Source organism: Gossypium hirsutum, chromosome D13, assembly GCF_007990345.1.
Source record: "Gossypium hirsutum isolate 1008001.06 chromosome D13, Gossypium_hirsutum_v2.1, whole genome shotgun sequence".
In the NCBI taxonomy this organism is placed as follows: domain Eukaryota; kingdom Viridiplantae; phylum Streptophyta; class Magnoliopsida; order Malvales; family Malvaceae; genus Gossypium; species Gossypium hirsutum.
In genome coordinates, this window is record NC_053449.1 from 57,665,726 (window position 1) to 57,726,801 (window position 61,076).

The window sequence follows — 61,076 nt, forward strand, 5'->3', positions numbered from 1 at the left end:
TAGTGATTTTCCAAATCTACATCACTGCTGCTGTCAGCATCTGCCTTTAAGGTAGACTTTACCCATTTTCATAGTTTCCATGATTCAACTAGCCCTTTTAGCATAAATAGCACAAATTATGATAGTGATTAACCATTCCCATGGCCAATCCTTGTTAAGCATATCCACACCTCTCAATAACCATATCCATACCAAATGATTATAACATTATGCTCAAACATATATAAGCCATTTTCGCATGGCTATCCAAAATTATACAAATCCAAAGGGTCCATGACCCACTACAAAAGGGTAGTCCTATACATGCCATTTTCAGAGTTCAACCAAAAGTGTACCAAAAGGGCTTTGATAGTGTGGGCGACTTCGACTTCAATAATCCCGAGTCCGATAGCTGACGAACCAAAATTTATAAAACAGAGATTCAAAGAACGGAGTAAGCATTTAATGCTTAGTAAGTTTTAAGCAAGACAAAGTGTTCTCAATCACTATTATTGGTCATTCATTTCAACTGTTCGATGAAGTTAATCTAGAACTTCATCTCGATCTATAATATCATTAAACGCAACACTTGGCTGCCACATATATACTTTCGAATAATAATGACCTAGATGGTCAAATATTTCCAAAGCACATTCTCACATTTGGAGTTATAATATTAATCACATTTACCTACCTTTTTGATACTGATAATTCACCTCGAAATCACTCCACCGATGAGTAAGTAATACGTACCTGAACATCTTGAATACATAATACTTATTTGATGGTAACTTAATGCAGATACTCAATATCAAAGTCTTACTTGAATCCTAGCATTTAGCCGTTGGGTCTTTAAAGCTCGGATATAGTACGAGCACGAAGCCTACGGACATTAATCAGGATAATACTTTCGCATAAAGCCTGCGGGGTTTTAACCCGGATATAGTACTGACACAATTGCCCTTCGGGACTTATCACATTTATACACTTTCACATCCATCACGTTGGCCACTCGGCCCTGTCACATATATACACTTTCACATTCATCACATCGGCCATTAGGCCTCATCACATATATACACTTTCACATTCATCACATCGGCCATTAGGCCTCATCACATTCATCACATATATACACTTTCACATTCATCACATCGGCCATTAGGCCTTATCACATATATATACACTTTCACATTCATCACATTGGCCATTCGGCCTTATCACATATATACACTTTCACATTCATCACATCGGCCATTAGGCCTTATCACATATATATACACTTTCACATTCATCACATTGGTCATTCGGCCTTATCACATATATACACTTTCACATTCATCACATCGGCCATTAGGCCTTATCACATATATATACATTCACATCACAATTATCCAAATATACTTCACATATCACATATACTATCATGTATACACTTTGTCTTGGCCGAATCTACATTAATCATTTCCCAATGAATAATTCAATTTCACGCCATACTATCATTTCATATTCGAATACTCATAAACTTACAATTTCACAAATTTTAATATCAAAGATCCATCTAACACTCATGTATCGTTTTACAATATCACAATTTAGAATTCACGTATGGGTTTAATCAATAGCTTATGAGTAACTAAAACAAGTTTTATCCATGTTTACAACAAAATCACATATTCACTACGAGCTGTTTTCCTGAGCAGTAGTCACTAAATTATTTATAACTGAAGCTGCAAAACTCCAAATCACTTGCCGTTAATTTTCCCTGAATATAGACTCGTATATCTTCCATTCATAAAATTTTCAGAATTTTAGGTTTGGCCAATCAATACCAGATTTTCTTAAAGTTTCCCCTGTTTCACTGTTTAACTAATCTGACCACTCTTCACTACGAATCAAATTTCTCATTTTACAGAATTCAAAATGTGTTGTATTTGATTTCATTTGAAACTAGACTCATTAAGGAGTCTAAGCATATAAATTTTATCTTATAACCATTTTTGTACAATTTATAATGATTTTCTAAAAACAGAATAGGGGATTTCGGAGTCATTCTGACACCGTCTCACACAACTTTAAATATCTCTTTATAGGAAATTTGTTTGCTCACAAGGTCTCTTTTATAAGAAACTAGACTAATTAAGACTTGATTACATATTTTATTCGGCCTATACTTCCACACCAACAATTTATAGTGATTTTCTAAAATCACGTTACTGCTGCTGTCCAAAGTAAATTATTACAATTTGCTCTTAACTTTCCAAGTCCAAACACATATGAACTTACCATTTGAGTTTAAGACATATCATGGCCACATCATATCTTATTAAATCAACTCATTATGTCCTATTATGATTGAATTTACTCAACGTTTAATCACTTAAAACTTACCTCGGATGTGGTCGAACGATTTCGGCGGCTATTCGATCACTTTTTCCTTCCCTTTATCGGATTTAGATCCCCTTTGCTCTTGAGCTCCCCTTAAGCTCAAGGTGACCGAAACCTCTCTTCTTCCTCCTTTCAAACCGGCCAAGAAGAACCAAAGGATGAAGCCTTTCTCTTTTTTTTTTTTTCTAGTTTTGGCAAAATGGGGGAACAACCACACACTTTTTTTTGTTTTCATCATATTCCCTTTCATTATTTTATTCCCATGCTCCTTATTTTATCATACTTCCCATGAAACACTAACTTAACATGTTTATGACATGTTCTTGCCCATCACACTTGGTCTACCATACTTGTCATGGCCGGCCACTACTAATTAGGGGGGAAATTGACATGCAAGTCCCCCCTTTTTATTTCATGCACTAATAGATCCTTATGCTTTGACCTATCACATTTCAAAATTTTCTCACATAAGTCCTATTTGATAAAATTCACTTACTATTAACAAAATTCAAACATGAAATTTTCACACATGCATATGTACATATAATGAGCATCAACTATGACGGTTAATTATCTTTATGACTCGGTTTAGTGGTCCCGAAACCGCTTTCCGACTAGGGTCACTTTAGGGGTGTCACAACTCTTCCCCCTTTAGGGATTTTCGTCCTCGAAAATTTCTACCGATGCATAGTTTAGGATAACGTCCTCTTATTGAATTATATCCATATAAACATTAGCTCATCGATAGCAATTGTAATTCATTACTGATTTCGCATCGATCCATAAAATCATTTTCTTATCTTAAAACAAATACATAAACATTTCTACAAGTATGCACATATATCTCATTTTCTTGATTTCATAAGCATTAATCACTTAATTTAATTCACAAATGCATTTCAAACACATATTAAGCACATATTAACATGTATAATTCACATCATCAACCCACATATTTGTAACCCACATTTTCATTCATGTATAAGCTGTAATCTGACCAAAAGTACACATATACTCAAACATCCCAATAAATATCCTTAATAACTCAATCATATCTCACTATTCAACTTATTTAGTATACATAACATAATATAATATGAACTCACAAATTTTTTTACTTTCATTTGATTTTCACATACCTTCCGTACATACCTGTATCACTTATTCTGATCTTACTTTATTTATCATCTTAAATATACCCGTTGAATCATTTGAAATCATTACGGATACTCATTAAGCACATATAGCTCTTACAATGCCATGTCCTAGATATGGTCTTACATATGCTCACATATCGAGCCGATGCCATGTCCCAGACATGGTCTTACGCACTATCTCAAATCAATGCCTTCGTCCCAGACGAGATCTTACATGAATTCCACTTTACACACTTAGTGCCCACTGACCGATCTCGCACTCATAGTGCTCGATTAAAGGAATTCGCACACACAGTGCCTCTAATCATTCGTTATTACACATTGAAATGACTTAGCCAAGTCTATAAACATCATGTATGTACACTTTTAAACATATCATCTCATTTAAATTTGAATTCGTATAGTAATGAATACTTAAACTTTGCTCAAATTACCGGCACGAAGCCTACTAGGCACGAAGGCCCGAATACACGTCACTAGCATGATTGCTCTTCGGGACCTAGCCCGGATATAACACCAGCACGAATGCTCTTCGGTGTTTAGCACGGATATATCACTAGCACGAATGCTCTTCGGAACTTAGTCCGGATACATCACTAGCACGAATGCTCTTCGAGACTTAGCCCGGATACATCACTAGCATGAATGCTCTTCGGGACTTAGCCTGGATACATCACTAGCATGAATGCTCTTCGGGACTTAGCCCGGATCATCGTCGAGACCTTTAGCTCGGATGAAATCTCCACACAAGGCCAGCGAATTTTAATCCGGACATAATCTCTGTACATAGCCATCGGGTCTTTACCCGGACATAATCTCTTCATATAGTCAGCGGGTCTTTAAACTCGGATTCACATCACTGAGTCTTATACATATTTATTCACATGTTATCATGTTTCACATGGCACAAATCACATTTATAATTTAATCAATTCATTCACATGCAAACATATAACATGGTTCTTGACTTTAAGTCGTAAATATCATTCAAATCTAATACATGTATGCTTCTTTTACTAAACTTTCAGCTCAATAAGCAATCACACAAAAGCATATATCCCCAATCTCTTCCTTTGTTCATTTCTCTAATAACCTTATTATGATAAGGACAATGGGACATCATTCATCTATCATACATGTATATCATGGCATTTTAAGTTAAATACCAAATTCAATTACTCAAAACTTACTTATGTTATACCCTTCTCAATATTGACACATCATAAGCATGTCTCAGTCCTCTCAATACCATCTGCTACAGCTCGATCGGGATCGGAATTCATTACAATAAATAAACACATTTTCAATTGTCAGAAATCACCACACTATCAAATAATCACATAATGGCATGTATAGCTAGACCCAAACGTATTACGGTAGTCCTAGAATCGACTAAACCGTAGCTTTGATACCAATAAAATTGTAACACCCCGTACCCGAGACCGTTGCCGGAATCGGACACGAGGGGTTCACAGACTAAATTCGCTTACTATCGCAGTCCATTTTAAATTTTTCCAGACAGCTGGCTAACTGTGTCGCTGTCACCTTAAAAATCATATATTGAGTTTCACAACTCGAAAATCAGTTTCGTGATTTTTCCCTGAAACTAGACTCCTATGTCCATCTACATATTTTTTTCTATAATTTTTGGTCGGGCCAATTAGTACAGTTTATTAGTTAAAGTCTCCCCTGTTACAGGGTGCGACTACACTGACCTTCATGCATTACAATTCGGATATCTCCCTGTACAGGGCTTCAATACTGATTCCGTTTGTTTCTATAGAAACTAGACTCAGAGAGAAATCTATAAATATATGGCATGACTCCTAATTATCTCTGGTTAATTTATAATGAATTTCCAAAGTCTGAACAGGGAATCCAGAAACCGTTCTGGCCCTGTCTCACGAAAACCTAATTATCTCTTAACATACCACTCATATGACCGTTTAGTTTCTTCCATATGAAAGTGGATTCATCAAGGTTCATTTAAATAATTTATTCACTATTTAATTCTATTCCTACTATTTTTAGTGATTTTCCAAATCTACATCACTGCTGCTGTCAGCATCTGCCTTTAAGGTAGACTTTACCCATTTTCATAGTTTCCATGATTCAACTAGCCCTTTTAGCATAAATAGCACAAATTATGATAGTGATTAACCATTCCCATGGCCAATCCTTGTTAAGCATATCCACACCTCTCAATAACCATATCCATACCAAATGATTATAACATTATGCTTAAACATATATAAGCCATTTTCGCATGGCTATCCAAAATTATACAAATCCAAAGGGTCCATGACCCACTACAAAAGGGTAGTCCTATACATGCCATTTTCAGAGTTCAACCAAAAGTGTACCAAAAGGGCTTTGATAGTGTGGGCGACTTCGACTTCAATAATCTCGAGTCCGATAGCTGACGAACCAAAATTTATAAAACAGAGATTCAAAGAACGGAGTAAGCATTTAATGCTTAGTAAGTTTTAAGCAAGACAAAGTGTTCTCAATCACTATTATTGGTCATTCATTTCAACTGTTCGATGAAGTTAATCTAGAGCTTCATCTCGATCTATAATATCATTAAACGCAACACTTGGCTGCCACATATATACTTTCGAATAATAATGACCTAGATGGTCAAATATTTCCAAAGCACATTCTCACATTTGGAGTTATAATATTAATCACATTTACCTACCTCTTTGATACTGATAATTCACCTCGAAATCACTCCACCGATGAGTAAGTAATACGTACCTGAACATCTTGAATACATAATACTTATTTGATGGTAACTTAATGCAGATACTCAATATCAAAGTCTTACTTGAATCCTAGCATTTAGCCGTCGGGTCTTTAAAGCTCGGATATAGTACGAGCACGAAGCCTACGGACATTAATCAGGATAATACTCTCGCATAAAGCCTGCGGGGTTTTAACCCGGATATAGTACTGACACAATTGCCCTTCGGGACTTATCACATTTATACACTTTCACATCCATCATGTTGGCCACTCGGCCCTGTCACATATATACACTTTCACATTCATCACATCGGCCATTAGGCCTCATCACATATATACACTTTCACATTCATCACATCGGCTATTAGGCCTTATCACATATATACACTTTCACATTCATCACATCGGCCATTAGGCCTTATCACATATATATACACTTTCACATTCATCACATTGGCCATTCGGCCTTATCACATATATACACTTTCACATTCATCACATCGGCCATTAGGCCTTATCACATATATACACTTTCACATTCATCACATCGGCCATTAGGCCTTATCACATATATATACACTTTCACATTCATCACATTGGCCATTCGGCCTTATCACATATATACACTTTCACATTCATCACATCGGCCATTAGGCCTTATCACATATATATACATTCACATCACAATTATCCAAATATACTTCACATATCACATATACTATCATGTATACACTTTGTCTTGGCCGAATCTACATTAATCATTTCCCAATGAATAATTCAATTTCACGCCATACTATCATTTCATATTCGAATACTCATAAACTTACAATTTCACAAATTTTAATATCAAAGATCCATCTAACACTCATGTATCGTTTTACAATATCACGATTTAGAATTCACGTATGGGTTTAATCAATAGCTTATGAGTAACTAAAACAAGTTTTATCCATGTTTACAACAAAATCACATATTCACTACGAGCTGTTTTCCTGAGCAGTAGTCACTAAATTATTTATAACTGGAGCTACAAAACTCCAAATCACTTGCCGTTAATTTTCCCTGAATATAGACTCGTATATCTTTCATCCATAAAATTTTCAGAATTTTAGGTTTGGCCAATCAATACCAGATTTTTCTTAAAGTTTCCCCTGTTTCACTGTTTGACTAATCTGACCACTCTTCACTACGAATCAAATTTCTCATTTTACAGAATTCAAAATATGTTGTATTTGATTTCATTTGAAACTAGACTCATTAAGGAGTCTAAGCATATAAATTTTATCTTATAACCATTTTTGTACAATTTATAATGATTTTCTAAAAACAGAACAGGGGATTTCGGAGTCATTCTGACACCGTCTCACACAACTTTAAATATCTCTTTATAGGAAATTTGTTTGCTCACAAGGTCTCTTTTATAAGAAACTAGACTAATTAAGACTTGATTACATATTTTATTCGGCCTATACTTCCACACCAACAATTTATAGTGATTTTCTAAAATCACGTTACTGCTGCTGTCCAAAGCAAATTATTACAATTTGCTCTTAACTTTCCAAGTCCAAACACATATGAACTTACCATTTGAGTTTAAGACATATCATGGCCACATCATATCTTATTAAATCAACTCATTATGTCCTATTATGATTGAATTTACTCAACGTTTAATCACTTAAAACTTACCTCGGATGTGGTCGAACGATTTCGGCGGCTATTCGATCACTTTTTCCTTCCCTTTATCGGATTTAGATCCCCTTTGCTCTTGAGCTCCCCTTAAGCTCAAGGTGACCGAAACCTCTCTTCTTCCTCCTTTCAAACTTGCCAAGAAGAACCAAAGGATGAAGCCTTTCTCTTTTTTTTTTCTAGTTTCGGCAAAATGGGGGAACAACCACACACTTTTTTTTTTGTTTTCATCATATTCCCTTTCATTATTTTATTCCCATGCTCCTTATTTTATCATACTTCCCATGAAACACTAACTTAACATGTTTATGACATGTTCTTGCCCATCACACTTGGTCTACCATACTTGTCATGGCCGGCCACTACTAATTAGGGGGGAAATTGACATGCAAGTGCCCCCTTTTTATTTCATGCACTAATAGATCCTTATGCTTTGACCTATCACATTTCAAAATTTTCTCACATAAGTCCTATTTGATAAAATTCACTTACTATTAACAAAATTCAAACATGAAATTTTCACACATGCATATGTACATATAATGAGCATCAACTATGACGGTTAATTATCTTTATGACTCGGTTTAGTGGTCCCGAAACTACTTTCCGACTAGGGTCACTTTAGGGGTGTCACAAGCGTAATGTAAAGAATTTAAATTATGAATTGAATAATTGTGGAATAATGTAATTTTGTATGTATTGTCGATTATCTGACTAGCGTTGAGTGTAACTCATTGTTGGTACATCCAACTAGTGCTGGGCACACATTTAATATCGTCGGTTTATCCGACTAGCGCTGGGTGCAATTCTTTGTCGATTTATTCGACTAGTGCAGTGCACAACTATTGTCGGTTATCTGACTAGCGCCAGATGCAATTATTTGTCGATTTATTCAACTAGTGTTGGGCGTAAAACATTGTCAGTTTATCCGACTAATACAGGGTACACCTATTGTCAGTTTATCCAACTAGCTTGCAAAGAGCAAAACTCTATTATGGTTAATACGTCAGGCACCGAGTGCCAATAACAGGTTGATTAATATTGAAAATGTTTTTCCGATCCATTGATGATGGTTGGTAAAGGAAATATGGATTAAATTGCTTATGCAATGTCCATGCGGACTAATGGTGCACATATGGTAACAACCATTATATATATACTAGATATTTGAATTGATGGAGTATTAAACTCATATGTAGTTTAATGAAATTATTCAACAGTTGATCATTCCTTTGTGTACAGGTTAAGTACTTATTTTGATTCCCGACTCAGCATCCAACATCAATCACAAACTTAAAGTTGGTGATGTATTCCTTTTTGTATGTCTTGGCATGTACTTAGGATAATGATATTTTGAGTAATAGTTTTTTGGTCTATGGTTAAACCCAATATTGGTTATTTGTTTTGAATGTCCTAAAAGTTTTTCAGTTTTGTTTTGTCTTGAAACAAATGCTTGTAAATGGTTATGAATGAAATAAGGATGTTTGATAAACTTGACTCTTTTAGGTGGGTATAATTGTTGATGTGGAATGATAAATGTTTTGGTAAAATGGCAACTTGGTGAGATTGGTTATATTTTGCTATTTGGTTGATGTTTGATTGAGTATGAAAGAGTGGTTAATTTCATATGCTCTTTAACTTGGTTATGAAATGATTAATCTTTGTTTGTGATACCTTTGAATGACATATTGGTTAGGTAATAGATGGATGAAATGTTGGCTTGTGTTTGATGATTTAAATGTGGTGTCAATGAGGGCACATTGGTTGGTTTGGAAGTGTCTTTGGTGGTGTTTACATGGATGTTTTATGATTGGTTTGTTACCTAAGATAGGTGTGAATTATGCCTTGTTTTGGAAGTAAATTTTGGTATACACAGCCCGGGACACGGGCTATCACACGGCCGTATGACACACACGATCTACCCATACGGCCATGTGTCTCAATGTTTTTAGGTGTAGGGTACACATGGTATGACACGCAGCCTGTGACATGGTCGTGTGTTCCAAAACAGTTTCAAACACGGTCTGGCACACTGCCCGTGACACGGTCGTGTGACCCAACATCGAATGCACACACGGGCAAGCACACGTCTTGCGACATGACCGTGTGACCTTATTTTGAATATACACAGAGCAGACACACGGGCTGGGACACGGTTGTGTGATTGGACTTCGAATGTCCACACGACCTGGACTGTGACACACGGCACGACCGTGTATCCTTTTTTTTTCAAAATTTTCAACTTTTTCCCAACTTTTCCATTTTGTTTCAAATTGACCCTTAGAATGTTTCCAATCTAATTTGAGGGCATCGTAGACTCGTTTTAAGGCCCGTAAGTGTATGTTAGATTATGAGTGGATTGTGATTGATTAATTGTAATTATGATTGAATATTTATTTCTATGAAATGTTAAATGTTTAAAATGTTATACCCTATGACCCTAATCTGGCGATAGAAACGGGTTAAGGGTGTTACAATCCTCCTATTTATAAGTTGGGGAGAGACTATTGATAGTTATAGATATTATGTTAAAAAATCAGATCTTCTGATGATTAAATGCTTTTAATATTTATTTTTTTAATAAATCACAGATGTTCATTTACAAACCTTGTCATAAGTTTCCGCTCATCACTAAGCGTTAATCATAAAATCAATCATGCAAATTGGTATATTGTAATAGTCATTGAAGATATTATTCATCTAATTTTTTAAAAAAATAAATTATATAAATAATTAATAACATTTAGATTGTTTAACCTAAAATTAGAATAATCTTAATGCATGTGAAATCACAAATTTAAAATATAAATATTTATTTTTAAATATAATAAATAATAAAATGTATTGCTTAAAACTAATTAATAATAACACATGAAATATATATATATTACTAAAATAATAAAAAAATAGATTAAATTCTTTATTATGGTGTTGTCATTAATCTTAAATCGATGTCAAGTTATCTTATGATACTAACTCAATCAAATAAATTATTAATATATATAATTGATGAAGGTGAAAAAGTGTGCACAATAAAATTAAAATGAATAAAAGCTTTAGTTGAGTTGTAACAAAGGCAATTAGTGGGGGTTTAAATCCCGCTATATGCATATTTTTATTGATTTTTTAAGTGAAAAGGTTAAAATATCCTTGAATATATTTCTTATTTTAATTATGAAATGACATTCCTGTAACTTCCTAATCGAGTTGGTAATTCGGTTGAGGGTGACACTAATTCAATCAACGTTTTTATTAATAATGTAAATATAGAATTAGTGAAGATAATAAATTATGCATATTAAAAAATATATATAAAAAATTAAAATAATGCTTTAGTTGAGAGATAAATTTAAGATTTTATTAATCTAATAAACACGGCTTAAATCTCACCATATGCATATTTTTCTTAATTTTTATTTAAAATAATATGACTCATTTTAATTACGAAAAAATATTTCCATAATTTCTCAATCGAATTTTTTTAATTTTTGCTAAAATAAAAAAAATTAAAAAAACCTCAAATAATATGGCTCGTTATAATTACGAAATAATATTTCATAATTTTTAACTGAATTAATACCCGATTAACTTTGATACCAACCCTAATATCTTTTTAACTACTTAAAAATATTTACCAGCTACAGTATCTACATCTAAAAGAAGTAAACCAGAAAATACAAAATGATATTACATTTCTATTTTTTATATAATATAAAATTGGGAAACTATTTTCCCCCTAAAATCCCACGCAAGCAACACACGTGTTTCTTTTAAAAAATTATGATTTCAATTATCAAGTAGGAAATAATATAAATACAAAAATAACCTACCACGATATCCAACCGAATTTAACTGTTGATCCACGTCAATTCGAAACCCAACCAAATTTGCTCCTTTCCTTTCATTGTAAAATTTGCATTTTAAATATATATTTTTTTATCATAACGCTCTGAAATTCTTTGATTAGTGTGCGAAGAGAATGCTACTTACTGTACTAGAAGCGTTACTTTCTCAATAAACCCTGATTTTGTTTTTTCTATCATTTTCCCGAGAATTTTTCAAGCATCAACAAGAAAGAAATACCCAGAAAATCTACTTATTCAGAAGGTTAGTTGCCCTTTTATTTCGTTTTATTTTATTTTTTATTTTTCATATTTTAGGTTTTGGACTATACTCAGATCAATTTATATTTAAAATTGCTTTTCATTTACTTTGAATTGTTATAATGTTTTATTTACGAATTTGGGTATTTGGATCATTGGGTCAAGGTGCCTCTTTTATTGCTTTCTGTGATAGATTGCTAGGGGTTTTGATGAATGAGAAAAGAGACATCCTTGACCGTCAAATTCATGTTTTCTGGCGGAATTTATTGAGAACTTGGTGTCTGCTTGTTGGTTAGGAAGTGTAGGAAAAGGAAAGAGAATGTCAGGTGTTTTCCAGCTTGGTGTTTCTGGAGCACTACTTCTTTGAACTGTTTTTAGCTGCCCTATGTAGATTTTAGGGTTCTTATGAATCTTATGATCTTTCTATTTGAATTCTACTGTGAGATTGATCAATTTAGAATTTTGCCTGTTGGGTTTTATTAATTTATGCTGGATTTTTCATTATTTTTTAAGGTTAGAGAAACATTTGACAACTTGATGAAATCTTGCATTACTTTGATAACAAGAGTCTTAGTTTCCTTATCTTACTACTGTATTTTTTTTTTTTGTTTCTAAATGTTTAATAGAAAAGTAATTGATTTTTCATTCAATTTAGGGTTACAAATTTCCGAATGATTTTATGGAGTTCATTTCTGTAAATAAATACTTTTATGTGTAGGTATGTTCAAGAACCAATTGCAAGAGTTGGCTCAAAGAAGTTGCTTTAATCTACCATCTTATTCGTGCATCCGGGAAGGCCCTGATCATGCTCCTCGGTTTAAAGCTACTGTAAACTTTAATGGAGAGACCTTTGAAAGCCCTATGTTTTGCTCTACTTTGAGACAAGCGGAACACGCTGCCGCAGAAATAGCTCTAAATACACTTGCCAACAGAGGCCCTTCCAGAGCATTGGCTGCAAGAGTTTTGGTAAGCATTCAACCAAACTTTTATCTACATTCCGGTTCTAGTTACTTGAACACGGTTTTCCGACAGAAATTTTCAATATCTAATCATTTTATTGTCACACTCTTTCCTAGTCATTGAACTCCACTATGATCATTGTCAAAGACAAAAAGACAACTGTTAGTTCCTCGCACTGGATGATGTTTTCTATCCATACCAGTGTTCTTCTTGAATCGAACTCTTCAAATTGATTCATCTTTGACTGAGATTGATTGACCTTATCTACCAAACATACTCTCCTAAAGCTTTCTCAGGTTGATTGTGAATTATGACTCAAGAACACTTTGTGTGCGTTGGCATTTTTATCTCTATTAGTAACTTATCATGTTTTTAACATCGGAAAATGACATCATATAGGGTTTTAATTAGAAGTCGAGGTAATCATCTGTTGTATCCTTGAACATAATGTCTTGGTAGTATCTGTTGTTTTTAACCTCTTTTAGATCAAATATCGGCATGCTTGCACAGTATAATCATCACATTTAAATTTTCCTTTTAATACGATGTTTTACGGGTTTGATATTTCTTTTCTGGCGACTCACTTAAAACTGTTGAGTGACCTGTGTGAAGATTATAGTTCTATATAAGCAATGGAGATGCTAGAAAAACTCTGGATGTCAAGTGTTTTCCTTTTCTCTTTGAGCTCAACTCTGCAGCCAACTTAATTTGTGTCTTTGTATTGCTGTTTGCTACTTCAGCTTGCTCTAGTGAGTAAAATTAAATTAAATAAAAAGTATTTTGATTTTGTGTCTATTGTGCAGGATGAAACCGGTGTTTATAAGAACTTGCTTCAAGAGACTGCTCATAGAGCAGGCTTAAATCTTCCTGTCTACACCACTGTTCGATCTGGACCAGGCCATATTCCTAGTTTTTCATGCATGGTTGACCTTGCTGGGATGAGCTTTACAGGGGATCCCGCTCGGACTAAGAAACAAGCTCAGAAGAATGCAGCAATGGCTGCATGGTCAGCCCTGAGAAAGTGTATGATTCCTGTCAGGTTCCACTTCATTTAGAATTAAACAAGTGCATTGTTTATTCCTCTCTAAGGTTGGGTCTTTTTTGGGTTTAGTATTGTTGTTCCAACTCTTCATTTTTCTCGAAATCACCATGTCTGAGGCATACTGGGATATATGTATGTCATATTACACTCCATGAATATTCCAAGTACATGGTTTATTCCTATCTAAGGTTGGGTCTTTTTCAGGTTTAGTATTTTGATTCTCCGAGGCTTCATTTTTCTCGAAGTCACTGTGTTTGATGCATACCGGGATATATGTATGTCATATGACACTCCACAAATATTCCAAATACATGGAAAAACTTAGAAAAAGTTAAACATATCTGTCTTATATACATACCCATACCAGATACTACACTATACCCTCGCATTTATTTAGATGTGTTTCTTTATATTCATTTGCTACAAAAATATTTCAATAGAAGCTTAAAATCATTTTACTATTAGTAATTCTTTGAAAACTTTGGTACTCACTTTCTACCACTTGAAGTTTTTGCTAATCACTGAAATATTCCTTCAGATGTTCCTATATGCATGTTTTTCACTTAAATATTCTAATATAGTCTGGTGCCTGCAGTGTCTCAGTATGGTTCATCGTCGTCTTCATCACCTTCATTGGAGTTTAAAGGAAAACAAGAACAAGAGCAAGTTGTCATTGCTCGTTTCCTTTCATCGTTACGACCATCTGAAGTGAGACCGTCTATGCAAAACGATTATCGATATGAAAAGCACAGATCAGTCCCTGTATGTCAAGACCTAACCCCACCAAATCAAAGCTTATATTCTGCGCACGGTGAAAGTTGGCCTTACCCTAGCTTTCCCCTTGAAATGACCATGCCCATATACCAAATATGGCAGCAAGAACAACTATTGCAGTTGCAAAGCCATCTGTTTTCATTTCCGGTTTCTTCTGTTCCTCCACCTGCTCCTCAGTTTCTTCCTATTTTAGACCTGGATCGTCATCTTCAAGTTAGAGGCCAGGAACCAAGATTTATGTCTCCAAGGATTGCCATTTCTACAACACACCCTTCTCTTTACATCTCTAATCATTCAGCTTCTCAACCAACCATGGGTAAATCTACAGTGACCATTCAAGAGATACATGAAGAGATAAAAGAAGAATCACCCAAAAGCCCTCCTCCACACTTAGTTAACGATCGGTTTGTTCCAGGTCAAACTAATGCTGAAACAGGTATTGGTGAATCAAAACAGGAAGACCACAAACAGAACACCGAGTTGGAAAGCAAAAGTGATATTGGTCATAGGAAATCTGATGCTGGTTCTCGGCCTGTCAACAACCAATTACAAAATCCACATGCCTTTGAGTCTTCTCATCTTCGATCACAGTATCCTCCATGGACAAGTTATTACGGAAATTCTAGACCAGCACCATCCTATGCAGCGGCTCCTCCGACGATCCGAACTGTAAGCCCGATTTCTTCCATGAGACCGAACATGCAAGAGCCAACAACTCAGGTTCCTGTCCTGCCAAGAATGAGAATTGGAGCTCCGCCATTTTCAACCAGGCCGAGCTTCGAGAGAACGAACCTTGGCAGTATGCATCACAGCTCCATTGCACCACCTGTTAGAATACGGTCTGTTGTACCGGTCTGTTCGGCTCCACCATCAAGAAAAACACCAAATTTCAACAAGGAGAGGCTATTGCCCAACAAAGAGAAGAAAGATACAGTAGCTGAGGATCTATCAACAGCAGTTTCAGAATTTAGTAAGCTTAGCATGTAGAAGGGGAATACACTGCTTTTGACTTTTAAATTAATTATAATAATATTAATTGTATTCGCAATCGTGATAAATGTAATAAGACGTTAATTTAAATCCGGAATATAGCGATGCATAGATAAATACCTGTATAAAACTGAAATTCATATTTTAAAAATTTCTGCTTTCACTTGCTTAGGTTCCTTGTTTTGCTATTAAAAATACTATAAAAATATTAAAATCTTTTAAATAGATAACATCTCAGCCTTTCTTTACCTATGTATATGAGATTTGCAGAGTAGTTGGGTTGCTCAGTTATTTAGTAAACTAATCGAGTTGGAATTTTGGGGACTGATTTTAAAGTCAGCCGACTTCCATTTAACTTGTATGGAAGATGGCTTTTCAATGCGCACAGTGCACAACAATTAGGCTTTGAAGGTTAAGAGGTTGAGAAATAGAGCAATAAAGCTCGTGCATGCGTGAGAGGCTTTCGAGGCAAAGTTGAGATAATGGAAGTTCGAGATGATGGAATAAGATTTCGATTAAAATGAGGGAAGCATGAGCTAACTTCTATTTAACTTGTATGGAAGATGGCTTTTGGAGGTGCTGACTCCAATATGCACAATACATTCTATGTGCAATAATTAGGCTTTACACGTGAATATTAAGAGGTTGAGAGATAGAGCACTCGTGCATGCATGCGAGGCTTTTGAGGTAAAGTTGAGATAGTGAAAGCCCGAGATATGGAATAAGGCTCCTATTGCAATCAGAGAAACTTTTGGTTGAGAATTGAGATAATGAAACAAGGTAAAAATGAGAAAAACTAAAAATTTTATATATACACCTTCATAGCAATTCTAGTTGAGTGAGTCTTTCCTTGAACATTGTTATATTGTTCTAACTACTATCCCTTAAATATTCAATAATATCTCCAACTAATCTATTTTGCAAATTCTTTACTCAAATTCGTCTATTGGATAAAAAAGCCAAACATCTCAACTGATACACATCGCAAACTGAAAAAGAAAAAAAAGGGTTAATTTTTTTTAAATGACTCTGCTGCAAAGGACTGACATAATTACCAAAGTGCCCTTATGAACAATACGTCAATATAAGCGCTGACTTAAAAACCCTAAACCAACCCCATCGCTGTCTCTCTTCGTTTCTCCATTCTCAGCAACTCAGCAGACCGAAACAGAACTTAGGTAAAAGGAAATTAGGGTTTCTTTTTCCTTTAACGACTTTGCATATTTCCTCTCTCTTCATTAGCATGTTTCTTTGATTTTTGCTTTTGCTAGGTTTTCGTGGTTGCTAAGTTGGATTCTTGGTTTTGTTTACTGTAACTTTAACGCTAATGGCCTCCTGTGAAAAACGCAGAAATGGTTGTCTTTTAGCCTTCTTATTTATGCTATGAACTGAAGATGTAATTTATGAACTGGGGATTTAAAAATAAGTGGCTATATATATGTATATATAATGGATTCATTTTAAAAACTCCTAAATGTTGAATTTTAACTGTTTTTTTTATGGTTATGAATTGAAGAGGTAATTTTATGAATGGGGTATTAGGAAAGGAGTGGCTTTTCTTCATGTTCGGGCCTTTATTATTATGATTATTTGGTTTGAAGTTTGATTATGTCGTTGATAGTAATTTTATGGTGATAGTTTTTTAGGTCTGTTTTTCTTGAGGGTTGAGACATGCTTGTGTTGTTCGAGACTCCGGCAGGCTTTGCCCTTTTCAAAGTCTTAGATGAAGGGAAGCTGAATAAAGTTGAGGTAATTTTCTCATTCATATATTGTAAGAATTAATAGGAAGTTGCATTTTTAATCTAGTTATTAACTTTAGAAAAAAGTGCATTGATTGACTGAAATCAATCGCTTTATGTTTTAGTTTGTAGGATTTAAATGTTCGAAGTCTTGATTTTGAAGTTTGTGTTTTTGTTGTTGTAGGACTTGTCAAAGGAATTCTTGGCTCCTGACTCTGCCAGAAAGGTTATCACCCTCTCGGATTTTGATTTCATTTGTTCTCCTTCATTTAGTATCATGCCTTTTGGGTCTACGTTTGACTCTGGAGCTGATCCATTTTCATTTATAATATAATTAGGTTGTGTCGTTGAAAGCCTTTTCCAAGTTTGAAAACACTGCAGAAGCTTTGGAAGCTGCAACCAAACTACTTGAAAGTGCACCCAGTAAAGGTCTGCGCAAGTTTTTGCGTGCGCATTGTGATGGTGAAACACTTGGAGTGGCTGATTCAAAGCTTGGAAATGCAATTAAGGAAAAACTGGTCTGTTAATACTCTTCATATTGCAGATTCTATGGTGATGTTATTCTGTTCCATAAATCTTATTTAAGTAGAAGTAATTACTTTTTTGCAGAAAATTGATTGTGTTCACAATAATGCTGTTATGGAGTTGCTGAGAGGTGTGAGAACTCAGTTGACAGAACTCATATCTGGTCTAGGTGCTCAAGATTTAGCTCCGATGAGTTTGGGTCTTTCACATAGCCTTTCTAGATACAAGCTAAAGTTCAGTGCTGATAAGGTACTTATAAATTATAACAATTTCTTTTGAACTTGATTGAGCATTATCTCGTTTGAATGAGGAGAGTTTTGCAGGGAAAATGTCTGATTGCAGGAATATATAAATAAGTGGGTTTAAGATTTTAGTAACTTTAGTAAGGTGAATTGTTAGTTTTCAGTGTAAGCATTAGATTTTTGTAGTTGTTCGATTTGACAACAATGATCCTGTTGACCTCAGGTAAAAGCAATTAATATTGTAAAATTAGTTGCACATAATAAAGCTAATCCTTTGGTTTGTAATAAATATGGTGTTAAGAGTAAAATGCTGATTGTGAATGCTCTTTAAAAAATGAATTGCTCTTCATATTTGTAGTTTCATTTGCACAAAGCTAGGTCACTGAAACTTGGGTGTATGTGTCTTTGGGTATGTTCAAAATTCTCCACAATTTTCATGTATGTGGAGGGTCTTTGGAGGGTCATATGCCCATTGTCACATCCAAGTATGTGTCAGACACTTGTACTTCATGAAAATGAAGAGTCAATAAGATAGGAAAAAAGTGCTTACTTGGGGTTGAAGTTATCTAGGAGAATCATTGATGTGCGTAGATGCTGTGCTGATATAAGGTGGATCTTGTATGCTATTGAATAATTGTCCTGTTTTAAAGAAATTCCTGGATGTTAAATCACATGATTTCTAGAGCTTTGGTGATGGTATAATATAACTGTATTTGTTGTAGGTTGATACAATGATTGTTCAAGCCATTGGTTTGCTTGATGACCTTGATAAAGAGCTCAACACATATGCAATGAGGGTTCGTGAATGGTATGGTTGGCATTTTCCAGAGCTTACTAAGATCATACAAGACAATATCATGTATGCCAAGGCAGTAAAACTAATGGGTGACCGTGCTAATGCTGCTAAGCTCGACTTCTCAGAGGTATGAATTCCGATTCACTAATCAGAAAACTAATACCCCAACTTGTGTATCAAGTGTTCTATTATGGTAGTACTATCAGTTTGCCAACTATCAATTTCTTAACTCATGGGTTTTGACATAAAGTGCTTGAAGGAATGTTTTCCTTATTTTTAAAGAGTGTTTGCTTAAATTTTCACAGGTATTACCAGAAGAGGTTGAGACTGAATTAAAGGAGGCAGCAGTCATATCCATGGGGACTGAAATTAGTGACCTTGATCTGATGAATATCAAAGATTTATGTGATCAGGTTCTCAATCTTTCTGAATACCGAGCTCAGCTATATGATTATTTAAAGAGCAGGATGAACACTGTTGCACCAAACTTGACTGCTCTTGTCGGTGAACTTGTTGGTGCTCGTCTCATTGCTCATGGTGGCAGCTTAATAAATCTTGCCAAACAGCCTGGTAGTACTGTTCAGATTCTAGGTGCGGAGAAGGCTCTCTTCAGAGCTCTGAAGACAAAGCATTCGACTCCCAAATACGGACTCATCTACCATGCATCCTTGGTTGGTCAGGCAGCACCAAAACACAAGGGGAAGATTTCCAGGTCACTTGCCGCAAAGGCTGCATTGGCAATTCGTTGTGATGCTCTTGGAGATGACCAAGATAACTCTATGGGACTTGAGAACCGAGCCAAGGTAAATTACATACTTGCTTTGGTGACTTATTTTTCTTTCTCCCTGCACCCGCACACTCTTCCTGAAAAAAAAAATAGTGGAATGTAAGGTATTCTTTGCATATTATATTTTTGTAGCTTGAAGCAAGATTAAGGGCTCTTGAAGGCAAAGAACTGGGACGTTCTGCCGGGTCGGCTAAAGGCAAGCCTAAGATAGAAGTCTATGACAAGGATCGGAAGAAGGGAGCTGGGTTAATAACTCCTGCTAAGGTCCGTGTAACTGATTTATCATTTCTTTTTTAGGTTGTGTTTTTTTCTCCTCCTTTAGGTGGTTAATGACACTTTTCTCGTGTACAGACATACAATCCTGCAGCAGATTCTGTTCTCAGTCAAATAACAAACACCGCTGCACTTGATGAACAAGACACAGTCCCAAAGAAGAAGAAGAAGGTTGAGGCCGAACTTCCACAGATAGAGAAAGCAGCTGAGGTACCTGCAATTGAAGCTAAGAAAGAGAAGAAGAAAAAGAAGAAGAAAGCTGACAAGGAAGCAGGTTTGCCAACTAATGAAAATGAACCTGAAAACGAAGAACCTACGGAGAAGGAAAAGAAGAAACATCAGACCGAGGATGTAGAGAATGCTGAAGTAGGAGAGAAGAAAAAGAAAAAGAGAAAGCACGAAGAACAAGAAGATACAGAATCTGAAGTGCAGACCAAGAAAGAGAAAAAGAAGAAGAAGAAGAAGAAGAGTGAAGATTGAGAAAAATCAAAGGCCTTACGTGGTGATCGACTGCCAGACAAATTTTGGGTAAGAAAATAGAATTTAACTTATGCTTGTAAAATGTGGTATTTTGTTGAGTTAATCATCTGGTAGTGTGTTCTTTAAACCCAATTATGATGTATTTTCAACTTCCTTAAGGATGCAATTGCAGGGGAATATCAAAACAATTTTTTGTTATCCTTTTAATTTGAGTTTAATATCTTCTTGCAATGATATGGAAATGGTAACCAAGAGCCTCCATTGGTTACTCTTGAAGGAATGAGATGTCTAGCTTACCACTTTTTTTTTCTTGTGTACTGTAAAAGACACTTATGATGTTTGGAGTACAAATTTCAGTATGTTCAATTCCTTTCAAGATCCTTGGGCAGAATGTGTTGTTTAGACAAACACTGCATGCTGCATATTTCATTGCTGATAAACAAGGTGTCAGTTTTTTGACAGACGCTGGAAATAGTAAGCACATCATCTGCCGCAAAAAAAATCAGCTAAAATATGGGGAATATGTCGACTCATTGAGTTTAAAAAAATGAAGTTAAGGGTAAATAATTGAATAATTGGTGGTGAAGAAAATCTGTACATACCCAATCCACTGACTCTTATTTAGTGAGTTGAGTTGAATGTGAAAGGTACTCGAACTTGAAATAATTTAGATATGAAAATCTTAATTAAAAAATTGACTAATAAATGACAAATGATTTGTATAAAAATTAATCTAAATCTAAAATAATTCGATCCAAATTAATCAAATATAAAATCAACTCAATCCACTTAAATTACAGGTCTAGTCCTTAATCACTTTTTCTAATAGAAATAAAAATTTAATATGGATATAAAGTTTAGGACTTGCCTTAAAAGAATAAGTCTAGTTCATAGTTATTGCTTAAAATAAATTTTCTTTTTTGAAGAAAGTTATTGCTTAAAATATAAATATTGCCACTTTCACAGTATTTGAAATAATATCTTAGGTTATATAATATGTCACATTCATTGCACGGACAAAGACAAATACCTAAGAAAAAAATATTTAAAATAAAATAACAGTTTTCTCAAAAAGGAGTGTAGTTTTTAATTGAGGGTGTTTATGATAAATTGAAAATTATTTATTATTTATATTATTTTAGATAGTTTTAAATAAAAATAAATATATTAAATATATCATTTTAAAAAAATAATTTATTTTAATTTTTTATTTCAATGGTTTCTGAAATGATATTTGTTTTTAAAAAAAAATAGTTTGCCTACTTTTTTTAAAATATATTATATAAAAATAAAAAATTTATTGATTAAGAAAAAATTGTTTTTTTTCCAAATATTTTATATAAATCGTCTCACTTGACTCATAATATTAAAGGAGACATTTTTATTTATAATTTGATAGCAATGGTAAGGGTATTGACAAAAGTCCACAACAACAACGAACAAAGAGAAAGTCCAAAGGGTTTTTACCATATAGAAAACACTTGTAAGCAGAAATGGGAAATCTCTGTCTTTTCTCTTTCAGATTCAACCAAAAGTAAGTGAAGTATCAATTTTATTATGCTTTCTCTCTTACAAAACATTAAAGTTGAACTGGACTAAAACACTTCCAAGCTCGTTTTTAATGTCTTTTTTTTTTTAATCTAAGCTCTTTCTCTCTCTAAAAACTTTCTTTCTTTCTTTTTTCTACTTTTGGATCATTTCTGATGTTGACTTCTGCAAATTCCTTCTTAAATACATCCCAAATTTCTTTTTTTTTTTCCAAAAGCTAAATTCTTGCTGACTAGTTAAAGTTGGGTTTTTGTTGATTTCATGTAATAGTCAACTTTTTTATTTTATTTTATTTTTGCAGATTTAACAGCTTGATCATGCTTGTTAAAGTTGCTTGATTTGTTGAAAACTGATTTTTTGTTGATTTAGAGCAAAACCCAGATTCGAACATGTTGGGAAATGAGGTTTAGATTTAAGAAATGGGGTGTGTGTTGGGAAGAGAGGTATCTTCAGGGATTGTCTCAGAGTCTAGGGAAAGTAAAAATGCTAGCTTTGAATCAGACAAGAAAGTAGAAAATGTCACAGTTCCAAAGGTTGATGCTAGTGTTGTAGAGGTTGAAAATGAGGGTACCCAAAAGGAGGAAAAAGCTAATGGGGAAAGGAAACAAAGGGGGGAAAGGAGAAGGGCAAAGCCAAACCCCAGGTCGAGTAACCTACTGAAACATTCGCTTGGAGAGCAGGTGGCAGCCGGATGGCCTGCGTGGCTGTCCGATGCCTGTGGCGAGGCGCTTAATGGTTGGATTCCACGAAGGGCCGACACATTTGAGAAGATTGATAAGGTTGGTTGCTTTGTTCTTGTTCAATATTTCTGCTTTTCATGTTGATCATTATTGAATGATAATGCCAGAATTGTAGTTTGTTTCGAAATTATAGCGGATATAATTGGTTGTTTCTTTCATTGTAGTTCCATTCTTTGTTTAATTTTGGCTTAGGATGCAGCTTGGTTTTCAGTGTTGCTCTTCATTTATTGATGTTTTTCGAAGTTAGTGCATTTGAATCAGATACTTACATTTCCCTACTGATGGTAGATTGGTTCAGGAACATATAGCAATGTATACAAAGCTAAAGATATGGTAACAGGTAAAATCGTTGCTCTAAAGAAGGTTCGGTTTGATAATCTTGAACCTGAGAGTGTGAAATTCATGGCTAGAGAGATCCTCATATTGCGGAGATTGGATCATCCCAATGTTGTCAAATTAGAAGGTTTAGTTACTTCAAGGATGTCGTGTAGTTTGTATTTGGTGTTTCAGTACATGGAGCATGATTTGGCGGGGCTTGCAGCAAGCCCTATAGTGAAGTTTACAGAGCCACAGGTTAGCTTCAACTTGTTTCGTGATTTAAAATTATTGTAAAATCTGTGGTTTAAAAGGTATGTCACATTGTAGGTTAAATGTTACATGCATCAACTACTCTCTGGCCTTGAGCATTGTCAGAACCGTGGGGTGCTTCACCGTGATATTAAGGGGTCAAATCTTCTTATTGATGATGGAGGAGTACTTAAGATTGCTGATTTTGGACTGGCTACATTCTTTGATCCAAATCGCAAGCATCCCATGACTAGTCGAGTGGTTACTTTGTGGTATCGAGCCCCCGAGCTTCTTCTTGGGGCTACGGATTATGGTGTTGGTGTGGACCTTTGGAGTGCAGGATGCATTTTAGCTGAGCTCTTGGCTGGGAAGCCCATTATGCCTGGTCGAACGGAGGTAGGTTTTTGTTTTGTTTGCTGTTTATTCGGTTTATCAGATTGCAATGTTCCATGGTTACTGCATAGAGACTGGAGCTGACATCTTGCAACCAATAAATTACAACATCATATATTGAAATGCATTTATATTCGATCTTTGCCGGTCACTGCATGGTGAAGATTTGAATAATGTGATGTTCTATGTAGATTTACTAGCACTTCATTGCTACTAACTATAGTTCTTTTCTTGAAAAATTAGGTAGAGCAACTACATAAAATATACAAGTTATGTGGTTCACCGTCAGATGAATACTGGAAAAAGTCGAAGTTGCCAAATGCAACCTTATTTAAGCCTCGGGAGCCATATAAAAGACGCATAAAAGAGACATTTAAAGATTTTCCACCATCATCACTGCCCCTTATCGACACTCTACTTGCAATTGATCCAGCGGAACTTCTAACTGCGACTGCTGCATTAAGAAGTGAAGTAAGTTCTTTGATTTCGATGAACAGTCTCGATTCTTGGCATCTTTTCATTTTTATATATAAAGATCAATTTGAAGATACCGTTCTGAAAAGTGTCTTTTCCACCATTTTATTCTTCTTCTGCAGTTCTTCATGACCGAGCCTTATGCTTGTGAACCTTCTAGCCTCCCAAAATATCCCCCCAGTAAAGAGATGGATGCAAAACGGCAAGATGATGAAGCACGGAGGTTAATTCTTTTACCTTTTTTCTCTATCGACTATAGTCACCGGCTCTTTTACAAAACTGTGCTAACTGATTGAGGTTGGAAATTGTTTCAATTTGATGGATTTCCATGACCAAAAATGATAGTTTGTTCAGTTTTACTGTATGCATATATATAAGAACTATACAGACCCTCAAACATGTATGCCATTTATGGAAATACATACTTGTTCTGAATATATATATGTGTGTGTGCGCGTGTATATATAGAGAGAGGAGCAGTTAATAAACTAATGTTGTTTGCATGCATAGGTATACAGATTCAGGGTTTTCTGGATCTTAGTTACTTTGTTCTGAAATGTGAATGATTCTTCCCTATAGTTAGATGATAAAGGTTGTTATGATCCAAAGAACTTTGATTTTTACTGGTCAGATAGATGCTCTACTATAAAAAATAATGTTCTATGATTTAGAATCATTCTATTCTTCAGTCTATGTTTGACATTGGTTCCATTTTGAGTTTAACTATGCCGTGACATTGTGGTAATTAGTGTTCTAGCTATAGTTATTTACTTCGAAAGTTTCAATCTAAGCTATTTTGCTATAATTATTGTATATTTGAAAGCATCTGACATCCATGTATCTCTTTATATTTCAACTATGATTAAAGAGAATATGTATGAACCCTTTCTTTTTCTGGTCTAATGTGCAGACTCAAAGCAGCTAGTAAAGCCCCAGGTGACGGTGCAAGGAAAACACGAACACGTGATCGTGCAAGGGCAGTGCCTGCCCCAGAAGCCAATGCCGAGCTTCAGTCTAATCTTGATGTAAGTGCGACCATTTGCTTTTGTCATCAACCATTATCTTCTATTGTTAGAATTTGTTCCCTGCTTCCCCTATGTAATTGAGAATAGAATTTCGAAACCGGAGCTTGTTTGTTTGAGCTTTCAAGTTGTTATATTGGTAACAAAAAGTTAGGCACGTGCATAAGTACTTGTTCAAAGATAAGGTGTTCTAAATCTCGTCTTAACTTTCCTTGTTAGATATATTGTCCTATTTCGATTGTGATCAAGTTTCTGGCCACCTACTGAATATATTTGATAACGCAGCTTTTGCTAGTCTGTATTTAACACCTAATTTAAGAGTCTATACAAATATTAAGGCATATTAGTATTGCTGCGACCTTTCATTTTTCTTGAAATATCCGTGTCTGTTATATATTCCAGACACGAGTATGGAGAGATGATTCTCCAAGAACTCTTCAAATACATAGAAGTTTTTAAAAAAAAGATTGCACATGTTTGAACATTTCCGTTACTTTTAACTAATTTCGGTTATATATTGAACATTTCCATTATATATTCAACATTCACTCCAAAGTGCAGTCAAATGCACTGACATCAAGTACATGTTTGAACATTTCCGTTACTTTTAACTAATTTCGGGTTTTCAATGTGAAGCAGAGAAGGCGGTTAATAACCCATGCGAACGCAAAGAGCAAAAGCGAAAAGTTCCCCCCACCACACCAAGATGGAGCACTTGGCTTTCCTTTAGGAGCATCACAACACATTGATCCGTCATTTGTTCCTCCTGATGTCCCCTTCAGCACTACATTCACATATTCGAAAGAACCAATTCAAACTTGGTCTGGTCCGCTGGTCGAGTCTGCCAGTAATGGTGCTCTGAGGCGAAAGAAGCATGTTGCAGTCGATTCGCACGAACCATCTAAACCTCCAAAAGGATCCCAAAAATGAATGAAGTGGCGATACCTGGTTAAAGGCAAGAAGAGCACACTTTAAACTCTCAGATTTACGAAAACCGGTTGATATTGCATTCGGTGACAGTGTCCAGAACTCTTACTGCTATAGAAGCATGTATTCAAGGGTTTGAAATCAATTTATTTATTTTTCTATATTTTCCTTTGTTCTTTTACCTTTTTTATTCTTTTTACAATCCTAAGTGGCTGCCTTTGAGGTTAAGTTCTCCATTGTTATGCATATTTTTATTTCTTCAGTTCTTACAGTGTTGTGTTCTAAACTGTACACTATCTAGATTAATGGAGACTAGAGAACATCATGGGGAAAAAAACTAATAAATGCTTCAAAATTCACTTTTTGTTGAGATTTATGTTTAAAGACAGCACCTTTCATGTTACAAAAATTGTTTCAACCTGATCGAATATAAATCTTTGTGATTTTCTTTAAACTTATCAGAACAAATAATAATAGAAAATACTACCCACAAGTGATTGGCTTGTTCTAATAAAGTGGACAATGATGTTACATCCATTTTTATTAGTACTGGGCATGCATGGTACATGTTTTTATAATTTATATAAATATCATAGGTTATGCCAATCATATTAATTATGGATCACCTAAGAGGCTAATCACCATTACCTCAATTCTCTATTAATAATAATAATAATAATAATAACCTTTAGCTGACGGCAGTGTTGGGACTCGAGATTATAGATTAGTTGGTTGGAATAAAAAAATTTATGGTTGGAATAAAATTGAAAAATTAAAAAAAATTATTTTTTGGATTAATATGTAAATTTGTCACTAAATTTTAGGTATTTTTATTGATATTTGTTATTGAACTTATCAACAAAAAGTAAATTCACCATTATACTTAGAACGTTATATTGAACTTTGTCCCTTTATTTAGGTTAGATTGAATTTTGCCATTAAAATTAGTTTTGGTTGAATTTTACTATTTATTTTAATTTCACATTATTCGAAGATAAAATTTGATAAAAAAATTTTATTTTATTTTAATATTTAACAATAATAAGCTAATTAATATAATATTAGAAGTAATAAAAATGGTTATTTAAAAAATCTAATGTTGTTTTTTATATGTATTTTTTATTTTTAAATATTTATTCCATTAAATAGAATTTCTATGTTAATGATGTTCACGGAATTAATCAAAAATTTGACTAAGGCAAGTGCACCTATCAATTAATAGTATAGCTACGGTGAGAGAAGATATCGTTCCCATGAAAACTACAAGTACTAGTAATTACTGTCTTTCTATTATTTAACTAAATAATTCAAGTGATTGATTAAAAACTAAAATTAACTAAATTAATTAACTAACGAACACAACAAATAATAAATCAGGAAAATAATCGATTAACAACCAAGAAACGGAATAATAGCCAGGAAAGAATTCACATAGATTTCATCTGTCACTATCAATCCAAATTACGCAATTTCTTTACTTACTATCTTGATCCATAGAAATCCCTAAATTATGCAAATATCTCTTTCGAGCATAAGAACAGTTGACTCTAGGTTGATTAATTGAAATTTCTTTCTAATTAAAACCCCTATTATCGCATTAACTCGTGATATGGATTCCCTTATTAGATTTGACTCTAATCCGGTAGATTTATCTCGTTCTACTTCTAGGATTGCATGTAGCTCCACTCAATTACGCAAGATCTATTCTTAAACAGGGTTTATTCAACTTCCGATTTAAGCACATCAAACATGAATCAATAATTTAGAAACATCAAATCAAGAATTAAGCACACATAATTAAGAACAAGAAACTAAGTATTTATTACGTAAAATAAAAATCAAACGACAAAATCTATCATAGGGTTCATCTCCCTTGGTATTTAGAAAATTAGTTTATGCTTGAAAATAAAAAAAACAAGATACAGTATAATCGAAAGAAATAAAGAAACTCATAATAATCTTCTAAGAAATCAACTGGAAATCTTCAATCTTGACAAAAATTAATCTGCCACAAATCAATGTGGCAAATTAAAATTTTCCAACAAACTTAAGGAGCTTTTTCTCGAGCAAAATAGAGTTTTTAGCTTAGTTTTTTTGTTATTTTCGTATTTTTATATTTTTCGGGTAATAAGTGAAAATCTCTTGTTTTTGTGTTTTTTTTAACTCAAATTGGCCGATAGTGTGCCATTGGGAGGTCTAACATGTGTTTGAGCGATGTAGGGATGTGTCAGTAGTCGAAAACGAGCGAGAACGACATCTAAGGCAAGGGTATAACGATATCTAACCCCTAGAATCGCGATACCTCCGCAGTATAAAAAACCAATGAGACCCTTCAGTGGTATCGCAACATCCTCATTGGATATCACAATATCCACCTCTCAAGGAAGACCCCCAAGTTTAATATTGCCTGAGATATGGCAATATCCTCTTCTGGGTATCACGATATCACACAAGGCTCGTGTAGGGCCAATTTTGGCATAAAAAAGTCATCAGAACACCCTTCAAAACAACAAAAATTTTGGCACTTTTCTAGGGTTTTTACTTTTCTCTTCTTCTACCTTAGATTAGAATTTATTTTTCTATATTTACTTATTGTTCTTAATTTTTTTTATGTTAATTAAGTTAGTTAACATTGTAGCTAAGGTTTATTTACATTTCCAATCCTTGTACCTTTCTTTCAAGACTCTTTAAGCTTTAATTTAATGTATTTCAGTTTAATTTACTCTCAATCTGTTAAAGCTTATTCCTTTTATGTTTTTTGCTTTAGATTTCTTTGTTAAATGTAGAGGTGCTCAAGGGTCGGGCCGGGCCTAAAAAAAATTTCAGCCCGCTTCCTAACCCGAGCCCAACCCGGCCCGACCTATTTTTTTTGCTTAAAACTAATTATTATTAAAATTATATAAATTTATATTTTTTTTGTATATAATGAACAATAAAATAAAATAAGATTACTTATTTTTTACATTAGATTAGAATTCACTAACTATTTAATTAATTATGAGTTTATTCTTACAGGATTAAAACACTAGTTTTCTCGATAATAAACTTTAGAAAACCCCCTCTCTTCCAAGTTGGAAGTTCCAACTCTTCCTACTTCTTTGGTCTTTCATATTCCCTCAACTCTCATGGAAAGAAGAAAGGAAAGAAAGTCTTCATGTCCTTTTTTTTTAGCATCTTCAATTCCTGCCTGCTCCAACTCAACTGTCCTGAATTTCTCAATCTTCAAGCTCTCTTCAGCCCGCTTTTGTGCAACCAAAGCCTCTCCAAGCTTTTTGTTCGCTTCTTCAGCTGCTTTCTGTGCTTCTTTCAGTTCATCAATTGCTTCCGCCTTTTCTTTCTGGATCAATGACATTTGCTCCTTTGCTATCATTAAATCCTCCTCGACCAAGTTCAATTTAGCCTGCCGTTCCCATCCCTTACCAACCCCGTGTTTACGATTTCTAGATATCGAAACCATCTAAGATCCAACAATGCAAATAAAATTCCATTAGTTTCATAATCAAAATATTTGACACGACATTTTTTTCTATGTTAGTCAGAACAGTTAACCAAAATCCAACACCAACAAATTCCTTTTGAATATTCAATTTCCTTGCAAATTCTGAGGTACACCGTGAATACCAAATGCATAAGATGAAATGCAGTAATATTTGACACTATTGACAATTACACCGTACACTTACTTCAGACGCCAAAGCAGCCTTTAGTGATCTCCAATCAATGGTCAACTTTGAGTTAAGAGACAATCGCGGGGATCGATCAACCTAATGGCGAGTACCTTGCATGGGAGAGGGTCAACCCGGCTCTGTTTTGACCAGTGCCCTGCCTAGTTTAGTAGCCACTCTTGGTGTTGCTGGTGAAACCTTGGTTGGAGTTTCAGATAAACCGGATCTGTTTAAACGTTCAAAGTGTCATATTTTGATCATAATATCAATTTCCCATGATTTAAAACACACAATACACAAAATAAAAAAATCAAAAGAAAAGAAACACAAAGACAAGTAGTCCAACAAAGAAAAATAAAACCAAAGTTAGATCTAGAAAAACAAAATGTTAGAACAAAGCTTGAAATTATAGATAAGAAATGGAAAGAAACGAGTGTAGCTTACTTGGATTTAGTAGCAGCCATGTTTATAATGAGAAGCTTATTTGGTTTTTTTAACAAGGAAAGACAAACAAAGAGAAGAACTTGGATTAAAGCTGCTGCTAGCTAAAATGCTGACATTTTCCCAGAACAGAATTAAAAAATGTAATCTAATGAACCTTTTCTTTAGCTATTATAAGATTAGAAAAAGGAGAGAAATAAAAGAAATATTGGTTCTTTTTCTTGTTTTCCGGCAGTTCAATTGTAAGATTTAAAAATAAAGAAAGAACAATAAATGGAAACAAAGTAATAAATAAATAAAAGAAATTATAGCTTTGCTAAGTAGCAAACCATAACTACAACTTAACACAAAGCTTGAAACTTATGTCTTCCTTTTTTCTTTTTAATGTTTTCTCCTCCTTTCACTTCGTTTCTCTAAGTGTGAGAGAAGGCGAGGAACTTCCAAATAGACGGCTTATTATAAATACTATAAAATAAGGACTATCAATCAAGTCTCAATCCAATAGAGAAATTCATAATATCAGTACCAGCAATGTCGCTATGTAAGGCATTGTTTTCAAGCTAACAACAGTACCAGCAAAAAAGGCATTAGTTGTTCATTAGTTGATAATACTGCGTACTTTCATGCCTACAGGCTACTTTCAGTGCAAAAATACAAATGGATTTTGTAGTCTTTCAAAAAATCAAAGGACCATAACCTATAAACCTTAAAACAAATCTGTAAACCCATTTGTATTCACATCATTGGCTAAGGCTTATATTTACAGTAAAGATCAGAGAAAGAAAAAATAAAGAAAACTAACTAAATGTCTAATGAGAATTTAACCGAATAAACTAGGGTTAACACTGTTAATATACCTTTGAATTTTGAAATAAAGAAAACTAACCTCTAATTCTGGAAATGGGTGGAGCCGTGGAGGACCGGAGGTGGATCGGTTCCGGACCGGAGGTGGATTGGTGCCGGAGGTGAAGGTTGAGAAAAAAAGGAAGGAGGGCAGTCGGGCAAGGGATTAGGGATTTGTGGAAGAAGGGAAACGGGAAATGGGGGAAATGGGTGGAGCCGTGGAGGACCGGAGGTTGATCGGTGGTGTCGGACTAGAGGTGGATCGGTGCCGGAGGTGAAGGTTGAGAAAAAAAATGAAGGAGGGTAGTCGGGCACTAGGAATTTCTGGAAGAGGGGAAACGGGGAAATGGGGAAGAAATGTTTTAAAAAATAAAAAAATATATATTATTTTTGGGCCGGGCCGGGCCGAGCTCAGGCCAAAAAATCTTGCCCGAGGCCTGGCCCATTTTCTAAACGGGCTCGTTTTTTACCCAAGCCCATATTTTGGGCCTATATTTTTACCCGAACCCTCCCATATTTTGGGCGAGCCGTCGGGCCGGGCCAGACCTCCAGGCCCATGAGTACCTCTAGTTAAATAGTTTTTGTTTCATGTTATTTAAGTTTTCTTGCATAAAAATCTCAACTTTCACATTTTTCTTAAGCTTTACTTTCATGGCTAATTTGTTTTCTATTGTTATGTTTATTTTCTTGACTTTGAGCATGTATAGCTAAATCCTTAAGGAGGTTGGTTGATGGAGACGTGGATAAACTAAAATATTTGGACAAATGACTAAACCGTAACAAATTTGACTAATTTGAATAGAACTAAGAACTTAGGTAGTGACGCCCCTGAGGGAATATTAAGATAAAGTGAGACTGGAAGGTAATCTTATCGTGCACTCGTTCGTTAGCCCCGGATTAACTAGCGAGATCGGAAGATAAACCAGACCTGATTCATCTAAGTCATTAAAATTGAGATCGAAAGATAAAATGGAGCCACTTAGTAATTTACGCAATTTATGTCCCTAGTCTGAGATTTGGTGAACCACATTGAAGTCAACCTACTCTATTAGTCATTTTCTAGATAGTCCCTCTAGTTTACATTTCTTACAATTTAGTCCCTAAAGTGGAATATTTAATTTTCTTGTAAACTTATCTTTTATGAATCGCCATAATATAAAATCGTATTAGTAGCCACTTAGCCTCTATCGTGTATGTTAGTCATTGCTCAATCGCTTCTTTCTTTGGGTTCGATCTTTAGAATACTTCAGTGTTTCATTATAACACTATAAATATTACTGTAATACCCAATTTTAGCCCGAGCTCACATATGGAAACATAATTTTCGAGGATATACAATCTTAGATATGATATATGCAATCTTAGATATGATATATACAATCTTAGAAGATATGATTTTGTAATCTTGAAGATTTAATTTGTAGATACCATTTAATCTTAGCCGTTGATGTAATTGATCTGTACCGTTGGATTTGGGGAGGCTCAGCTATAAATAGAGGCCTCTCCCTTCATTGAGAAGGGAAGGAGATTAATAAAAAGAAAACTATTATTTTTGCAACACAGAGAGTTCAAATAGTGGGAGATACAAAATTTTTTAACACAGAAGATTTTTTTTTCCATTTGGTATTCTTCATTCGTAGTTTCGTTATTTTATTTTATTTTTATTTATTTATTCCGCTTAAAAATACGAAGAAAAGAAAGGAGAAAAGGGATTTTACCTTTTTTCGTCGAAATCGTCGGATGATTGCCATCTCTGTCGCGATCGGAGTGTTGGCATAGGTGAACGGCGGCACAAAATGGGTTAAGAAGAAACCCTAACAGAGAGCATTTGTTTTTATTTTATTTTATTTTATTTTATTTTCTTTCTACTGCAAATATTTTTTAAAACCTAAGGGCAAAACGACACCGTTCAGTTTGGGGGTGGGTCCGCGCGTCGACCCGACCCGCAGGTTGGGTTCGCGCGTTTTCACCCTAAATGGGTAATTTGTGCGATTGCCCCTCGGTGTTTTCACATTGTTCCAGATCTATTTTTTAAATTTACCCGGTTCATTTTCAATTTATTCACTTTAGCCTATGTCAATACACAGCGTTTTGGGAAGTTGGGTTATTGGCCATCTGGACCCCCATGTCATTTGCGTGTGGCATTTTCGTCCCTCATTTTACTTCTGATCCCATTTGTTGCCTGCTAATTCGATTTCAATTACAATGTGACTTTTTTTTACTCAATTTATTACCTTTTAGCATTATTATTTTATTATTACTATTTTTGTTTTATTCCCATAATTGATACGTACATTAATTTTCATTTATATTCTTACACGCATATTTTTTTTTTAATATAGAGTAATCATTATTTTTTATGTATATATGTAATTATTTTATATATATATATGTACAGATTTATTATATATATGTATATGTAAATATATTGTTATATTTTTTAAAATGAATATTTGTATATTTATCTATATACGTGTATATGTTTATGTTTTTTAAAATGCTCACATACATATATATTTTTAATACATATTTTAAATCTATATATTTTTATATTTTTCTTTATTTCATAAATGCATTATATATTTATATAAATTTTATAATTCAAAGTTTTATATGTAAATCTTGTGCTTGTTTTTTTCTTCCTCATAATTTCAATAAATATATTATGTACCTTTTTTATTCTTTATGCGTTTTGTTTATTTCCTTCTTTTGTTTATCGATATTATGTTTTTATTTATGTTTTAAAAGCATGCTTTTATATTAATTTTGTTTATTTATTGTTTATATTATTTCTATACAATTGTTGTACTTGTTATTGTGACTTTATCACACGCATTCAATATAACATTAAATCATCTTTTTACTTGAATTTAAAAATAGAACTTTTCAAAATAGAGATAATACTCGTATTTAGGATTTTCAAGGAAATTGAGCCCTAACGTATTGGGTTCTGATTTTCTTCATTAAATCTAACAATCAAGTATTTCTCTTTAATCAAAAAATAAGAATTCATTATTGGGAATTCAACAGTTGTGTCCTAACGTATTGGATGTGACGCATTGATTTCTCGAAATGAAGATTTTTTCTAAAAAATAATAAAGGAAATATTCCAAGTTTGGGATTTTGGAGGAATTGTGCCCTAACGTATTGGGCCGCGATTTCTTAAATTTTGAATAAATGGATATTCTTTTAAATTTTTATTACACGAGTATTCTTACCTAATTCATTTTTGAGGAAATTAGAATGTCGTGCCCTAATGCATTGGGTGTGGCATTTTCTTTCTCTGAAATGATAAGGGTCTTAATACGTAACGTTTTTAAGTTTTTGCTAAGGATTATATTTTTCAAATTTTTGACATTAAGACATTAATTAATTAACTAGGTACCAATTTTTGGGCGTAATGAGGGTGCTAATCTTCCTCATACGTAACCGACTCCTGGACCCGTTTTTCTAAAAATCGTAGACCAAAATCGTTTTTAGGTGACCCAATCACACCTCAATAAAAGATTGGTGGCGACTCCCAATTTTCATTTTTTAAAGTCGACAATCTAAATTTTTTTTTCAAAAAAATGGTTTCGACAATTACAACTGACATGTACACTTGCAGTAAAATCAGACTTTAAAAATTGTTTCATAAATTAGTTGTTTTAACGTGCATGCGCGCAGCCGATCAGAAATCTACTTTAAAATCGGCTTCAATGGTATTTTTCGAGTTGTTTTCTTGAATATTCTATGACGACTCACTCTTATCTTCTTAATTTTGTCATATATATGTCTTAGAATGCTTATAAATGACAATATTTCAAAATTCAGTGTGAAATCCCATGAATTTGACACAGTCTACCACACGTCCGTATGGCTCCTATAGCTTGTTACGATTTTTCGATTTTCGCTCCTTTTGCTCCCAAGTGCTCTATTAAACATTAAAATATGAATTTAAAGGATTAGGAGCACAAAATTCACAATTAACAACGAATAATCACCCAAAAACACATTAAGAATGAGATTAAAACATGTTAATTTTAACACTTATTAGTTAATTTATTATTTTTAATATTCATATACTAAATTATGATTAATTATTAAAATAATATATTTGAAAGAATTTTTCTTATTAAATTATTTTCAAATCAAAATTAATATTGAGTATTAAAATTTAATTAAAAAAATTCAATTCGATGTTTGGCAAATATAAAGTATAATGGTAAATTTACACATATTTTCAAAATATAGTGGTAAATATCAAAGAAAATAAAGTATAATGACAAATTTCAATATTCACTTATACTATGTTAGTAAATTTGCACTTTATCCCTTATTTTTCTTTTAAAATAACATTGTTTCAAATTCATATAAATAAATAAGGGTAAACTAGACAAATAGTCACTCAATTATAAAAATTTTCATTTTTGGTTCGCAAAATAAAATGTTTACAATTTAAGCACCCATGTTACATAGTTCGGCCATTTCGGTCACTTTCGTTAAATTCACAAACGACAAGCTGACGTGGCAGCTAAAAATATGTATAATAACAAATTTAGCCTAATTTTCTTAAATATTTTTTTATATATTTTCTTGAAAATCTTTTTTATTTTTGATTAAAATATTCTGAGCCGATGATCATAGGATAGAGTACGATTAGCATGCCAATAGGTTACTTTGCTTTGTGGTACGTGATTGATATGAACTGTGACGATGATTTTTATATATCCTCTTTCACTGAATATACTGAGGTCTTGCATTTGTTGCGGACTATCATGTTATATTACAATATTTCCTGGTGTGTTACAAGGGTAGATGTTAACCTACGGGTTAGGCACTTAGTGCCGAGGTGCGTTATTGGTTGGATTGGCCCATATAAGCACCTGGTGTATTCTGGATGGTTAATCGTGTACTCGTATTTGTATATCATTCATCGGACAATGTTTTATTGATCGTTGAATGTTATTGAAATGCGAGAAATTGATTTGTTCTATTATCATGCATTGCTCACCTGTTGCGAGTTGTGATTGACAGGAACTTTGTTAGTAACCTTGTTATTTAAATTATTATTTTAATTTAGTAAGCTTTATCGTTTAATCGACGAACTTACTAAGCTTTATGTAAGCTTATTCGTGTCTTTGTCTTTCCTTTGTAGATTGCGTTTTGTGGAGATCGAGAGATCAGATCAACTCGAAGAATAACACTATCCGAGGATCTTTTTTGGTAGATTTTGTATACATCTTGGCTCATATGACATGTAATAGTTGTTAAAGTTGAATGTAGTTATGTATAATGGTTTGTATGGTATTACTTGAATTGTCTATGCTTTGGTTGTGTTTTATAGTTTTTGAAGCATGCATGTAAGGTATTAACCTAGGCACAAGTGTTATGGATATGTGAATCAAATGGTAAGTTTGTTAACTTATATGTGTGCTAAATGTAGTCAAGTGTGGAAGCATCGAAGCCAAGCCAAGGTAATAAGTTGTTAGTTAATTAAGATGTGAAGACTTTAATGACTTTGGATAGTAATTTTGTTTGATTGTTTTGGCATGATATGGTGATTCTTGGATGCGTTTTGAGGCTTGTAATCATGTACTAGAAGATGGTTTAGGTACCTATACAATTGGATGAAAAATGAGCTTATTTTATGTCAATTTTGGGCATACACGGCTTAGGGCACGGGCTGCCACACGGTCATGTGTCGCACACGGGTAACCCACACGAGCTTGTGCCCCTAACGTGTTATGGTGCAGGTCAATCCACATGGGCACAAAGAGTTAGATGGCCTGGCGACATGGCCGTGTGAGGCACAGAGTTACATGGTCGTATGACCTTAACTCAAGCACAGTGAGTTACATGGTCTAAGCACACAAGTATGTGGAGTAGCCACATAGGCGTATAGGATAGCCATACGGGCGTGTGGGATAGCCACACGACCATGTCTGAGCTAAACGATCTAGCTCTATCACACGGCCTGGACACACGGCTGTGTGACGCCTATTTTGAAAATTACACTTTTGCCCTAAATCTTCTATTTTGGCTCAAATTGGTCCCTGATTATTCCTAAATTATTTTAAAGGCCTCGTAGGTTCGATTTAAGGCCCACAAGTGTAGGTTCTACCCCGATCTGAATTATTTATAAAATTTCATTAATTAATTAGGTAACTTGATGCTATTTGTTATTGATTGTTCCGAATCGTTTGATAATACTCTATAACCATAATATGGTGATAGAAACAGGTTATGGGTGTTACATTGTGAAAGTCGAGTTTCGGGGTTATTTTTCTTTGTATGGCCACGAGTGGAAGTCTATGTAGAGGTCTCAATGGACAGCCATTATGCGGTCATGGATCGGTAATGGGGGAGCTAGTTGACGGCCATTATGCGGGCACGAGCTCAAAATTTTCTAATAACTGAAAATATTGCCTTGGACGCCAGTACCGCCGTGGACGTAGGAGGACTTTTAGACGGACAACGGCTATTGTGGTGCAGTAAAAGTGATGCTCCTTTCGGGGTAACAATGGTTGTTCTTATTAAACAACACATTAATAACTACAATTGCTACCGCACTGACCCAAGTTTGACATCTATTGTGTTGGAACATCCGCTCTCCGCCTGAGAGCCCTATTGTGTCCACCTCGATGTCAACCTTTGGATAAGAATGAAAGGTTGAAGATACCAGCTGCTTGGAAATAGAGAAAAAATTACGTTGATTACACTGACAAGCCCTTTGCTTTTCCCTATGATTACGACCTCAACTGTATGTATGGTATATATAAGGCATCATTTGCGGGTATCTAAAAAGCTTGAACTCGTGACCACATAACAACCATCAACTAGCCCTCAGTTATACTCAAACCCATGACCGCATCACGGCTACTGACTAGGACCTTTACTTAGGGTGAGTTTGGATGGGCAGTGCGTTTACCTGCGATTAGTGTAAAAATAGCGGTGGCGGTGAGATTAAATACTATAGTGTAGCGTGAGACAAAAAGTAAGCTGAACGCACCGCACCAAATCGCCCATCCAAACCCACCCTTAGACTTCGACCTGTGACCGTATCAAGCACTGTCACCCCAAAACCTAACTTCCATAGAATGGGTTTATGAGGTAATGATTTTATCCCGGCATGACATATGAAATGTATATGTTCTGAGACGCGTTATCGCATCCCCGACCCTTCAATTCTACCTATAAACTTTTACAGTTTCACCCTTAAAACACTAACAAAATTAAAAAATCCTAACCCTAATCTTATCAAAATTAAAAAATAAGTAGATGAGAGCGCGCTTTTACGCTCTCTCCAAAAATAACTTATTTTCCTAATTTAAAAAAAATTGACTTAAAAGATAAAATAAAATACCCGACATATTTACCTTATTTAGCCCGACTTTCATTCCAATAAAAGCTTTTTGAAATTAAGAAAACAAATAAAAATACTAACATTTTCTTTTAAAAAAGTAAAAAAAAGAAGATTAAGGAAAATAATAATAAAAGGGAATCAGCATATGGAGTAAGAAACGAGTTAACAAAAACTTTTATTTATTTACTTTTTTTTTAATATCTAATAAAAACTTGTCTGTAATAAATAAATATCCAATACCCAAGTAACCAAAAGGAGAAAAGAATAGTGAATAAAAATAAATTAATTACCAAAACTTTCGCTAAATTTCAATATAAATTAATTAAAATAATTTTAGAGCATCACTGCAAATGATCCAGTGGATGGAAGGCTGAAAGATGTTAAACCTCCGCATGACTTGTAATAAACCTCTTTAAACAAAACCACCCATCAACCCTCTTTCTATTTTCTTTGAATTATTCAAACAACAAAGCCAGAAACTTTGATGAAACCCCAACATAATCTCATTTGAAGAGAGCAAAAAAAAAAAAAAACCCGGAAAAGTTTTAGTTTCATAAAGGGTAAAGGTAGTGCAAAATGGAAGAAAGTAACAGTAACAATAGCACAGTAAACAATGTGGCTAGAGCCATCGTTGCAGCCCTTGATTGGAACTCTACTCCTGATGCTCGCAAAGCTGCCGTTTCTTACCTTGAATCTGTATTCTCTTTCTCTCTCTATCCTTCTATTTTGTTTTATTTTTGTTTTGTAAATTAATTAACTTTGGCTGTTAAGATTAACTCTTTAAAGTATATATCATTCGGTGAACTTTCCAACTTTGAATCAGAAAATGTCAGAATTCGTAACTTTGAACTTTTTGATTCAGTAGACTAGTTTTGAACTTTTATGAATTTGGAAATTTTCTGGAATTTTTTTCAGGGAGACTGTTTAGTTGTTCAATTAAGCTAGAGGATCGTTATAATTTGCTTTACGAAATTGATAAGTCTCTCTTACCATTTTGACAAGATTCGTCTGTTTCTTATATTATTTCCTTTATCTTTGTTTTTAGGGTTTAGGCTCTTTTCTGTTTGGTTTTCTTGGCATATTCTTGGTCTTTGCATGTAAATTAATCAACTTTGGTTGTAAAAAGTTCCTAATTGAAGTTTATGTCATTTGGTGAAAGTTTTGAACTTTGATTCAGTAGACTTGTTTTGAATTGGTGGAAAATTTGGAAATTTATGAACTCTTCTTTTTGAAGGTTGATTAGTGATTCAATTGAGTTAAGGTTTTAATCTAAAGTGTCATTGTAATTTGCTTTTATGAACCTTATAGCTCTCTCTTAGCTTTGCGTTTTGACTAGAATGTGTCTGTTCCTCCCATTTCTTTTACTTTGCACTTTTAAAATGGGGTTCTTTGCTGTTTATGATTGATAAATGTTCAATGTTTATATTTGATCGAACTTCGATTCCTTCGAATGATTTGAACTGTTTGACAATTGTTCCTTGTTTAGACATTTTGACGGTTTACTAGTAATATTATTAGGATTTGAGGACATCAGCAAGTAAGGATGAATAATTAGGTATTGTGCTGAAATTTTTAAGCATGATACAAAAACCAATCGATTTTGTCAGGCTGCATGTTTTCTTGCATCTTTAAGATATAGTTTAATCAGTGAAGTTTTGTTAAGTAAAACTGAACTCGAAAAAACTGGTTGGGAGAGAAGCTGTATTATGACAGCTAAAGGCTTCCTGTGAAAAGAGCTTATGAAATGAAGCTTGGGAAGCCTGTCTGTGTCCTCTGTGAATTAGTGTCTTGCTTTTATATCATGACCAAAAATACTGGCATGTTTTAGTTTTATATCACTTCAGTGACTTATCTCTCTTGAATATTTACAGATTAAAGCAGGAGATATACGGGTTTTGGCAAACACATCATTCTTATTAGTTAAAAAGGATTGGTCTTCAGAAATACGATTACATGCATTTAAAATGCTACAGGTTAAGCTCATTCACCGTTATTTCCTTTCTGTTCTTGCTGCATCCCCACTTTGATGAAACTGGTGCTGTCCATGACTTAATTTTAAAGATTCATTACTTGATTTCTATCATGTTATTTTTTATTAAATTGCATGTCTTGAGTCGTGACTTTAAGTTCCTTATCATCTTAATCTCTGTGCAGCACTTGGTTCGATTGCGGTGGGAGGAATTCAGTCTCTCAGAACGTAGGAACTTTTCAAACGTTGCTGTTGAGTTAATGTCTGAAATTGCAGATCCTTGTGAGGAATGGGCTTTGAAAAGTCAAACGGCTGCCCTAGTTGCTGAGGTTTTCAACACATTACCCTGGCAACCTAGCTTTTTTCTTATTTGCTATCTCGGATTATCATTTTTCAGTTATGTTTCATTTTTCATTTTCTTTTTGGGGCTTTGTTTCAGGTAGTTAGAAGAGAAGGACTAAATCTTTGGCAAGAGCTGTTTCCATCGCTAGTTTCCCTATCCAGCAAGGGCCCTGTTCAAGTAAAGCTCTTTGTAATCTATACGTAGTCATGATCTTTTTCTATTTCTTGAATCATGCATTGAATGATTCCTTGGATATTTTTTTCCCATTTTAGGCTGAGTTGGTCTCAATGATGCTGAGATGGCTTCCTGAAGATATTACAGTCCACAATGAAGATTTGGAAGGTTTTTATCTCTCTTGATTTGAATTGTTTGCACCAACTGAATAATTTCATTCTCTTGGCATCCAATATCTCAAGATGCTGCTTCTATTCAAACCTTAGAAGTAGTACACTTCCTTTTCTTTCATAACTTTCTATTTTGAGGCGGTTATATGTATAATATGTTTTAAGCTTCGTTTGTTTTTGTACTGCTTTTTGCTTCTCTCTGAAATAAATTTATCATTCAGGTGATCGGCGTAGATTACTGTTACGTGGGCTTACTCAATCTTTGCCAGAAATTTTGCCACTACTATACACAGTATGCCTCTATCTTTTGTAGAACATACATTGCTTCCTTTAGCATTATTTACGATCCTTAACTCTTGGTACAGTTATTGGAAAGGCATTTCGGGGAAGCATTGAGTGAGGTGGGTAGACAACATCTTGACATAGCAAAACAGCATGCGGCTGCTGTAACAGCTACTTTAAATGCCATAAATGCCTATGCCGAATGGGCACCTTTGTCTGATCTTGCTAAATTCGGCATCATTCATGGGTATGATATTCTTCTTTTCACTTCTCGAAAGATAACGTTTTAATCATTGACGTGATCCCTTCCTTACACTCTCATCTCTGTATTTTGACAGGTGTGGTTTCCTACTTTCTTCTCCTGATTTTCGCCTTCATGCTTGTGAGTTTTTCAAACTAGTCTCTCCAAGGTATGCTTTATGGTTTACATGGTTAAGGTACAGATTTTCTCTCCTAGAAGACTACTGCTTGACGTTGCAAACTCTCGATTCTGGCATGCAGAAAGAGACCTGCTGACGACTTTGCTTCTGAATTTGATTCTGCAATGAGTAGCATCTTTCAAATCTTGATGAATGTATCTCGGGAATTCTTGGTCAGATCTAACTCAGCAGGTGGGGCAATAGATGAAAGTGACTTTGAGTTTGCAGAATATGTTTGTGAAAGTATGGTATCTTTGGGTTCCTCAAACTTGCAATGTATTCTCAGAGACAGCAGTACGTCCGCTCTCTACTTACAGCAGGTAATGACTGTCAAAAGATTGCAGCAAGTTTTTTAGAATTACTTTGATTTAAGTTGTATTTCTGCAAACAAGTTTCCTAACAGGGGTGTATTTTAGTCATTTGTTGCTTCGACGTTTCATCTTTCTTGAAGTACATGATTCTGATGCATATCCAGACATTGGTATGGGGATATGATCCCCTATACGTGTCCAACAATCAGACCTAGTCCAAGTAACATAATTTTAGTCTATATGCAGGATTGTGAATCATTTTCATTTGCTAATTCTTTTAGCTACTTTAGTCTAGTGATGAGTAATAAAAACTTATGGCCTAATATTTTATCTTTTTTCAGATGCTTGGGTTCTTTCAACATTTTAAGCTAGCTCTTCATTATCAATCCCTGCAATTTTGGTTGGTATGTGAAAGTTTTTTTTGTAAATTATTGTGATAATAAAGCATGAATAACAAATAACTAAGTTAAAATAAATGTTTTCTCTAGGCACTGATGCGGGATTTGATGTCAAAGCCGAAGCTTTCAGTGCATTCATCTGGAGAAGGGTCAGCTGCTAGCAATACAGACTCAAATTCAGCTCAGGTTGACAATGAAAAGAGAAAGATTTTAAGTTTTCTCAATGATGATATTTGTAGTACGATTCTGGATATATCATTCCAACGCATGCTTAAGAAAGAAAGGCTTATCACTGGAAAAGCCCTTTCTCTAGGGGCTTTGGAGTTGTGGAGTGATGACTTTGAAGGAAAGGGTGATTTCGGCCAGTACCGTTCTAGACTTGTATGCTCTACCATCTCAGATGCATTTATATTTTGATCTTTGATTTATCTTCCTTTGATTTGGAAATTCAAGCATAAACATACATTGTTTTTTTCATTGCAGTTCGAGTTAATCAAGTTTATTGCTTCAAACAAGCCCCTTGTGGCTGGTGCTAAAGTTTCCGAAAGAATTATTATGATCATTAAGAACCTCTTGAACTCTCCAATGCCTGCTGAGGTTTCATCACCAACCCTTTTCATCTTGTTCCTTTCCATTATACCTAGTGTTCGGGTTTTCAGGTTAGAAGCTTCATTGTTATTATCTTTACAAACTTCCAGGACTTAGCAGTGATGGAAAGCATGCAAGTAGCTCTGGAAAGTGTTGTTAGCTCTATTTTTGATGGTTCAAATGAGTTTGCGGGGGGTAGTTCAGAAGTTCACGTTGCTTTATGTGGAATATTTGAAGGTTTGCTAACAACTTGTCTGTATTCTGTTAGAGGCTCTATGTTTATGATACCCATACCTACCAAAAAACTCTGTTTACCGTGAATTGAAGGTTTACTTCGGGAACTTCTTTCATTGAATTGGACTGAGCCTGCCCTTGTGGAAGTACTTGGGCACTATCTAGATGCAATGGGTCCCTTCCTGAAGTATTTCTCGGATGTAGTTGGTAGTGTCATCAATAAGCTATTTGAGCTCCTAAATTCACTTCCTTTTGTTGTTAAGGTTCTCTTCTTCTTCTTCCTTTTCATCTTTTTTCCCTAAGGACTGAGACTTGTCTTTTTTACCTTAAGTTTTGTTTGGCAGGATCCTTCGACGAGCAGTGCACGGCATGCAAGGTTGCAAATTTGTACATCATTTATTCGGATAGCCAAAGCTGCTGACAAAAGTATTCTGCCTCACATGAAGGTAATGCATCTGTCAAGCAAAATGATAACATTTCCAATTGAAGCTTTGAAGTTTCTGAAATGCTTAGATACTTTCAATTTGAGGAGCGGATACAGATTCCCTTATATTTAAACAGCATATTCTTTCATGCTCATACGAAATTAGAGCTACTTACTTGCCAATTGCCGTGTGTATTCTTTTGCAGTCGGAAAGCATTGTGAAATTCTAAATTTGCAATGCTTGTTTAGCTCTTAAATTTGAGTAGAAAATGTCCACATTATCCTTGAGCAAATACTTATTTGTATGCTTCATAAGGCAATTCATTAGAAACTGTCACAGGTTTAGATTGTTAGCTTTTAAAACCATCATTTATATGCCTGTTTATAAGTTTTGGGGAAACTTATGTTTTAGTTGAACTTTATATTCACTCCATGATGTTTCTTATGCAGGGTATTGCTGATACCATGGTGTATTTGCAAAGAGAAGGCCGTCTGCTTCGCGGTGAACATAATCTTCTAGGTGAAGCATTTCTTGTTATAGCATCTGCTGCAGGGTAATTACTTGCTTAAAGTGTTTCAATTGCCATGTAAAGCTGGATTTCTTTTCTTTTTCTTATATGACATTTGTTGAAATGGAGCAGGGTTCAACAGCAGCAAGAAGTTTTGGCATGGTTACTTGAACCCTTGAGCCAACAATGGATACAAATAGAATGGCAAAACAATTACTTGTCCGAACCTCTTGGACTAGTTCGTTTATGCTCCGAGACAGCATTTATGTGGTCACTGTTCCACACTATCACATTCTTTGAGAAAGCACTCAAGAGGAGTGGAATGAGGAAAGGCCAAAGCAGCTCAACATCAAGTTCTACCCCACATCCAATGGCTTCTCATCTGTCTTGGATGCTTCCTCCCCTCTTAAAAGTATGCTATTGTAACCTATATTATATATATCTTGTCTAGAAGATACTATAGAAACAGGCTGTTACAACTCTATTGTTCTTGTGCAGCTGCTTCGTGCTATACATTCCCTTTGGTCACCATCAGTATTCCAAGTATTACCTGGGAGATTAAAGCAGCAATGAGCATGAGTGATGTGGAGCGGTCTAGTCTTCTTGGCGTTGGGAACCCCAAATTGTCAAAGGGGCATTAACTTTCATAGAGGGATCTCCATTTGATGTGAATAAGGAAGGGTATACTGAACCAAATGAAGCTGATATACGGAATTGGTTAAAGGGTATCAGAGACAGTGGGTAAGTATGGCATTTGCACATTTTCTAACATAGGAAAATGGTCTTCCTAAGAAACAATGCACCGTTAATTCTCACTATAACGTGGATGGCGTATAAATTGAAGGATCCCTAAATGATATCTTGATTTACCCCAAAAGGAACTCCATTTTTTGTCTGGTGTATATTTGGTATAAAGTGCTTAGCTATGTGATTATGAGCCGTCTAGAGTTAAACATGGGCGCATATATCATTTTGAAAACTGAAAAAGAAAATTTTTTGATAGGTAATGAATAACTTGGTAGATTAAAGAAAGGGCTAAAGATCATATCCTACCTTTATCGAGGATTCAGGAAGCCTTCTCCATTTTGTAGCTTTGTAGACAAAACTAATATTTTGGAAGGCATACTTCAATCATCATCCACTCATCGATTCTTTTTCTAATCGGTGTTAATGCATCTTACACATTCGTAGGTACAATGTATTGGGACTATCTGCAACCATTGGAGATCCGTTTTTCAAAGGCATTGATGTTGATTCTGTTGCTTTAGCTCTAATTGAGAATATACAGTCAATGGAGTTCAGACATACAAGGCAGCTTGTTCATTCTGTTTTGATTCCTTTGGTTAAGTCTTGTCCTCCCGACATGTGGGGGGTATGGCTGGAAAAGCTACTGCACCCGTTATTTGTCCACTGTCAGCAAGCTCTGAGCTGTTCATGGTTTGGTCTTCTGCATGAAGGCCGGGCGAAGGTTCCCGATAATCATGGTATCCTTACTGGGTCAGACTTGAAAGTGGAAGTAATGGAAGAGAAGTTACTCCGAGATTTAACTCGTGAGATATGTTTGCTCCTTTCTACTATAGCGTCACCTGGATTAAACACTAGCCTTCCTGCTTTAGAACATTCGGGGCATGTTGGTCGCGTGGACATGTCTTCTCTTAAAGATTTGGATGCATTTGCACCAAGCTCTATGGTTGGGTATGAAACTAAATTATTTTTCCTTTTAGTGTTGACGTCCAACATTACCTTTACATTCACGATATTATACTATTTCGTTCTGTAAACCTAGTTTCTCAACATTTTGGATTTGTTTGCAGTTTCCTTTTGAAGCACAAAAGCCTGGCAATTCCAGTACTCCAAATATCGTTAGAAGCATTTACTTGGACAGACAGTGAAGCTGTGACCAAAGTTTGTTCTTTCTCTGCTTCTGTGGTTCTTCTAGCTATACTTACGAACAATGTCGATCTCCGGGAATTTGTTTCGAGAGATCTATTTTCTGCTCTCATCCGAGGTCTAGCCCTCGAGTCAAATGCTTTTATCAGCGCTGATCTGGTTAACCTCTGTCGCGAAATATTCATTTATCTCTGTGACAGAGATCCGGCTCCCAGACAGGTTAGTTTTTGGAACACTAATTTCTCCATTAATGTTAAGTTGATATTACTCTCTGATCATACAAGTGCCTCAAAATATTAATTCAATGATGCATTTATTGGACTATCCCAGATTTTACTTTCCCTCCCTTGTATTACCCCAAACGATTTACATGCCTTTGAAGAAGCCTTGACAAAGACCGCAAGTCCGAAAGAACAAAAGCAGCATATGAGAAGCTTGCTTTTATTAGCTACTGGGAACAACCTAAAAGCTCTTGCTGCTCAGAAAAATGTAAACATTATTACAAACGTTACTGGTAAAGCCCCCCACTTTCATCTAATTGCCTTCCATTTTTGTTGGTGTGTGTTCCACGGACATATCCTTACCAGTTTACAACGCTCTCCATTTCAGCGCGGCCACGTGGTCCAGTCAATGCTCCAGGAAATGGAATCGAGGAGGGCGACAGCGTGGGCTTGGCAGCTATACTGTGACGGATTTTTCTGGATTCGGTGTTTGTACAGAAAGTTTAACCTGGAAATGAAAAAAGAAACATCTTTGACAGACAGTTAATACAATGAGGTAGATGGAAGCTTTTTTCTTTCTTTCTTTCTTTCGTTTTGCATCTTATGATCTGAAATAGAATTTACTTGGCTGATTCTCGCACCATGTTTGTTATCCTAATATTTATTCCATCTCTTTGGCTGACTATAACATCAAACTACTTATATTTTGGTGGTGGCAATCTTTTTCGTTACTTGGACTCAGGATGAGTGCCGGATAAGTGGGATATTGATATTTGTTGGATATGAATATATTCAATTCATTTTTAAGTTTTATATATTTGAAGCATCATAATCCTTGTCCGAGTTTGAATATATGCGCTAACTGGGATTATAAGAACCCATGTCTCTGCCTTACTCCTTTTATGTTGATATAAATTGTATGAGATATTTTGGTTTAAACAAATATAAACTGTATAAACATTATTAAAACGTGTAATATTTAATATAAACATATGTTTGATTTATTATGAAATTAAAGGAAGGAAGAAGAAATGAATTTTGTAATTAAAAAATATTTTTTTTAAATTGTATTTAATACATTGACGGATTCACAAATAATAAGAATAAAATACATGTTCATTTTAAAAATAATAATAATAATAATCTGTTTACATAATTCTGTATTACTTTATTTTTAATTTATTGGTAAAAATTAAAGAGATTAAAATATTACTATTTCTACGCTGGCCCACATTTACAGTTAACATGCGATTTCTTTTGTTTATATCGTTAATTCTTTGTGTCCAGCAAAACGGCGCCGTATGGGCCTTCGCTAAAGATAAGCAGATCAAATAAAATTAAGATGAATGGACGGAGCCCAAAGCCCGAAAAGATAAGCAATCTACCAGTTCTCTACAATCGCTTTCAATATTTATGAGAAAAAACCTTTGGGTTAAGATGGTAAAGTTGATGTTTTGCGGACCTTGATATCCTAAGCTCAGTAAAAAAACTAATAATAATTATGTAAACAGATATGATATAATATATGAATGTATTGAAATTATCATGATATAATTTATTATTTATTTTTCAGTCAAATGCGAACATAAGTTCATCGAAGGCAGAAGGTCAGCAAATAGTACATGCAGTGACACGACGGCAATGTTAAAAGAGAAAGTTAACAAAATAAAACATGAAACAGCAGTCATTCGAAATGGAGGTTCATTCATGCTAGATATATGGATACAAATTATAAAATCTTGCTCTGAATTAGGCTCCGCCACGGCCAGTATTTGGATATGATAGTCTTAAATGATGTCTTCAATAGCACAAAATCAGGCTACAAGGACAGAAGCTCCAAACACCCAAAGAACAAGCTTCTCTTACGACAGAGGATTGAATTTACATCGAGGGCAGACTAACACTAGAACCCTTTCTCATCACCCTTAGGCATCTTTGCATCATGGGATCTTTAACTTTACTTACGCCTATCGAGTTCGGCTAGCCTCCTGTTGCTCTCGTCAATCAAAAGCACAAACTCAATCACTAAATCATCTTGCGACTTAAGAATACCTTCAAGCCCATGACTTTACAAGCCTACGACCTTGCAAACTCACACAACAGGGACCACATCCCTGATATAGACAAAATACCTGTCTATTTGTACATCATATATATATATATATGTTAACCTATATGACAATCTATATCTATATGAAAAGATATTAGTAGATCGATCGAATTCTAAAGAATATGAAACTAATACAAGAATGACACATGGAGTCTCAAGAGAATCGAAGATACCTTTAAAGTCAAAAAAACATGATCTCTCTCTCTTTCTCTCTCTCTCTCTATCTATTTTGCTCCCTCCTCTCAAACTCTAACCCTCTTAAAAGCCTAAATTCCAATCACTTATAATTATCTACAACTCTCCACCCACCAAATAAACAGTAATAAACCGCCACAATCTTAACTTTGTATCAACATGCATAAATACTTGAGAAAAAGATGTCTAAAACATTATTATAGGGCACAAAGATATCTAAAACATGATAAAAAAAAATACAAAGATTTTGAAACTCATGCTTTATTTTATGCATTTCTCTAGTGAAATAACATCATATCTCCTTTTTTTTCTTTCTCAAATAAACTGAAATTGAAGATGGAAAATAAGCAGCCAAAACTTCTCCTTTAATCAAAGTGACAGGAGAAAGAAAATAAAATATATTTTTTTATTATTGAAATATATGATTTATTATGGTTTAAGAGCAACATAAGATTATAAAAGTAATATTCCAAGAAAATGTAAAATAATAAACATATATTGATTTCTTCAACTTATAATAATAATATATATAATTGAAATGTTATAATAAATCAAAATAACTGAAGAATTTGATAATAATATATATAATTAAATATAATAAACTATTGACATTGTATCATAAAGAGTAGATATGACTAAAACCTATAATAAGACTATTTAAAAAAATTAAATATGAGAGCTTACACCATAATCTCACATTACCCTAAAAATATTAAATCCACTGAATCAAATAGACCCAAAATGTCATATTTGGCTTGAGCCTTGAAGACTTCTCTTAAAAGAACCCTTGAAAATAGGAGTAGCTTGATGACTACTCGTTTTCAAGAGACGGTGAGCAGAAGGTATAATAAATGGACGGACTACCAGCAAAGAGTTTTAATTCAGGCACTTTCTTTGGTGGTGAACTAATTCATCTTCATTGCATCAATGGGATGGGATGGGATGGGATGGGATGGGATGGCACAGCTTTGATTGCAAACGTCCTTTTCTTTAATTACAAATCACTTCATTATTTACCATCTTTCAATTGCATATTTAATTCAAGATCTTATAATGATAATACTCTTATTTCTCATTTAATCTCATTTTTCAATTTTAGTAATTTATTTACATTTTCTTAAATATTAATAAAAACTTAGGTTGCAGGGGTACCCCATTCCATAAATAAATCTATATATGTCTTAATATGTAAATATATATAACAAGAATAATAAATATATCAAAATCTAATTATATCGTGTTAATCATATTTAAAAATTTTATATTTTGTTGATTGAGTCTTAACTCGATTGACATGAGCATTATTACTAATATAAAAGGACGTCGATTTGAATATGTTGAAACGTATTATCCTTCCATCTATAGGTTGAGAAAAGACTATCAATAATTTAAACCAATTAAATTGAACTTCTAATAAATTTTATTTTTATAATTTTTAATAATTTATTTAAATAAACTAATGATCTGATCGATTAGATAACCAATTCGATTACGACAACTTTACTTAAAAACTTACCCTTCTCAGGATTGGTATGTAGTTAGGTACCTTCCACCGCTTTGTTATTTTTCTTTTCACTTTCAATATATAATTATTTTTCCCTTCATGTGAAAGCACTTGATGTGAAAGCAACAGTTATGCTACAACTCACCTACCTAACTAGTGCACCTCTTTCATTAACTTATCTTTTTCGTTTTTTATTTCCTTCATTGGACAATCCATATATAGATTGTAATTGTAAATGTGCCGAGGAGCCGTGTTTATTTTTAGTATAATGTGTTTAATTTTTTTTATGTTACAGTATCGTTACAGTATTTAATTTTATCGTCACTATTATTTTTATATTAACTATAGGTAAACAATCCATCCAGAGAAGCTCTAAGTCTCTTAAGTTGGTGGTTTGAGTTTCTATACACTTAAGCTACTTGTATAATAAATATGTTTTACATTAATACTTCTTGAGTTTTGCAAATTGTATCATTGTATTACCATCAAAGGAGGTGCCTCCCTTCATAAACTGTAGACGGCTCTCGACAAAGTTAAGGACAAAAAAACTCAAACATGATAACAATATCTCTGATTGTTGGGGATCTAGTTGATTGCTCAAGAAACTAAACTTAAAAGACTTATCCTAAACATTAAAAAAATTATTATTTGTTTGAAAATAAATACACTAAAATAAATTATTCAAATTCAAAAATTCATATGATTAAAAGCAATGGCGAAGTCAGAAAATTTTGATAGATAGGATCATAATTAAATTATATATTTTTACTATAGTAAAAATACAATTTTATTATTTTAATTTTTTTGTGAAAATTACTTTAATTTTTTAATAACCCATATCTTTATATTTTTAAAAAATTAAATTACATTATTATTATTTTTAAAGGGACTAAAATATGATTTTACCACTATTAATTAAAAATTTTATAAATTATAAATCATCCACACTACCCTACTATTTTCAATCTGAAAAAGAAAAAAATCCACCCACTACATTACCGTTGAAAATGCATCAATCAAAAGACTTTTCTAAAAACAAAAAAAAACAAAAATGCCGCGTATAAATAATGAGTCAATATGAAAATATTGTTATGTAATTAATAATTAATAATTAATAATCATAATTTAATTTTTAAATTATAATTTTATACATATTACATATATAAGGTTTGTAAGATTTTATCATTCATATGATTGATTTCTTATTTTATGTGTGTTTCTCGATATAAAAAGATAAAAAAAATTATAATAATTTATATTATTATTAATATTAAATATTAATATTAAATTATTTTTTTGAAATATAATATTAAATTATTTTTTTCATTTTTATAATATTTTAGGATCTAGTAATTAGTAAATTATGTGATAATAGGGGACGAGTATATTTAATATTAAAAGATATGTTAAAAAAATAATTAAAATAAGAAATGGGACAAATCAGCCGCGGGCATGTTATCGAAAAAGTAGTTTGAACTTCTCAAGTTTGAAAAGCTTTCCGTAATCTTTGGGCAGGCTCCGCCATTTCACACTTTTCCTCTCTTACGTGTTATCTTGTCGGCAACGGGCAACCTTAAAAGAATGTGACTTATTATTTATTTTTAGGAGAAAAACAGGGGTATTTTACTAATAAAAGCCCTTTTTTTTAAAAAATTTATCGAAATGGGCCAACTATTTAATTATTTACCGGAATGATCCATTTTTCGCGAAATCGCGTCCACGTCAGCGCGATGTCAGGGTACGCGCCAGGAAATTGCGTCCACATCAGCGCGACTTGCTGACGTGGATGAAAATCGCGCCCTAGAGGACGCGATTTGCTGACGTGGCATGAACAGTTTATGTTTTTTAGCTTGAAAAACTTTGAAAGGCCATAACTTTTGGCTCGGTTGTCCGATTGAGACGATTTTTTTTATTTCGAATAAATTTTCGAGATCTACACGCTGACAAACTGCTTAGAGATGAATAGGGACTAATTTGTAAAGTATAATTTGTTAGTTACGAGTATAGGGACTAAAGTGTAATTATTTCAAAATTAGCATGAAATTTTTGTATTTAAGAATATTTGAATGTTATGGAAGGATGAAATTGAATTTGAATTGAAAAACGAAACTTAGATTTGAAAATATGACTATTTAGGTTTTAGGGACTAAATTGAATAAAATGGAAAATTTTAGGGAACCTCTCAAGAGTGGAATGAGCTGACTTATACCTATAACAGGATGATATAAGACAATTCTGTAAAAAAAAGATCCGGTGTTTACTTCAAATAAATAAGGAAAATAATGATTTGAATGTTTCAAAATTCAATTTTAAACCGAAAAATCAAAATTTAGGGGCAAAAAAGGATCTTTTTCGATGAAAACTGCAGCAAACCGCCTTCGGCGGTTTGTCAGCACGTAGATCTCAAAAATTTATTCGAAATAAAAAAAATCGTCTCAATCGGACAACCGAGCGAAAAGTTATGGCCTTTCAAAGTTTTCCAAGCTTAAAAACATAAACTGTTTATCCACGTCAGCAAATCGCGTCCTCGTAGGCGCTATTTGTGTCCACGTAAGCAAATCGCGCTGACGTGGACGCGATTTTGCTGAAAATAGCCCATTCCGGTAAATAATCAAAAAATCGGCCCATTTCGGTAAATTAAAAAAAACGGCTTTTTTTGGTAAATTGCCCGAAAAACAGCACTAAACGATTATATAAAAAAATTTAATAAATTCGTGTAAAAATATTATTATTAGAGATGAGAGTTCCTCAAACAATGTTAAAATCGAAGGATCTCTATTCATGCACTTGGTCATTCGATCAGTAATCGCATTTCAAGCTCTTAGTTTATGACGAATTCTGACATTCTAATCCCGTTTAAACAAACTACTGATTAATCATAATTCAACCAGACTACTATTGACAACGCTATCTTTTAGTAGAAACTCCACTAGAAACGCATTATCACATTCTAGTTGCATGGCTCTTGCTTTAATTCTAGTTATTATTTTAATTGATTTTTTAGATTCTTTATTATTAAATGTAAATGATTTACAAAATTATTTTAAATAATTATAAATATGTTTAATTGTGCTTCACTTATTATGAAATGATTATAGAGGTAATTAAATTAATTTTTTTTATAATTGATATTTGAAAAGTTAATATTAATTAATATATATTGAAATTTAAAACATTATTTAACATATTTATTTTATTATCGTATTAAAATAATTTAAAAAAATTAAAAACCTCTAAATCAAAATATTTAAAAAGCAAATAACTTAAAATTGGAAACGAAAAAAATAAAAAAGCAATTGTATTAATATTAATTTATACAATGTTGCTAAATTCAATAAAAGAAAAAATAATAATCTCCTTCCCCTTTACATAATTTTTTTCTAAACTAAGAAAGAAAAGAGTACCATTTCAAAAAAATTATATCTTCTCTAATTTATTGGAAATTGTTTCAATCAATTTTTAAAAATAAATACATAAAATTTGATAATTAATGGTGAGGGGCGAAGTTAGTAAAATTTTTTAGAGACCAAAATTAAATTATAATTTTTATAATAGTAAAAATATAATTTTACAATTTTAATAGCTTATATCTTTTTAATTTTTAAACGATTAAATCAAATTTTTATTATTTTTAAGGGAGTTGGGACCTTACCAATCTCCCTAACTACTAATGGTATTATTATCTATAGAGTAGATTACATAAATAATCACCTAATTATTAAAAATTTTATTTTAGATCCTAAAATAAAAAAAATTAAATTTAATATTTACGTTACACAATTTGATATTTTATTATACAAACATTTTTTTAGAAAATTAAAAAAAAAGCTAATTTAGTATTCTACTGTTATTATAATACCGTTACTAGAGGACAATAATCGTTTATAATAATCTCTCTCAACCTTTTTCAGGTTGCTAACTTATTTTTCTTGCTTTTTCTGAAAAAATTTCCCGTACTGTTGTAAACACGCGTAATTTAATTTTTGCCATTGTTTCCTCTGTTTTCTTCACTGTCTTCAATATTTCCTACAAAACCCATCTTTCATATTCAATCAAGCTTCAATCTTTTTCTCTTTGATGCCCCAAGAACATAACCAATTCTCTGTTTTTTCTTCCCTTTTTTTTTTCAAAAACAATTTAGTAAAACATACACAAATATTCTCTCTTTTTTGCAGTTTTTTCTTTAAAAAAACAGTTTCAAGGATTGTTTTTGTGTTGTTTCTCTCCCATGATCACAAAAATGGCTTGATTTGCGGTTGATCCTGCAAATAATCGCATTTCGTTCTCTTTTTTAACAGAGATTCATTAATCAATAAATAACCATCAGTTTTATAAATAAAAAAACGTTATAACGAGGCCTTGCTTTTCTTTGTTTTACAAACCCCTTTAGCCTTACCTCAAGCTTCATCCCCTTTATATTTCTTTGAAATTTTTTCATTAAAAATCCTAACAAAAGCATGGGTAATTCTGGGTTTCTAGCAACATTATTATTACCGACATTCCTTTGTGTTCATCTCTTTGGTGGGTTTGTTGATGGTCTTGGTGTGAATTGGGGCACAATGGCAACCCATAAATTACCTCCAGAAACAGTGGTTCAGATGTTGAAAGACAATGGGATTAAAAAAGTGAAGCTTTTCGATGCAGATTCAAAGACTATGGATGCTCTTTCAGGGAGTGATCTTGAAGTAATGGTTGCCATTCCAAACGATCAGCTTCTTGCTATGAACAGCTATGATCGTGCTAAACAATGGGTTAAGAAGAATATCACCATATATAACTTCAAAGGAGGTGTTAACATTAAGTAAGCTCATTTTCTTTTTCATTTTTTTTATCTTCTCTGATGTTGGGTTTTTGAGGTTTTGATTGATCGGTGTTTAGACCATTTTTTAAAGATTTGGTTAAGTTGATGAGAAAATCTTCTTATTGTCTTCTTTTGAGGATTTTGATCCATTTAATAAATGCTTAATCTGGAATTTTTTATAACTAGCATTAAGGAAACTTGTTCTAATTCTTCATTTAGATGATCTTACTCGGGTTTGGGTACGGATTCTTTTATATATTTGGAGTGTGTTTAAGGTTATATTTGCATAAATGTGATTAACACTTGGAATAGGAAGAAGAAAGTGTCTTCACTTGTGTACTTACATTATTCGGATTCGAGTGCTAGTGTTGCATACAAGTATTTTTAAGTTATTTCATATATTTGAAGTATTCTTCGAAAATGAAGCCAATGGATCTATCAATTTGTTGAACCTTTTCACTATCTTTTCACAGGTATGTTGCTGTTGGAAATGAACCATTTCTCAAGTCCTACAATGGCTCATTTATAAACACTACAGTGCCTGCTCTTCAAAACATTCAAAATGCACTGAATGATGCCGGTGTTGGGGACACCATAAAGGCTACTGTGCCCTTAAATGCTGATGTCTACAACTCGCCTGAAAGCAACCCTGTTCCGTCTGCTGGCCGGTTCCGGACTGATATCAGTGGACCTATGACGCAAATGGTCGATTTCCTTGCCAAGAATGGTGCACCTTTCACTGTAAACATCTATCCTTTCCTCAGTCTTTATGGAAATGATGACTTCCCTTTCAATTACGCTTTCTTCGATGGTGGAAACCCGATCACGGATAATGGGATTAAGTACACTAACGTTTTTGATGCCAACTTTGATACATTGGTTTCGGCTTTGAAAGCAGTAGGCCATGGGGATATGCCCATTATTGTTGGGGAAGTTGGTTGGCCTACTGATGGTGACAAGAATGGCAATATGGCTAATGCTCAGAGATTTTACAATGGACTCTTGCCTAGACTTGCAGCCAACACCGGGACCCCTCTCCGTCCGGGATACATTGAAGTTTACTTGTTTGGACTTATCGATGAGGATGCCAAGAGCGTTGCACCAGGAAATTTTGAGTGTCATTGGGGGATCTTTCGGTACGACGGGCAGCCTAAATTCCCATTAGATCTTTCAGGCCAGAATCAGAACCAGTTCCTTATTGGTGCAAAGGATGTCAAATATCTTCAACAGCAATGGTGCATGTTCAATCCGAATGCCAAGGACATCGGCAAACTTACGGACAACATAAAGTACGCTTGCACTTTCTCCGACTGCACGGCTCTCGGTTACGGGTCTTCATGTAACAACCTGGATGCCAACGGGAACGCATCTTATGCATTTAACATGTATTACCAGGTGCAAAATCAGAAAGACATGGCGTGTAACTTTCAAGGTTTGGCTATAATTACAACACAGAATATTTCACAAGGGGCTTGCAATTTTATCATTCAGATTGCTTCTTCATCATCTTCTTTTACTTCAGTAAGTCCCTTAATGTTAGGATTAGCCATTTTTATAGTATTAACTTCATATTTACTAATTTAACTTTGATTATTTAGATATATAAGATATGTGCTATTCTTTTGCACCTTATTTCTCTCAGATTCTTCTGTTCTGTTATGTTAAAAGATGATTGAGTTATTTATTTTATCTATATAAAGTCATATATTACTAGAATAGTATCTTGATAATTTCTACTACTTGGACCTGGATAGAGGTGTGCATGGCCTAGCTGGGCTCAACTAAGATTTTAGGCCTATTTGTTAGGTCCGGCCCGAAAAATAGGACTAAAATTTTACTCAAGCCCGACCCGGATAAAAATGTTAAAATCTAGGCTTGACCAGACTCGCCCATATTAATTTTTATATTATTTTTATATAATTTTAAAATATATATAATGCATAAAAAATACTAAAAACACCAAAATAAATATTTCCCAACAAATTAAAAATAAATTTTAAAAAATATGTATATTTAAATAACTTTAAGATAAATGCAACTTAACAAACAAATGTCTCTAAAATAGTAACAAAATTAACAAATGTCTTTCAAATAATAACAAATTTAATAATAAAATAAATTTTATACAATATTTAAACAATAACAACAAAATAGTAGCAACATAATTTTAAAATGGTAGCAAAATAAGGAGAAAACAATAAGAAAATAATATTAAAAAAAGAATAAAATTTTTTGTCCTTTAGTAAATTTGAGCAGGGCTCGAGGCCAAAAATGTCTTACTCGAAGCCTGATCTATTTTCTAAACGAGCCTTATTTTTTTTTCTAAACTCATTTTTTGGGCCTATTTTTTGTCCAAACCCTTCCACATTTCAGGAGGGCCTTCGGGCCTAACCGGGTAGCCCGACCCATGAACAGGTCTAGACCTGGATATACATTAAGCATATAGATGATAAGGTATCCAAAGTTTCCCAAGACATGACATAACAGTTAAAAGTGCAATTAAGACTAAGATGAAGGGTCAAAATTTTTATCATTGAAACCAAAATGTGCTACATAGAGATGTTTATGGGTTGGATCGAGTTTATATAAAGTATTTAGATCAAATTTCAAGCTTGGGCCTGATCTAAAAAATGAGTTTACTTTTTTGCTCAAGCTCGTCATCATTTAAGAAAGGTAAACCCAAGTCCTACCCGGCCCGACCATATTTGATTTTTTTAAGATTAGTTTTTATTTAAAAAATATAATACCCTAAATGGACTAAGAAAAATATTAAAATAAAAGTTTTCTAAGGCATTAAAAATATATTAAAAAGTATTTATATTAAAAAACACAAATAAATATAACAAATATTTTGTTGTATTAAATATAATTTTTAAAATTTTATATTTTGGATTGAGTTATTTAGTTGGATAAGTTTTTTTTGGAGTTTTGGGTAACGAATTTTATTATTGAGTTAATGATTTAATATAAATATAAACATATAATTATTATTTAATATATATAATTACTATAATATTTTTATATAACATAATATAATTGAGCCGGGCTAAAAAATCTTGCTCGTGGCCTGACTCGTATAAAAAACGGATTTTAAATTTTATTTAAGGTCTTTTTCGGGCCTCATATTTATCTAAACTTTTTTATTTTTCGAATAAACTTTCAGAACTGGACGAATAATCTTCCCATGAGCAGTTCTACTCCTACTTAATTCTTACATGAAGGATTTACCTATCCAACCACCATACACCATGAACGATAACAGATTCTAATCGGACTATCATCCGAAAACATATCTGCCAACAAATTAAAAGATGAGTCGAATTGAAACCGGAAAAAATAAACAAATAACACTAGTGAATCACTTGAGAGAGAGGGGACAGGTGTAGCTTCCTACCATTGTTGGTTCTGTAAGGATCGAATATATATTCTCAAAGGCTGTGTATGTCTCATCTCTCACCTAACTCACTCCAACAAAGAGGAACGGGTGAACAGAGGCCGAACGCAATCACCCTCCCTGGCTCCGGCGATCACAATCTTGGGTTGTTTCATACGATAGATGAGGTCTGGAAAGAGTTGAGGTTCATACTGCATTTAAACAACATCAAAGATTAGTCACAATCCTGAAACCAAACAAGCAAAATAGGCTCATTCACCAAATCTATGAATGCATAGGACCAAACATATGTTTATGTTTCTCGGCTGTTTACTAGCCAAATGAAAATTTACGAAGCACGAACACGGACATGCAATATGGGTACAACACAATACAGAGAGGCGATACGATAACTTTAAAAAAATAAAAACACAGATATGACAATAAAAAAATATTTTTAATATTTTTATATATATCTTTAATGTTAAAATACTTAATGTAAATGAAAACATTGATATTTTTCATTAATATATAATCAATTCTTTTTCAGCCCAATATTTTTTATGTTAAAAGGTATTTATTTTTATTTTATTGGCTAAAAATCTAAAATTTTATATTCAGCCTAGTATTTTAAATTAATTTACAAATAGCTCAAGACAGAACATTAACCTACCTACAATAATAAACAAAAATTAAATCCAACTCAGTATTTTAAATTAATTACAAATAGCCCAAGACAAGACCCTTGGACTGCTTCAAATTTACCTGAGAAAAAAAAAAAACCTTTCATTTCCTTTCACGAAAAAACTTTCGAGGGAAAAAAAATCTGATACTCTACTTTCCCTTTTACTCTTAACTATGGTTTTTTAATCTGAGGTCTCTATCCATCGTGACCGTGTCCGATTTTAGATACTCGTGTCGGGACCGTATCCAACCTTTTTTTTTTTACGTATTTCAGTGTGTCTCATACGTATTCGACGAGTGTCCGCGTCAAACACACATACAACACCGATAAGAGACAGGATGATCCGTGTCCATACTTCCTAAATAAAAACTCATTCTCAAGTTCATTACATATGATGTTTCAATATAATTGGATTGAGAACTTAGACCTCAATCCCTTCAACTTAGCATCCTTCAAGGGTCAAAAAAGTGAAACTAAGTAGTTCACAAAGAAAAGGCTAATTATCTCCTTGCTCTCTTCCATTGTTTTCAGTCCTTTAATTTTTTTTTCCTCATGACTTTTTGCGAATTTCAATTGGATTAGACCTGATTATGGATCGGGTTTGGGTTGAGATGATGCAAAATTTTATCTCTATTCTATAGACCCAAGCCCAACTCGAAAATGGATCTAAAATTCTGCTCAAACCCAATGCAAATTAAAAATGTTAAACCCAGGCTCAACCCGGGCTGTTCGTATTAATTTTTTATATAAAAATAAATTTAAAAATATAATACATCAAATACACTAAAAATATTAAAATAAATATTTCCCAATAAATTGAAAACACATTAAACAATCTTTATACTTAAATAACACTAAGATAATTGTAACTTAACAAGCAAACGCTTCTAAAATAGTAACAAAATTAGTAATAAAACAAGAGTTATACAATATCTAAATAATAACAATAAAATAGTAACAATATAATAACAAAAAGTAATAAAACAACACCAAAACAGTTGCTTCGGGCCTAGACCGAATCAAAAAATCTTACCTAAGGCCTGACCTATTTAAAAAATGAGTCTTATTTTTTTATTTAAATTTATTTTTTTACTCAAACTCTCTCACTTTCCGGGAGAAAGTGTATTCTAAATGCATAATAGTTTATAAAATAAAAAGTTGGGCAATATGGACAGCTCTTCTGACCAGTTCAGTTTTTAACTGTAAATTATTGTCTTACTATAACTTCAAATCGACCCGGTAATACAATATAACTGCAATTTTTCTTTGATGCAATATGGTGAGGGCTTTTTGAGAGATTGAATTTTGTGCAAGTTTTGCTGGTGAGCTCTCCATTGAATTTAGATGCTTTCGATATTAGTAGATGTGTTTATGAGTTGGGTCGAGTTGGGTCGAATTCGAGTTGAGCTTAAGTATGATATTAACCTATTTTATATTTGTTCAAGTTTGGCTCGACTCGAAATATGAACCTAAAATTTTGTCTAAATCCGCTCATATTTGTAAAAAACCAACTCAAACTCATTTTAGGCCCGCACATATTTTTTAAATTTTTTTTTAAAAATTATTTATTTTATTTTAAATTTAACAAATTTATACAATTTTTTATTTATTAAATTTTTTTATATAGTCATCTTAACATTATTTTAATGTTTACATTATAGTAGTATTATATATTTATTATTGGTTTATTTTTTTAATACATTTTAAATTACGTAATATATAAAAATAGCATAAAATAAAATATTATAAATTTAAAAATGAGTCGGGTCGGCAAGACTCAGGCCTTGAAGGTTCAAACTTGAATTTGACTCATATTTTAAATTGACCTAATTTTTTAAG

At 33.6% G+C, this 61,076-nt stretch overlaps 5 protein-coding genes and 1 long non-coding RNA gene across 12 annotated transcripts; 5 read left to right on the forward strand and 1 right to left on the reverse strand.

Moving 5' to 3' along the window:
- The first annotated feature begins 11,801 nt into the window (after positions 1–11,801).
- Positions 11,802–16,060, forward strand: LOC107888286 (double-stranded RNA-binding protein 2). The gene is made up of 4 exons (XM_016812345.2): positions 11,802–12,068; positions 12,783–13,030; positions 13,828–14,047; positions 14,662–16,060. Exons 2-4 carry the CDS (start codon positions 12,785–12,787, stop codon positions 15,825–15,827), a joined length of 1,632 nt encoding a protein of 543 aa, XP_016667834.1. The 5' UTR covers positions 11,802–12,068; positions 12,783–12,784; the 3' UTR covers positions 15,828–16,060.
- An 805-nt stretch (positions 16,061–16,865) lies between these two features.
- On the forward strand, positions 16,866–20,870 carry LOC107888288 (probable nucleolar protein 5-2). Of its 4 annotated transcripts, none has more exons than XM_016812351.2 (10): positions 16,914–17,008; positions 17,102–17,185; positions 17,469–17,579; positions 17,754–17,795; positions 17,908–18,087; positions 18,179–18,343; positions 19,059–19,259; positions 19,438–19,935; positions 20,052–20,183; positions 20,271–20,870. In XM_016812351.2, exons 3-10 carry the CDS (start codon positions 17,502–17,504, stop codon positions 20,670–20,672), a joined length of 1,698 nt encoding a protein of 565 aa, XP_016667840.1. In that variant the 5' UTR covers positions 16,914–17,008; positions 17,102–17,185; positions 17,469–17,501; the 3' UTR covers positions 20,673–20,870. The 4 variants fall into 4 exon arrangements, with proteins under 4 accessions (XP_016667839.1, XP_016667841.1, XP_016667840.1 ...); XM_041109271.1 differs by having other exon boundaries at positions 17,477–17,579; XM_016812350.2 differs by lacking the exon at positions 17,102–17,185 and having other exon boundaries at positions 16,866–17,008.
- Positions 20,871–22,040: 1,170 nt separating this feature from the next.
- LOC107888287 (probable serine/threonine-protein kinase At1g54610) lies at positions 22,041–26,605 on the forward strand. Of its 4 annotated transcripts, none has more exons than XM_016812349.2 (8): positions 22,041–22,206; positions 22,522–22,999; positions 23,249–23,533; positions 23,606–23,923; positions 24,164–24,391; positions 24,517–24,617; positions 25,305–25,419; positions 26,056–26,605. In XM_016812349.2, the coding sequence occupies exons 2-8, from the start codon at positions 22,640–22,642 to the stop codon at positions 26,344–26,346; spliced, it is 1,698 nt and encodes a 565-aa protein (XP_016667838.1). In that variant the 5' UTR covers positions 22,041–22,206; positions 22,522–22,639; the 3' UTR covers positions 26,347–26,605. The 4 variants fall into 4 exon arrangements, with proteins under 4 accessions (XP_016667838.1, XP_016667836.1, XP_016667837.1 ...); XM_016812347.2 differs by having other exon boundaries at positions 22,042–22,206; positions 26,053–26,605; XM_016812348.2 differs by having other exon boundaries at positions 22,050–22,206; positions 22,590–22,999; positions 26,053–26,605.
- Positions 26,606–29,281: 2,676 nt separating this feature from the next.
- Positions 29,282–31,829, reverse strand: LOC107888289 (uncharacterized). The gene is made up of 3 exons (XR_001681334.2): positions 31,336–31,829; positions 30,027–30,234; positions 29,282–29,800 (listed from the first exon to the last, which is right to left on the reverse strand). It is a non-coding gene; the product is annotated as an uncharacterized lncRNA (long non-coding RNA).
- Positions 31,830–38,980: 7,151 nt separating this feature from the next.
- On the forward strand, positions 38,981–47,382 carry LOC107888290 (protein HASTY 1). Its single transcript, XM_016812353.2, is given in 24 exon segments — positions 38,981–39,333; positions 40,509–40,610; positions 40,792–40,935; positions 41,046–41,126; positions 41,222–41,291; positions 41,515–41,585; positions 41,659–41,822; positions 41,914–41,985; positions 42,077–42,314; positions 42,647–42,709; positions 42,794–43,084; positions 43,187–43,300; positions 43,402–43,528; positions 43,619–43,788; positions 43,870–43,971; positions 44,400–44,503; positions 44,591–44,870; positions 44,957–45,008; positions 45,011–45,091; positions 45,094–45,199; positions 45,650–46,153; positions 46,273–46,567; positions 46,679–46,862; positions 46,958–47,382. Coding segments are annotated over 24 exon segments (3,615 nt in total). The 5' UTR covers positions 38,981–39,213; the 3' UTR covers positions 47,038–47,382.
- A 6,880-nt stretch (positions 47,383–54,262) lies between these two features.
- On the forward strand, positions 54,263–56,895 carry LOC107888291 (glucan endo-1,3-beta-glucosidase 8). The gene is made up of 2 exons (XM_016812354.2): positions 54,263–55,179; positions 55,653–56,895. Exons 1-2 carry the CDS (start codon positions 54,836–54,838, stop codon positions 56,761–56,763), a joined length of 1,455 nt encoding a protein of 484 aa, XP_016667843.1. The 5' UTR covers positions 54,263–54,835; the 3' UTR covers positions 56,764–56,895.
- The last annotated feature ends 4,181 nt before the right edge of the window (positions 56,896–61,076 follow it).

Excerpts from the sequence above, each read along its gene's own strand:
- LOC107888287 (XM_016812347.2), top strand. The coding sequence starts at position 22,640 with ATGGGGTGTGTGTTGGGAAGAGAGGTATCTTCAGGGATTGTCTCAGAG. Across the intron at positions 23,534-23,605 it reads TGAAGTTTACAGAGCCACAG|GTTAAATGTTACATGCATCA; the intron begins GTTAGCTTCAAC and ends GTCACATTGTAG. Across the intron at positions 24,392-24,516 it reads CTGCTGCATTAAGAAGTGAA|TTCTTCATGACCGAGCCTTA; the intron begins GTAAGTTCTTTG and ends CTTCTTCTGCAG.
- LOC107888288 (XM_016812350.2), top strand. The coding sequence starts at position 17,502 with ATGCTTGTGTTGTTCGAGACTCCGGCAGGCTTTGCCCTTTTCAAAGTC. Across the intron at positions 19,260-19,437 it reads CTAAGCTCGACTTCTCAGAG|GTATTACCAGAAGAGGTTGA; the intron begins GTATGAATTCCG and ends AAATTTTCACAG. Across the intron at positions 20,184-20,270 it reads GGTTAATAACTCCTGCTAAG|ACATACAATCCTGCAGCAGA; the intron begins GTCCGTGTAACT and ends TCTCGTGTACAG.
- LOC107888286 (XM_016812345.2), top strand. The coding sequence starts at position 12,785 with ATGTTCAAGAACCAATTGCAAGAGTTGGCTCAAAGAAGTTGCTTTAAT. Across the intron at positions 13,031-13,827 it reads CATTGGCTGCAAGAGTTTTG|GATGAAACCGGTGTTTATAA; the intron begins GTAAGCATTCAA and ends TCTATTGTGCAG. Across the intron at positions 14,048-14,661 it reads ATGGTCAGCCCTGAGAAAGT|TGTCTCAGTATGGTTCATCG; the intron begins GTATGATTCCTG and ends TGGTGCCTGCAG.
- LOC107888291 (XM_016812354.2), top strand. The coding sequence starts at position 54,836 with ATGGGTAATTCTGGGTTTCTAGCAACATTATTATTACCGACATTCCTT. Across the intron at positions 55,180-55,652 it reads AAAGGAGGTGTTAACATTAA|GTATGTTGCTGTTGGAAATG; the intron begins GTAAGCTCATTT and ends ATCTTTTCACAG.